Source organism: Symphalangus syndactylus, chromosome 22 (assembly GCF_028878055.3).
Source record: "Symphalangus syndactylus isolate Jambi chromosome 22, NHGRI_mSymSyn1-v2.1_pri, whole genome shotgun sequence".
NCBI classification, from domain to species: Eukaryota; Metazoa; Chordata; class Mammalia; order Primates; family Hylobatidae; genus Symphalangus; species Symphalangus syndactylus.
The window spans coordinates 36,796,479-36,868,567 of NC_072444.2; the positions used below are offsets into that span (position 1 = coordinate 36,796,479).

At 43.9% G+C, this 72,089-nt stretch overlaps 1 protein-coding gene across 1 annotated transcript; it reads right to left on the reverse strand.

Moving 5' to 3' along the window:
* Positions 1-27,651: 27,651 nt before the first annotated feature.
* Positions 27,652-29,011, reverse strand: LOC129472137 (histone H1.4-like). The gene is made up of 4 exons (XM_055261560.1): positions 28,923-29,011; positions 28,322-28,769; positions 28,082-28,180; positions 27,652-28,038 (listed from the first exon to the last, which is right to left on the reverse strand). Exons 1-4 carry the CDS (start codon positions 29,009-29,011, stop codon positions 27,652-27,654), a joined length of 1,023 nt encoding a protein of 340 aa, XP_055117535.1.
* Positions 29,012-72,089: the final 43,078 nt, after the last annotated feature.

Here is a 72,089-nt window from a genome sequence, read left to right on the forward strand (position 1 = left end):
GCTCATGCCTGTAATCCCAACACTTTGGGAGGCCAAGGCAGGAGGATTGCTTGAGGCCAGGAGTTCAAGACCAGACTGGGCAACATAGTGAGACTTCTTCTCTACAAAAAATTTAAAACTTAGCCAGGCATGGTGGCACATGCCTGTAGTCCCAGTTACTTGGGAGGCTGAGGTGGGAGGATCACTTGAGCTCAAGAGTTCAAGGCTGCAGTGCACCGAAGTCATGCCACTGCACTCCAGGTTGTGGGAAAGTGAGACCCTGTCTTAAAACAAAACGGAAAATAGCCAGCCCAGATCTCCCTGGGGCAGGGGTCCGGATGTTTGCCTTGTTGCTGGATGCCCACACCCAGGAGGCACTCCAGAAATGCTTGGGGGATGCAAGGGTTTCACTGGGTCCCTCTGGGGTGCATAGCCTGAGGGATGCTTGCCCGCTTTCCCGTCACCAGGAGGACTACAACCACATCCATGGGGGCAAGTGGACAGTGAGCAACCTGCGGCTCTACCTGGAGAGCACCCGTGGCAAGGAGGGGACCAGCAAGCTGTTCAGCGAGATCCACTGGATCATTTTGCAGTCCCTGAAGGCTGTGGCAGTGAGTTTGGTGTGGGCGGGGGAGCCGGCTCTAGGGCACGTTTGAGAGGAGGGGCTTGCTGTCCTTCTGTTAAAAATACCTGTTTTCAGCCATGCACGGTGGCTCATGCCTGTAATCCTAGCACTTTGGGAGGCTGAGGTGGGCAGATCACCTGAGGTCAGAAGTTTGAGACTAGCCTGGCGCACATACATGATGAAACCCTGTCATTACTAAAAATATAAAAATTTAGCCGGGCATGGTGGCATGCATGTGTAATCCCAGCTAGTTGGGAGGCTGAGGCAGGAGAATTGCCTGTACCCAGGAGGCAGAGGTTGCAGTGAGCGGAGATCACACCACTGCACCCCAGCCTGGGTGACAGAGTGAGATTCTTTCTCAAAAAACAAAAAACAGGCTGGGTGCGTTGGCTCACGCCTGTAATCCCAGCACTCTGGGAGGCTGAAGTGGGCGGATCACCTGAGGTCAGAAGTTCAAGACCAGCCTGGATATGATGAAACCCCGTCTCTACTAAAAATACAAAAAATTATTCGGGAGTGATGGTATGCGCCTGTAATCCCAGCTACTTGGGAGGCTGAGGCAGGAGAATTGCTTGAACCCAGGAGGCGGAGGTTGCAGTGAGCCGAGATGGCGCCATTGTGCTCCAGCCTGGGCAACAGGAGCGCAACTCCGTCTCAAAAAAAAAAAAAAAAAAGCCTGTTTTCGTGTTCTTGCCGCCTGCACATCTGCCTGAGGCTGCAGTCTTTTCAGAAAGGGAAAGGGTCTAGCTTCCACCCCAGTGCTGTCCTGGGGTGAGTCGGGCTAGCCTCTCAGGTGTAGCCACAGGCCCTGGCCCCTACACTCCTCTTATACACACTAAGTCAATAATAACTATTTTGGCATAAACTGATATATTGGAGATGTACTTCCAGCAGCCTCTTGTCTGTAGATGTCCTGACTTTAGTATTTCATAGATATTTCAGGCTGGAAATAGCATGCCTCTTCTTGTTTTATCTTCACATTTTATGTTTGTTTCCTGGTTTTCAGTTGGCATTCGTGTTTTGTTTTACAGTGTTAAAGCAGGTGCACATCTGTTTTTAAGGGAAAGGAGAGAAATGAACATTTGAGCACCAGCAAGCTGGCTACTATTAATATTTCCGGGGCCGGGCGCTGTGGCTCATGCCTGTAATCCTAGCACTTTGGGAGGCTGAGGTGGGTAGATCACGATGTCAGGAGACCGAGACCGTCCTGGCTAACACGGTGAAACCCCGTCTCTATTAAAACTACAAAAAAATTAGCCGGGCGTGGTGGTGGGTGCGTGTGGTCCCAGGTACTCGGGAGGCTGAGGCAGGAGAATGGTGTGAACCTGGGAGGCGGAGCTTGCAGTGAGCTGAGATTGCGCCACTGCACTCAAGCCTGGTGACAGAGCGAGACTCCGTCTCAAAAAAAAAAAAAAAACGAAAAATTTCCCGTTCTCCCCAGTGGGTGTCTTGGGGGTGTTTCGTTACTCGCATATGATTCCTGGGAAAATGGAGGCCCAGGCCCCAGAGCTGTGAAGTAGAACAGGTTTCTGGCCCAAAGCCCATGAAGTCTTCCCATCTCACCTATGAGGGAGGGGCAGGAAAGCAACTCGCCCACCCTCCCCAGGCCACTGCAGGAGCCCAGTCTCTCCTGTCAGTTTCGTGGTCTTTTGTTTTTTCTCTGAGGGCAAGTATGGTCTGTCCTTCTACCTTTTGAGGTGGCCCCTGAGAGACCCACCCACTCAGATGTGGGCCCAGAGAGTGGGTGCCACATCACCGTGGAGTGTGTGTGTGGTGGGATACTTCCCATTCTTTTAACAAAGGTGCTTTACAAAACTGCCAAAGCTCAAAGAATCACCACCACGGCAAAGAGCAAAAGTAACCATGGCCAGACTGTGGTATGTGTCCCCCACATTGGCGTCAAGGGGCTGTGAAAAAGAACTTTGCTCCAGTCAGAAATGTTTGAAATTGGCCGGGCACAGTGGCTCACGTGTGTAATCCTAGCACTTTGAGAGGCCGAGGTGGAGGATCACTGAAGCCCAAAAGTTTGGGACTTGAGGGTAACAAAGCATAACAAAGCAATACCCTGCTTTTTTTTTGAGATGGAGTCTCCTTCTGTCACCCAGGCTGGAGTGCAGTGGCACAATATCAGCCCACTGCAGCCTCCGATTCCCTGGTTCAAATGAGATTCTCCTGCCTCAGCCTCCTGAGTAGCTGGGATTACAGGCTTGCGCCACAACGCCCAACGAATTTTTGTATTTTTGGTACAGGCAGAGTTTCACCATGTTGGCCAGGCTGGTCTGGATCTCTTGACCTCGTGATCCACCCATCTCGGCCTCCCAAGGTGCTGGGATTACAGATGTGAGCCACCACGCCTGGCCAAGACCCTCCTTCTAAAAATAAAAAATAAATTAGCCGGGCGTGGTGGCGCATACTTGTGGTCCCAGCTACTCAGGAAGGTGAGGTGGGAGGATCGCTTGAGTCCAGGAGTTTGAGGGTACAGTGAGCCGTGATCGTGCCAATGCACTCCAGTCTGGGTGACAACGAGGGCCTGTCTCTTTAATGTTTTTGTTTTTGTTTTGTTTTTTGAGATGGAGTCTTGCTCTGTCACCCAGGCTGGAGTGCAGTGGTGCAATCTTGGCTCCCAGCAACCTCCACTTCCCAGGTTCAAGAGATTCTCTTGCTTCAGCCTCCAAAGTAGCTGGGACTACAGGCGCGTGTCACCATGCCTGGCTAATTTTTGTATTTTTAAGTAGAGACGGGGTTTCAACATGTTGCCCAGGCTAGTCTCAAACTCCTGACCTGTGGTGATCCACCCACCTTGACCTCCCAAAGTGCTGGGATTACAGGCGTGAGTTACTACACCAGGCCAGCCTTGTCTGTTTAAAAAAAGCAAAAGATGAAGAAGAAAGAAAGAAATGTGTGAAACTGCTGTTCTGGAGAAAGTGTGATGGCATCAAGGTTGTTGTGTGAACATACATTTTTTTTTATTTAAAAAATAATTTTGAGATGGAATCTCACTGTGTCACCAGGCTGGAGTGCAGCGACATGATCTTGGCTCACTGCAACCTCCGCCTCCCTGGTTCAAGCAATTCTCCTGCCTCAGCCTCCTGAGTAGCTGGGACTACAAGTGCACGCCACCACGCCCAGCTAATTTTTGTATTTTTAGTAGAGACAGGGTTTCACCATGTTGGCCAGGATGGTCTCGATCTCTTGACCTTGTGATCTGCCTGCCTTGGACTCCCAAAGTGTTGGGATTACAGGCAGGAGCCACTGTGCCCAGCTGTATGAACATATTTCTATAAAACATTCCCTGTGGAGGCTGGGCGTGGTGGCTCTCGCCTGTAATCCCAGCTCTTAGGGAGGCAGAGGCAGGAGGATATCTTGAGCCCAGGAGTTCGAGACCTGCCTGGGCAATATAGCGAGACCTCCTTCTCCACACACAAAAAAAAAAGACAAAAAAAGAAACATTTTCTGTGAAAATTAAGGCCTTGTCTTCTACTTTTAACCTTTAAACATATCCACTTATATTGAGCCTCTTTGAAGTGAAAGGCTTCAGTGAAACAACCACGAAAATTAAGAGGCTGGGCATGGTGGCTCATGCTTGTAATCTCAGCACTTTGGGAGACTGAGATAGGAGGATTGCTTGAGGCGAGGGGTTCAAGACCAGTCTGGACCACATAACAAGATGATGTCTCTACAAAAAAAATTTTTTTTAATTAGCCAAATGTGTTGGTGCACACGTGTTGTCCCAGTCCTTTGGGAGGTCGAGGTGGGCAGATTGCTGGAGCCCAGGAATTTGAGACAGGAATTTAAGCATAGTAGTATTTAACATGAGAATTTAAGTTAGACACATTTGAAAATTATAACGGAGTCTGTTGGCTGAGCTTTAAAAAAAATAGTGTTTATGCTAAAAAGGGAACTGCTACCTCTCCTAAAATCAGAAAGATGTTACGGTAATTCTCCATTCTCTAGAATTATCAGGAAGCACCTTTGTGATGATTTAATTTTGCTCTTGGGAGTGTGAGCCTGTGTAGTCGTGGAACCATCAATTAGAATGATGGCTTTCTGATCCCAAAGTCATTCGTTCTGAAAACAATATTTTTCATAAATTTGAAAGTGAGAAGTTTTGATCTTGCCATTCCCAAGTAACTCTCTTAATAAGAGGCATCAGCATGCTTCAGTGACATCTGTCACCTTCTAGTGCTGAGAGTCATCTTTGAGTTCTCCATTTCACTCCCTACACTCCAATTTAGCTGCAGTTCTCTTGGCCAGTCCTATGAAATACATCCATGGCCTAACGACTTCTCACCACTAATACCACTCATACTAACAGCATTCTTACCTAAGTCACTACCTTCTTTCTCTGGATTACAATAGCCTCCCAATTTATTTGCTCACATAACCTATTTATTCTACACAGTGCACCAGATACACCCCTTTGAAATGCAAACACAATCATGTTATTCTCTTGTGAAATTATCTCATATATTCCTATCGCATTTAAAATTAATTCAAAATAATTCCATGATTATCAAAAGCCTACAAGCTCTTCCACAACATGGTTTAGTTCCAAGATATCTTTTCAACATTTTTTTCACTGTACTGAAATGGTGACTATGAGTCATATATTTGTTTTTGCTCAAAAAGTCTTGACTTGTAAATTTTCCAGTTTCTCCTTTATCCACAGGTAACTCTTTCTTCATAAGGCTAATTGCTTGCTTCCTTGAGCAAGCAATCTGCTCAAAGATACCCTTCATTTTCTACGTGATATTAATAATCTTAATCATTCTTGATTCCATTACTATGCTCTATAGTGTATACAATTTCTGTTCTTTGTCATGTTATTAACTAAATTATTTATTTGTTTCAGGAATGTATTCTATAAATATTGTACACATAAAAATTATGTTATTTTTGTTGTATGCTCAGCTGCCCAATAACAGTTTGAGGATTAACATATTTGTTAAATGGACAAATACATTCTTTCACAAATATTAGTTTAATTCTTTTATATTAAACTCCCTATATACTTACAATATGAATTAGAAAATTCAGAATCAACATTCCATTGGAAAAAACTAAACAATTTGTTATAAAACATCCTTAAAAGCATCAGAAAGTTAATACAGCAATTAAGAATTACGGGACCAAATTAAGAATGGTAGAGAGCTGAGTTCTCTGCACAGACTTCGGAGGTACAGCGAAGGCAGAGCAGTGTTCTGCTCAGCACAGACCCGGGAGGGCCAGCGGCACCGCGAGGGCGGAGCTGCATTCTGCTCAGCACAGACCCGGGAGACACCGCGAAGGCAGAGCAGCGTTCCTCAGCCCAGACCTTGTGGACACTGCCTCGCTTTGGGACAACTCGGGGCTGCATCGACGGTGAGTAAAATCCTTCCTGTTTGCAGCCTTGGATAATCAGGGTCAGAGACCAGTTAGAAGGGTTCAGTGTGGAAAACGGGAAACCAAAAGCCCCTCTGAATCCTGCCCACCGAGGTTCTCCCCAGCCATTGTGAGGCGGCCGCAATGCGATATCCACACCACAGCCTCGGAAGACAAATGCAGCATTCGTAATGCAGACGTGACACCCAAAATATGACACCCCCATTGCTCATGTAACAAGCACCTGTAATGCTAATGCACTGCCTCGATACAAAAATATTAAGATTCGCAATCCCCTTGCTGCCGTGCAGTCCTAAGACCGCGATCATAATAATCAATGTCGACATAGTCAATACAAACGTAGTAGCGAGTCTAGGGTTAAGGTTGTCGTTAGGGTTAGGGGTTAAGTTTAGTGTTTGGGGTTGGAGATAGGGGTTGGGGTCAGAGTTAGGGGTTAGGAGTCAACGTTTAGAGTTAGGGGTTAAGAGAGGTTAGGGGTCAGGGATTAGAGGTTAGGGTTGCGTGAGGGTGAGGGTTGGGGTTAGGGTGTCAGGAGTCAGGGGTCAGAGTCAGGGTCAGCGGTCCCACTCTGTGAGTTGTCTATTTACTCTGCTGACTCTTCCCTTTGCCGTTGTCTATTTACCCCTCACATCTTCCTGTAGGCTTTTCTGGCTTTGCCCGCCCAGCTGCTCCTTGCCAGGAGGAGGAGGAGACACCTAGAGCCAATGAAATGAAATTGAGATGAGATGAAATGAGATAAAATGAGATGAAATGATGAAATGAAATGATGAAATGATGAGATGATGAGATGAAAAATGAGATGAAAAATGATGAGATGAAATGAAATGAAATAATGAAATGAGATGAAATGAAAAGAAATGATGTAATGATATTGAAATGAAATTGAAAGATGAGATGAGATGAAATGATATGAAATGATGAAATGATGAAATGAAATGATGAAATGAAGAGATGTGGTGAGATGAAATGATGAGATGAAATGAAATGGGATTAAATGAGATGAAATGAGATGAGATGAAGTGAGATTAGATGAGATGAAATAATGAAATTAGGTGAAATATGAGATGAAACGAAATAATGAAATGAGATGAGATGAAACGATGAGATGAAATGAAAGGATGAAATGAGATGAAATGATGAGATGATATGAAAAATGATATGAAAAGTGAGATGAAAAATATGAGATGAAATGAGATATGAAATGACACAATGAAATAATGAAGTTAGATGAGATGAAATAGTGAAATGAGATGAAATGAAATAGTGAAATGAAATGAAATAATGAAATGGAAATGAGATGAGATTTGATGAAATGAGATGATGAGATGATGAAATGATGAGATGGGATGAGATGAAATGAGATAAAATGATAAGATGAAATGATGAAATGAGATGAAACGATGAGGTGAAGTGATGCACTGTCACGTGTGTGTGTATTCATTTTCCCAACAAAAAATTGTAATTAATTTTAATTTTATTTAAGAATATTCTTAAGAGTTGAAGGAAAAATATCTGTACATTATGGGTTACAATCTAAGTATAAATAACACATATATTAAAACTTACACAGAATATATTTTGGAATCGAATATACCATGCTTCTGTGATGACAGTTATTTCATGCTGGTTGTCACAATTTTACATGAAAAACTAATGAAAAAATGTTTTTAACTGTTTCTAAAAATAACAGTTTCCAAAACAGTTTTACTTCCGAAATATGACAAGGATGACTTTGTGTTCCTTAATCGGATGAGATTTTCACACTCTGCACATGATAATTGTTAGCTTTTTATTGTGTTGATAAATTGTATATCAAATAAAAAATGTTATTACCTCTTAAATTAGGATTTTTAGGTGATATAGGCAGAATGGAAGGCAAGTTTTTATAACTTTGTCTAAATGAACTTTCTAAATACCTGAGTATTAAAAGATAGCTTGTCTATAAATCGCAATGTATATATTACCGTATGACCTAGGACCAATCAAAACTGTTATCTCTGATAACATTATATTGTGCCCAATATAAAATAGATAAAATAACACCTCAAACTTAAATCCAGGCATTGTCATTGAGTATCTTAAGAATATGCAGCAAAGGTGATTTTAAAAATACAAGCTAGTGATTGTACTAAATTTGTAAATCACATAGGATAGTGGGTCATTTTAAGAATATTATTTCAATCTATAAACGTGGATGTCTTTCCTTTTTTGTGTTTTCTTTATTTTCTTTCATTAATATTTGTCATTTTTGTTGTAGAAATCTTTTACTTCCTTGGTTAAATTTATTTCCAAGTACATATTTGTAACTATTGTAAAAGGAATTGCTTTCTTTTTTTTTTTTTTCATTTGGAAAAATAAAACTTTATTAAATCAAAAAAAAAAAAAGATGTGGGCAACTATTACCACAGCCAATTTTGGAACATTTTCATTACCTCAGACACACACACACACACCCAACCCATACCCTTTAGCTATCACTCTCTTCCCTCCCACATCACATCCCCACAGTCCTAAGCAATCACTAATCTACTTTCTGTCGCTAAAGGTTTCCCTATTCTGGACTGGAATCATATAATATGTGGTCTTGTGTGTCTTGCTTTTTTCACTTGGCAGAATGTTTTCCAAGTTCATCCATGTGGTAGCATGTGTCAGTATTTCATTCCTTTGTATGGCTGAACGATATTCCACTGTGAATTTAGCACATTTTGTTCATCTGTTTGTCAGTCGATGGACACTGGGTTGTTTCTACTTTTTGGCCATTATGAACAGTGTTGCTATAAACATTTGTGCACAAGGTTTTGCGTGGACATATGTTCTGCTTTAGAAGTTTACAGTTTAATTAGGACCCACTCCTAAAACTGGAAGCAGGCTACCCCCACTGAGTTTTACAATATCTTCTTCATAAGACAGGCCATCAGACAGGTGTCTGACTTACTACAACAGGAGTCCTTTCTTCTTCTCATTCTGCTACTAAGCCTATCCCAAAGCCAAATTGATCAAATGCTGACCCCCCTCGCCAGCACATTCTTTATCCTGATCTCTCATTCTCTTCTTCCAGTCAACCCAGATTCTTGCTACCTGACTTTAAACTATACTACAAGGCTACAGTAACCAAAACAGCATGGTACTGGTACCACAACAGAGACATAGATCAATGGAACAGAACAGAGCCCTCAGAAATGATGCCGCATAGCTACAACTATCTGATCTTTGACAAACCTGACAAAAACAAGAAATGGGGAAAGGATTCCCTATTTAATAAATGGTGCTGGGAAAACTGGCTAGCCATATGTAGAAAGCTGCAACTGGATCCCTTCCTTACACCTTATACAAAAATTAATTCAAGATGGATTAAAGACTTATATGTTAGACCTAAAACCATTAAAATCCTATAAGAAAACCTAGGCAATACCATTCAGGACATAGGCGTGGGCAAGGACTTCATGTCTAAAACACCAAAAGCAATGGCAACAAAAGCCAAAATCGACAAATGGGATCTCATTAAACTAAAGAGCTTCTGCACAGCAAAAGAAACTATCATCAGAGTGAACAGGCAACCTACACAATGGGAGAAAATTTTTGCAACCTACTCATCTGACAAAGGGCTAATATCCAGAATCTACAATGAACTCAAACAAATTTACAAGAAAAAAACAACCCCATCAAAAAGTGGGCAGAGGACATGAACAGACACTTCTCAAAAGAAGACATTTATGCAGCCAAAAAACACATGAAATGCTCTTCATCACTGGCCATCAGAGAAATGCAAATCAAAACCACAATGAGATACCATCTCACACCAGTTAGAATGGCCATCATTAAAAAATCAGGAAACAACAGGTGCTGGAGAGGATGTGGAGAAATAGGAACACTTTTACACTGTTGGTGGGACTGTAAACTAGTTCAACCATTGTGGAAGTCAGTGTGGCGATTCCTCAGGGATCTCGAACTAGAAATACCATTTGACCCAGCCATCCCATTATTGGGTATATACCCAAAGGACTATAAATCATGCTGCTATAAAGACACATGCACACGTATGTTTATTGCGGCACTATTCACAATAGCAAAGAGTTGGAACCAACCCAAATGTCCAACAACGATAGACTGGATTAAGAAAATGTGGCACATATACACCATGGAATACTATGCAGCCATAAAAAATGATGAGTTCGTGTCCTTTGTAGGGACATGGATGAAACTGGAAAACATCATTCTCAGTAAACTATCGCAAGGACAAAAAACCAAACACCGCATGTTCTCACTCATAGGTGGGAATTGAACAATGAGAACTCATGGACACAGGAAGGGGAACATCACGCTCCGGGGACTGTTGTGGGGTGGGGGGAGGGGGGAGGGACAGCATTAGGAGATACACCTAATGCTAAATGACGAGTTAATAGGTGCAGGAAATCAACATGGCACATGGATACATATGTAACAAACCTGCACATTGTGCACATGTACCCTAAAACCCTAAAGTATAAAAAAAAAAAAAAATTAGCTAGTATGGTGTCATGAACCTGCAGTCCCTGCCACTCAGGAGGCTGAGGTGGGAGAATCGCTTGAGCACAGTATGTGAAGGCTTCAGTGAGCTCTGACCACGTGACTGCACTCCATCTTGGCAGACAAAGTCAGACCCTTTCTCAAAAAAAAAAAATACAAATAAAAAGGCTACCACCATACTCACAGATAAGTGTGTCAGGTATATTTGCAGCTATCTTTCCTATATTCTATTTAGTAAAAAAAACAATTGCAAAGAACTCTCCTCATTCTAGATTTTTGCATTAATTAGACATTTGAAGTTTAGAGCAGAAGAGCTATAATGTTTGGTATGTGTACTCTATAGACCACATAGTGCAAACAGATATCAATGCTTTTTAAAACTGTATAAAGTTATTGGAAATATTTTAAACTACCTATAGGTATATATGTATGTAATTGAACTATCAAATGCAAGTAAGATTATTTCCTTAGCCCGTGAAATCCACTCAATTTATTAAAATATTTTCTAATATCTGTTACAATAATATTTCTTAATTAGCTAACAGAGGAGTTTTAAGACATTTATTTATATGTAGTTACTAGATTCAAACTCGATTCCACCATTTTCAAAATCATACTCTAAGACAAGTCCTTTTTTGATCTAACTATGTTTCTACCTGTATTAAAAGACAGATATGTCAATTTTTGTAATCATGCTGTTCCAAACCTCTACATCCTGATTATTTTTCTGTTTGTTCTACCAGTCATTCAGAGACTTACTTATATTCAAATTTCTCTCTAGGTTTAACATTTGTGTATGTCTTCTTGTGGTTTTGTCTATCTTTGCTGTATGTAATTTAAGACATTTTATTGACATATCATACATGCAGAAAAATACAATGATTAAATATGGACAACTTGATTAATGAAACACAATTATCTGCTTATGCCCATGTGTGAAAATAGAACATTACTAAAAGTAGTGATACTTCTCCTGCCCTTTTCCAAACACTAACCCCCATCCTCAATAGTAACAGATTTTTTTATCATAGAGTAATTTGGTCTATTTTCAAATTTTTATTAAATGAATCAGAGTATATACTCTAAGTCTATGTTTACTTCATTGTTGTTATTTTGCTTATAGTATTTATCTGCTAATGGACATGGTAGATTAAAGATGGCTACATACACATTTTTTAATTAATAGATTTTTTCAGCACTTTGTGGCTCATGCCTCTAATCCCACCACTTTGGGAGGCTGAGGTGCGTGGATCATGAGGTCAGGAGATCGAGACCATCCTGGCCAATGTGGTAAAACCCCTTCTCTACTAAATTACAAAAAATTAGCTGGTCATGACTGCATGCTCCTGTAATCCCAGCTACTCGGGATTACACTGAGGCAGGGGAATTGCTTGAACCCGGGAGGCAGAGGTTGCCGTGAGCCGATATCTCACCACTGCGCTCCAGCCTGGCGACGGAGCAAGACTTCGTACCAAAAAAGAAAAACAAACAAACGAAAAAGAAAAAAAAGAAAAACATTTTAGATTTAAAGGAAAATTTACCGGAAAGAAATAAAAATTTCCATATACTCCCACATGGCTTCCTGTTTCTGCTAATACTAACATCTCTCACTAGTATAGAGCATTTATTACAATAGATGACTCACTGAATTATAATTAATTAAAGCCCATAATCTACATTAGAGTCCATTCTTGGTGTTGTACACTCTACAGATTTTGACAAAGGCATATAAAACATGATGTGTCCATCATTACAGTATCCTACAGAAATTTTACTGCCCTAAAAATCTCCCATATTCTAGCTACTCACCCACCCTCCCCCTTAACCTTAACCTTATACTGTCTCCAGAGCTTTACTTCCTCAAGAATGTCATATAGTTGAAATCATACAGTGTTCTTTTGGTTTGATAAATCATCTTCTTTTTTTTTTTTGACAATCTTGCTCTGTCACCCTGGCTGCCATGCAGTGGCAAGATATCCACTCACTGCAACCACCACCTTCCAGGTTCAAGAAATTCTCCTGCCTCAGCCTCCCAAGTAGCTGGCGTTACAAGCGCCCACCATTACACTCAGTTAATTTTTGTATTTTTAGTAGAGACAGGGTTTCGCCATGTTGGCCAGGCTGGTCTCAAACTCCTGACCTCAGGTGATCTGCCCACCTCAGCCTCCCAGAGTGCTGGAATTACAGGCACGAGCCACTGTGCCGGCCTGACCGTTCATTTTTATTGCTAAATAATACTTTATTGTATGGATGCACAAGGGTGTGTATACTCACTTATTTGGTTATTTTCAAATTTTGTATTATGAAGAAAGATGCTGTAAATATTCATGTACAGGTTGTTTTGTGGACATGTCTTTAAGTCATTTTAGCAAATGCCTTGGAGCATGACTGCAGGATAGTATGGTGAGAAGAGTATGTTTATTTTTATAAGAAACTACCACATTGTCCTCCAATCTGGCTGTACCATTTTGCATTCCCACCAGCAATGAATGAGTGTTCCTGTTATTCTACATCCTCACCAGTCATTTTAATAAAAGTGTGGTGGTAACTTATTGCTGCTGTAATTTGCAATTTCCTAATGACATAGGCTGTTGAATATTTTTATATGCATATTTTCCCCTGTATATCTTATTTGGTGAGGTGTCTGATCAGATGCTTTTGCTAATTTTTCAAATGAGTGGTTTTCCTGACACTGAATTTTAAATATTCTGTGTGTATTTTGGATACCAATCCTCTACCAGATATGTGTTTTGTAAATATTTTATTTCAGTCTGTGGCTCGTCCTTTTATTTTCTTAACAGTGTCTGTTGAAGAGAAGAAAGTGCATACACTTTGACACTCCTTGGATGGAAAGATAATCAGTTTCCTTTCCCTGTGAATTTGCATGGGCTCTGTGGCTTTTTTGGTCAATAGAATACAGGAAAGTGAAGCTGGGCTTTTTCACAAAAAGCTTTTCGTCCAAAACATTGAGACAGGCAGCATTCACTTCCAGTCCCTTAAGACATTCTATCTGAGGGTCTTGAATTGTCATATAAGACCTCTGATGATGCTATGATGTGACCACCGTGCTATAGAGGTCATGTGTAGGTATGCGGGTCAACAGTGCCAGCTGATTCAGCCTTCCAGTCATCCCTACGAATGTAACATGGGAATGAAGCCATGTTAACTTTCCCAGAATGGCCCTTCTTCCTCCCAGCTGGATGTTTCATAGTGACCTCAGCTGGCAGTGCATGCCTAGAGCAGAATAATTGCCCAGCTGGTCCCATACTAAATTCCTGACCCACAAAATCTTGAGATAAAGTGGTTGTTGCTTTAGCAAGCTTGTCCAACCCACCTTGTTTTGTTGTTATTTTGTTTTGTTTTAGGCTTCTAGCAGCCTGAAGCCATGGTTTTTAGCTTCTGTCTCTAGCGATAAGCGGAAAAGAGGCATGAGGAAGGGGCTTTATTGGCCCAACCAGAAACACAAACTGAGAGCCCAGGACAGTATTCTTTCCCATGAAAACCCTTGCAAGGTAGTCAGTTTTGTACTGGTTACTTATGCAGTGATGGATAACCAGAGAAATTGATATTGGAGCCATTTCCAGTTAGAGGGGAGCTTGTATACAGTGTGTGTGTGTGTGTGTGTGTGTGTGTGTAGATCACACAGTCGTTTAGTTTGGGTATATTATGCCAAATATTTGTCCCAAGTGGTATTGAGGTATAAGGTAGGACTGGACTCGAGAGGTGGGGCTCAAACACTGGACCAGATGGAGGACTAGCTAAAACAGCGTAAGGATAGGAGCAGCTTTCCATCAGACACACCCACAAGTCTGCCATGTCAATTTACTGTTGCCATGGCAACTTCCATGAGTTATTGACCCTCTGCATGGCAATGACCCAATGACCCAAAAGTTACTGCCCCATCCCTAGAAATTTCTGCATAAACTGTCCCTTAGTCTGCATGCAATTGAAAGTGGGTATAAATAACAGCAAAACTGCCCTAAACTGCTACTCTCAGCCTACAGGGTAGCCCTGCTCTGCAGGAGGAGTCACAGTGCTGTAACACTGCCTCTTCAGTAAAACTGTTTACTTCTACCTCTGGCTGGCTCTTGAATTCTTACCTGGGCAAAGCCAAGAACCATTACAGGCTAAGCTCCATTTGGGGGCTCACCTGCCCAGCATCAGTTTTTAACATTTTCCTTGCTACCAGTAATATACTTAATATGAAAGATCTAGTTGATTTACATCCTTGTCAAGAGTTACTATATATATATATATATATATGTACACACACACACACTATATATATATACATACTTACAGCATGGTGGTCACATTATAGCATCATAAGAGGTCATATATATACATATAAAATATACATATATACTTTTTAAATATTAGCCATCATGTAGTGAATGAGTAGCGATTTCATTTCATGGTGATTTTCTTTTTCATTTCCTTATTTCTGACTGGGTGGAACACTTTCTGTGGGGAATTTGGATATGTTTCTTATGAAGTACATGTGAACGTCTATTTATTTTTGATATGAAGTCTTTTGCCTGAAATGACACACTAGACAATTTGGAAAAATATCAGAGATATGGATCTTTTAAAAATATATATCTGAAGACATAATGCTGACATGGCAGTGAAGAATTACAAACCCAGGCCACAAGGAAAAGAATCACAAAGAGAAGGGGTCAGAATTGAGGACAAATGTTTCCTGGGGTCATTTTCACATGTTTGCTTTGAGATGGCAGACACCCTGAGAAGAGCTTTAAACAAAAGTATAAATAGGGAGAGGGATGGGCAGGGGAGGACAGGATTAAAAGCCCTGCCAAAGAGAAGGAAGCATTGGTAATTACCCCAAGCCTTACATTGTTCTAATTAGCTAGTCTGTTATGAGGGTAAGCAGCAAATAGCCCACCTTTTGTAGGGGCTAAAAAATTCGCTTTGAATAATCTCAATCCATGATTCATCGGAGACGAACAATGAATCGAAGCTTTGTGTCTGGTAAAAAGCAAACGGGGGAAATCACATCAATCTAAGCCTCAAATTACACCTGAAACTATTCCTAATAAATAGATGGCATACCACTGGAAAATATCCAGGCAAAAGAAGAGATAACACAATATGACTAAAAATGAAGAAAAGGGATAAACATTAGTTATAAATGCACATAACGTTGCATGAATAGCAAATTTGTTAAAACTGACTTTAATAACTCTTATTACAGTCAAATAAAGAAAAAGATTGAGAACTTCAGCAAATACATTTTAAGTATTACATGTGAAAAAGGAAAAGAATTCAATTTTTAGAACTGAAAAATACAATAGTGAAAATTTAGATAGTATTTGATCTACTTTGAAGGCATACTAGAAAATGAAATGTGAAATATAACAGGTCAAAATAAAGCATTCCGTTTGGTGCACGAAGGACAGAAGAAATGAAAATTTAGAAATATTACAGTAGAGAGATAAAAAGTAGAGAAAATAGGATCAAATTCACACATAACAATATTAATTTTAAATGTAAATCGGCTAAATGCTCCAATTAAATGACACAGACCGGCAAATTGGATAAGGAGTCAAGACCCATCAGAGTGCTGTGTTCAGGAAACCCATCTCACGTGCAGAGACACACATAGACTCAAAATAAAGGGATGGAGGAAGATCTACCAAGCAAATGGAAAATAAAAAAAGGCTGGCGGATCACGAGGTCAGGAGATCGAGACCACGGTGAAACCCCGTCTCTACTAAAAATACAAAAAATTAGCCGGGCGTGGTGGCGGGCGCCTGTAGTCCCAGCTACTCGGAGAGGCTGAGGCAGGAGAATGGTGTGAACCCGGGAGGAGGAGGTTGCAGTGAGCCGAGATTGCGCCACTGCACTCCAGCCTGGGAGACAGAGCGAGACTCCGTCTCAAAAAAAAAAAAAAAAAAAAGGCTGGGGTTGCAATTCTGGTCTCTGATAAAATAGACTTTAAACCAACGAAGATCAAAAGAGACAAAGAAGGCCATTACATAATGGTAAAGGGATCAATTCAACAAGAAGAGCTAACTATCCTAAATATATATGCACCCAATACAGGAGCACCCACATTCATAAAGCAAGTCCTGAGTGACCTACAAAGAGACTTAGACTCCCACACAATAATAATGGGAGATTCAAACACCCCACTGTCAACATTAGACACATCGAGGAGACAGAAAGTTAACAAGGACACCCAGGAATTGAACTCAGCTCTGCACCAAGCGGACCTAATAGACATCTACAGAACTCTCCACAACAAATCAACAGAATGTACATTTTATTCAGCACCACACCACACCCATTCCAAAACTGATCACATAGTTGGAAGGTCTCCTCAGCAAATGTAAAAGAACAGAAATTATAACAAACTGTCTCTCAGACCACAGTGCAAACAAACTAGAACTCAAGATTAAGAAACTCACTCAAAACCACTCAACTACATGACAAATGAACAACCTGCTCCAGAATGACTACTGGGTACATAACGAAATGAAGGCAGAAATAAAGATGTTCTTTGAAACCAACGAGAACAAAGACACAACATACCAGAATCTCTGGGACACATTCAAAGCAGTGTGTAGAAGGAAATTTATAGCACTAAATGCCCACAAGAGAAAGCAGGAAAGTTCCAAAATTGACACCCTAACGTCACAATTAAAAGAACTAGAGAAGCAAGAGAAAACACATTCAAAAGCTAGCAGAGGCAAGAAATAACTAAAATAGAGCAGAACTGAAGGAAATAGAGATACAAAAAAAAAAAACCTTTAAAAAATTAATGAATCCAGGAGCCGGTTTTTTGAAAAGATCAACAAAATTGATAGACTGCTAGCAAGACTCATAAAGAAGAAAAGAGAGAAGAATCAAATAGATGCAATAAAAAATGATAAAGGGGATATCACCACCAATCCCACAGAAATACAATCTACCATCAGATAATACTACAAACACCTCTTCGCAAATAAACTAGAAAATCTAGAAGAAACGGATAAATTCCTCAACACATACACTCTCCCAAGTCTAAACCAGGAAGAAGTTGAATCTCTGAATAGACCGATAACAGGCTCTGAAATTGTGGCAATAATCAATAGCTTACCAACCAAAAAGAGTCCAGGACCAGATGGATTCAAAGCCGAATTCTACCAGAGGTACGAGGAGGAACTGGTACCATTCCTTCTGAAACTATTCCAATCAATAGAAAAAGAGGGAATCCTCCCTAACTCATTTTATGAGGCCAGCATCATCCTGATAACAAAGCCTGGCAGAGGAACAACCAAAAAAGAGAATTTTAGACCAATGTGCTTGATATCCATTGATGCAAAAATCCTCAATAAAATACTGGCAAACCGAATCCAGCAGCACATCAAAAAGCTTATCCACCATGATCAAGTGGGCTTCATCCCTGGGATGCAAGGCTGGTTCAACATAGGCAAATCAATAAATGTAATCCAGCATATAAACAGAACCAAACACCAAAACCTCATGATTATCTCAATAGAGGCAGAAAAGGCCTTTGACAAAATTCAACAACCCTTCATGCTAAAAACTCTCAACAAATTAGGTATTTATGGGAGGTATCTCAGATTCATAAGAGCTATCTATGACAAGCCCACAGCCATTATCATACTGAATGGGCAAAAACTGGAAGCATTCCCTTTGAAAACTGGCACAAGACAGGGATGCCCCCTCTCACCACTCCTATTCAACATAGTGCTGGAAGTTCTGGCCAGGGCAACCAGGCAGGAGAAGGAAACAAAGGGTATTCAATTAGGAAAAGAGGAAGTCAAATTGTCCCTGTTTGCAGGTGACATGATTGTATATCTAGAAAACCCCATTGTCTCAGCCCAAAGTCTCCTTAAACTGATAAGCAACTTCAGCAAAGTCACAGGATACAAAATCAATGTACAAAAATCACAAGCATTCTTGTTCACCAATAACAAACAAACAGAGAGCCAAATCATGAGTGAATTCCCATTCACAATTGCTTCAAAGAGAATAAAATACCTAGGAATCCAACTTACAAGGGATGTGAAGGACCTCTTCAAGGAGAACTGCAAACCACTTCTCAATGAAATAAAAAAGGATACAAACAAATGGAAAAACATTCCATGCTCATGGGTTGGAAGAATCAGTATCGTGAAAATGGCCACACTGCCCAAGGTAATTTATAGATTCAATGCCATCCCCATCAAGTTACCAATGACTTTCTTCACAAAATTGGAAAAAACTACTTTAAAGTTCCATATGAATATGGAACCAAAAAAGAACCCACATCACCAAGTCAATCCTAAGCCAAAAGAACAAAGCCGATGGCATCACGCTACCTGACTTCAATCTATAATACAAGGCTACAGTAGCCAAAACAGCATAGTACTCGTACCACAACAGAGACACAGATCAATGGAACAGAACAGAGCCCTCAGAAATAATGCCACATAACAACTATCTGATCTTTGACAAACCTGACAAAAACAAGCAATGGGGAATGGATTCTCTATTTAATAAATGGTGCTGGGAAAACGGGCTAGCCATATGTAGAAAGCTGAAACTGGATCCATTCCTTACACCTTATACAAAAATTAATTCAAGATGGATGAAAGACTTACATGTTAGAGCTAAAACCATAAAAACCCTAGAAGAAAACCTAGGCAATCCCATTCAGGACATAGGCATGGGCAAGAACTTCATGTCTAAAACACTGAAAGCAATGGCAACAAAAGCCAAAATTGACAAATGGGATCTAATTAAACTAAAGAGCTTCTGCACAGCAAAAGAAACTACCATCAGAGTGAACAGGCAACCTACAAAATGAGAGAAAATTTTCGCAACTTAATCATCTGACAAAGGGCTAATATCCAGAATCTACAATGAACTCAAACAAATTTACAAGAAAAAAACAAACAACCCCATCAAAAAGTGGGTGAAGTACATGAACAGACACTTCTCAAAAGAAAACATTTATGCAGCCAAAAAAACACATGAAAAAATGCTCATCATCACTGGCCATCAGAGAATGCAAATCAAAACCACAATGACATACCGTCTCACACCAGTTAGAATGGCGATCATTAAAAAGTCAGGAAACAACAGGTGCTGGAGAGGATGTGGAGAAATAGGAACACTTTTACACAGTTGGTGGGACTGTAAACTAGTTAAACCACTGTGGATGTCAGTGTGGCGATTCCTCAGGGATCTAGAACTAGAAATACCATTTGACCCAGATATCCCATTACTGGGTATCTACCCAAAGGACTATTAATCATGCTGCTGTAAAGACACATGCACATGTATGTTTAATGTGGCACTATTCACAATAGCAGAGACTTGGAACCAACCCAAGTGTCCAACAACGATAGACTGGATTAAGAAAATGTGGCACATATAGGCCATGGAATACTATGCAGCCATAAAAAATGATGAGTTCATGTCCTTTGTAGGGACATGGATGAAACTGGAAACCATAGTTCTCAGTAAACTATGGCAAGGATAAAAAACCAAACACCGCATGTTCTCACTCATAGGTGGGAATTGAACAATGAGAACTCATGGACACAGGAAGGGGAACATCACACTCCAGGGACTGTTATGGGGTGTGGGGAGGGGGGAGGGACAGCATTAGGAGATATTCCTAATGCTAAATGATGAGTTAATATGGGCAGCACAACAACATGACATATGGATACATATGTAACAAACCTGCACATTGTACACATGTACCCTAAAATTTAAAGTATAATAATAAAAAAATAATAAAAAAGAAATCCTGTATTTCACAGGGCAGCCTTTCACAACACAGATATATGAGGACATAGAGGTCCTTCTGTTTTTAATTTGCTAGTGTTTATAGGGCTAAAAATGTCTTCTACCCTTGTCTTTTGTCTGATGGTGCAAAAAATTTTCATAAGCATGTAATTCTGAATGCCTGATGGACTGACATATATAATAAACTGAAAGTATTAAAATATGTGACAGAAAATGCATCCAACCTTCTCACCGTTTACATAAATTCTAGGTTTCTCCTATTTACCTCAAGCACGTATGGAGCGAATTCTTACATTTTAATTTTGCCATGGCATTCATATTGAACGTAAGTTGAACTCTCTCATATGGTAGCTGGGTTCAGAGTCCCTTGACAATTTCCAGTTTTAGCCCTCACAGTTCCTCAGTGTGGCTGGTCTAGATATTGACCCTACACAGTTGCCTCCCCCTGGTGACTACCCGCTACGGAACCGTTGGATACAACCTACATGACTCACCCCACAGACCTCACAGCCCACATGGACAGCCCCCACATGCCAGAGTGACCTGCTAAGTTGCAGCGGGAGCCAAGAAATGTGCCTGCTGGCACTCACCCCACTGGCTAGAGCCCTGTGGAAAACTTATTTGGGTAATGTTCTGGGCCCAATAAAGGCTGGAGTCCCACAGACCCCTTTTCTCTCTCTTGCTCCCCACTCATCTTCCCCATTTTGTTCAACCCTATGAGGTGTGCTACTGTATGAGTTCACTTTCACACGCTGGTAAAGACATGCCTGAGACTGGGTAATTTCCAGAAGAAAGAGGTTTAATAGATGCACAGTTCCACGTGGCTGGGTAGGCCTCACAATCATAGCAGAAAGTGAAAGTCATGTCTCACATGGCAGCAGACAAGAGAGATTGTGCAGGGAAACTCCACTTCATAAAACCATCAGATCTTGTGAGACTTATTCACTATCAGAAGAACAGCATGGGAAAGACCTGCCCCCATGATTCAATTACCTCCCACCTGTTCCCTCCCACAACATGCGGGAATTCAAGATGAAATTTGGCTGGGGACACAGCTAAACCCTCTTCTCAGCTACCCTCTTCTCTCTGGATCTGTGAGTAATAAAACTACTTCTCTGATTTCCCGTGTTTGGTCCTGTGGCCTCCATGTGCCTGATCTGACCTACACTGGAACCTAACTCTCCTCCTGGCCAGGGTCTCTGAGAGTGTCTCTTGTCAGAAATACGCAGCACATAGGTCAGACAACAGCCACCAGGCATCTCCTAGTCTCAGCAGTTGTTCTGTGAGAGGGAGGCCTGGTCGTGGGATGCACACCTGGCCACTGCTGGGGTAAGGAAGTCTCCTGTGAAAGGCACATGTTAAGCATCCACAACCCCCTGCCCAGAACCCCAGAAAGGCAAGGCTCCAATTGACAGCCACTCTCCAGAGACAAACCTCAAGCCCTAACTGGAGGAAAATAAAACAATGTAAAAATTTGAATTTATCTTACTATTTCAATGATCCAGTAAAGACATTCTAGGCCTGTACACCACATATTTTCTTCGATTGTTGATATATTTTAGATAGAATTTTATGTCTGGCTTTCACTTTAACCTGGTCCCTACCTCAAGAATAAGGTAAAGATTTTCCATGGGTTCTTTTCTGGTACTACTACCTGCCAGTGTGGGGTCATGTCCTAGTCTATCTTGAGGGAACCCCTCTATTCATTATTGTCAGAGTGAGACTGTGAAGTCTTGATTTCCCTGGACAACTTCATTGCATGACTTTTATTATGATTTTTAAATATACCCTTTACTGGACAATACATTATATAGTTATCTGAGTAAGAGATATAGTCAGGAAGAGGCATTGCCTCATTCAGCTTTTCTGTTTGGTGAACTCGCATATGTTCTCCTCACCCACCAGTCACCTCTAAACCGCATTGCTCCAAGACAACAAACAGAACTCGAGTGTGTATCTTTCACCACTGGATTTGCCTTTGCTCCGTAAAGCTTCATGCTTAATAGGGATTCTGTTAGCATTTTCTCTATTTATTTTTCCCATAAAATATCACAGGCCTTCTTAATATGGAATTATGGGTGATTTCCTTCAATCTGCATCATATCAAGTTGAGGTTCATGTTTATGGAAAGTAAAACGTACGTTTAAAATATCAGTAATGATGTTTTCCCCTCCCTTTTAGCACATGTGCTTGTGAGAGTCATTGTAATACAATTCTAGTGTCATGCTTTAATCATTCCTAAGATGAAAATAATATTTTTAGATATAATATCTGAGTTTTATGAGGTCTTTAGTGTATGATGTCATAGAATATCAGAAGACCATACTTTTTTCTAGTTTTCCATGCAATTCTATCATTATTTCGTCTTTACTCGTACCAGAGTAATTTTCCAAAATAGATATCTTGCCATTCTTCCTGTTGTTATCAGTAAATAAGTGAAATGAAAAGCTGGATTATATAATTTATCTAGAACAAGAAAGTAGAATTGAATCTATATTCATTAATGAGACTAACCAGTCAATTACACAATTAGGCATTTTACATTTTGAAGATCTTATGGACCCATTGTCAGATATATTATTTATGTCTATATGAACATCCCCTGTGCATATTTATGTAGAAATCAATGAGAGCTGATTTTTATTTTCATTATATATATATTTTTGAGATAGGGTCTGGCTTTGTTGCCCAGGCTGGAGTGCAGTGGTGTGATCACTGTTCACTGTAGCCTCAACATCCCAAGCTTAAGCAATCCTTCCACCTTGGCCTCCCAACTAGCTAGGACAACAGGTGCACATCACCATGCCCACCTTTTTTTTCTTAACATTTGATAGAGACTGGGTCTTTCTATGTCGCCTAGGTGGCTCTTGAACTCCTGGGCTCAAGAATCCTCTCATTTCAGCCTCTTAAACTGCTCTTATTACAAGCATGAGCCACCATATGGGATGGAAGCTGATTTTTAAAATACTGAGATCATACAGATGACAGCACCTGAAAAATAGACAACACCAAGCTTTATGTTCAAAGGTGTGAGGGTATCAATATTGCTTTGGCTATTGGGGAGGAAAAAAATGAGTAAAACCAGTGAGTTAAAGCTGTTGCTTTAAACTTTGGCTTTAATTTAACAAATGTTCTCTGGGGCGACAGTATATATGTAACCATGCTGTGCCCATTCACAGATGCCGTAGAGGGAAGAATTTCTCAAAGACAACTGTTCTAAGATTGAAATTAAACCGTAGTGGGTTTGAAAAGAGAAAGTCCAGGAATTACCAAATATTTTAGATATCAGATGAAAGAGAATGCCAGGTATGCGATGATAACCAGCAATGGTTCTTAACACAATACATCAAATCAGTATTTGAATTAGCTTTTGAATTACAAGGACAAATCGATCAAGTCTTGACTCTTTAGTAGATTAATCTTATTATGGTGAGATGTCTTTTCCCCTGTTTTTCCACAAGGAGATTACAAATTTGCAAACCTCAGCTGCTGTCATTTTATGCTCTCACCAAGCCAAAAGCTGAAGTTCATCAATCAATGTGTCTAAGTGTTCACTAGTTATATACCATTTTGTAGTTTAAGCTAACTTTCCAACTTCCTAAATCATCACCTTCATTTGTTCTTGTTTTTTTCCACTATCACTTCTTTATTGACCATATAAAGAATATAAGTAAGTGCTTATTTTGTTATTGTTCATTTTAGTCTAATTTCATCAAAATATGATAATCCTTTAATTTCATTTTAATTTCAAAGGTCAAATTAAACCTACATACAAATGAGTGTAAGATTTGCATTTGCATTATTTTGGCTTCAATTTGCTATCCTCCCTCATACACATAGAGATCATTTCCATGTACGTGATTTCAAACATCCAAGTGCAGTATTAAAAGCAGTTGTAAATTATGGTTCTCATTTTCATGATACAATTACAATACAAACTTCCTCTTGCTGCTGTAACCAATTACCACAAACTTCATATCTTACAGTAAAATGACTGTTAATCCTACTGTTCTGGAGTTCAGAAGATTTAAATGAGACTCACAGGGCTAACATCAAGTTTTGGGCAGGGCTGCAGTCTTTCTGAGGGCTATGTGGCAGAATCTATGCACTTGATTTTTTTGAGCATCCAGAGGCCACCTTTATTCCTTGGAACATGACCTCATTCTTATATCTTCTTTTTTGTTGTTGTTGAGATGGAGTCTCCTTCTGTCACGCAGGCTGGAGTGCAGTGGCACGATCTCAGCTCACTGCAACCTCTGCCTCTCGGGTTCAAGTGATTCTCCTGCCTCAGCTTCCTGAGTAGCTTGGACTACAGGCACGTGCCACCATGCCCAGCTAATTTTTTGTATTTTTAGTAGGGATGGGGTTTCACCATATTAGCCAGGATGGTCTCGATCTCTTGACCTCGTGATCCACCCACCCCGGCCTCCCAAAGTGCTGGGATTAGGCGTGAGCCACCGCGCTGGGTCCTCATTCTTGTATCTTAAAAGTCAGTGATGTTGAGTAATTTCTCATGCCAATACCTCCATGGTTGTCTTTCTTCTGCCTTCTTCTTTCACTTATAAGGAAGCTCGTGATTTCATTGAACCCACCCGTTTAAGATAATGTCTCCATCATTTTATTGCAACCTTAATTTCACTTGAAATCTGATTTCCCACTGCCATGCAACCTAAGATATTTGTATGTTAGACTCTGGTAATTAGGACATGAACATTTCTGGGAGGCCATTATTTTGTCTACAGCGGACATAATCTATTTACCTGCAGATTAAAGTGTTCTTTATTTTTCTGCCTCCCTCTCTTAATTTTTTTAAAAATAATATGAATTTTAATAAAGAGAAAGACAGAAAAGAAAGGAAAGAAAGAAGAAGGAAGGAAGGAAGGAAAAGAAGGAAAGAAAGTAGAAAGAAAAGAAGGAGGAAATGAGAGAAGGAAGGAAGGGAGGGAGGGAGGAAGGGAGAAAAGCAGGAAGGGAGAAAAAAGAAAGCAAGAACACAAGAAAGAAAGAAAGAGAGAGAGAAAGAAAGAAAGAGAAAGAAAATGAAAAAGAAAGAAAGAAAGAAAAAGAAGGAAAGGAAGGAGGAAGGGAGGAAGGAAAGGAGGAAGAGAGAATGGTAAAAGGGAGGAAGGCAAAGAAACAAAGAAAATAAAGAGGAGAAGGAAGGAAGGAAGGAAAAAGGAGGAAAGGAAGGGAGGGAGGAAGGAAGAAAAGAAGGGAGGGAGAAAGGGAGAAAAAAGGAAAGAAAGCAAGAAAGTGAGAAAGAAAGAAAGAAAGAAAGAATAAGAGAAAAGAAGGAAGAAAAGAAGGGAGGGAGAAAGGAAGGGAGGGAGGAGGGAAGGAAGAATAAAAGGAAAGAAAGAAGGAAGGAAAGAAGGAAGGAGAAAAAAGAAAGAAAAGCAAAGAAAGAGGAAAAGAAGAAAGGAAGGAAGAAGGCAAGGGAAGGGAAGAGAAGCGAAAGGAAGATGGAACGAAGGAAGGAAGACCGCAAATATTAGAAATTCTGGGTTTGTTAGAGAATATGCCATACTGGTTTTTTTTCACTTGAAAGGAAAGTGTATCTGCCATTGAAGATTGGATGTCTTGTTGTTGATATTGTTTTTCTTATCTTCCATATGATTACTGAGTTTGTGCCTAGTCTGTCCATTACTAAGACAAAAGTGTTGAAGTCTGCAAATATAATTTTGGATTTTTCTAGTTCACCTTTGATTTCTTTCATGTTTTACTTCATGTATTTGGAGGTTCTGTCGTTAGCTGCATACCCTAATTCGTAGGATGTTTACATCTTCTTGAGAATTGATTATTATATTATATATTCTCATCTCTGATACTTCTTCTTGTTCTGAACTCTGTTGCGTCTAGTATCAATGTAGTCCTTCCACAGCTTTATTTTAGTGTTTCCATGATATGGCTTTCTCCATATCTTGATTATAACCTGTTTATATCTCTACATATTTGGATCAATCTATAAAATTTAGAGTTAATTTTTTAAAGATTTTTTGAAGATGTAATTCGTATTTATTTTTGTTCTATTTGACATTCTCTGAATTTTCTATATCTGAAGTTTGATTTTCTGTCACTTCTTTTAGAATATTTTTGGCAGTTATTTTGAAAAATATTTCTTTTGCTCCATTATTTTTCCCTCTTTTTTTTTTGGGATTTCAATTATAACTAGCGTGGGTAATTTCATCTCAGTCTTATGCAGGTGCTTTTTCTCAGGGTCTCAGGAATGTAGCCTTCTCACACTTCTGTTCTGTTCCTGGCTGTGTTGCTGAGCTCAGTGATATTCCTCCTTCACCTTCAAGAGCAGTTTTGTTTTGTTTTTCCTGTTTTCATACTCCCAGCATCAGGAGTATTCTAACTGTGGCAGTTTTTGTTGCCTTCCCCTACATATTAAGTGGAATATCTTGGTCTATTTGGACTTTTATAACAAAATAACATCAACTGGGTGACTAAAAAACAACAGATTTTTTTTTTCACAATTCTTGAGGCTGTAAGATCTCCAGTCAAGATGCTCACAAATTCAGTGTTGATGAGAGCCCATTTCATGGTTCATAGATGGTGCCTTCTTTCTATGTCCTCACATAGTGGAAGGCACACAAGAACTCCACTGAGCTTCTTTTATAAAGGCACTAATCCCATTCGTAAGGGCTCGGCCCCCAAGACCTGGTCACCTCCCAAGTGTTCTGCTCTCCCTGATCTGTATCATATACAGACTATCTTGGATTCCTTACCAATTGCTTGAGAGATCACAGTGGGTTTGTGGGCAAAAAGTTTTCAAGGTGATGGATCTTTCACAACTTCTGCAGCTGTCAGCGGTCTCCCAATCTGACCAGCCCCACTTTGTATTTAGGAATTTATTGATTATCCCAGCTTTACTTGTCAGAGTGGTGTCTATTTGCATCTGTCCTACGTAAGTGCATCTGTCCTCTTTCTCCTTGCAGGTGCTTGTTTTCCCTCACATTTTGACTCAGTTCTTGGCAACCTGGTTGCTATAAAAATAAAGTCAAGACTTTGAACTTAGTTTGGTTCTTTCATTGTTGTAAGGTTAGGAGCCCTATTCCATCCCAGCTCTCCAAAACCCAGAATTTTTTGGGGGTTGAAATTTTAGGCTTTCTCTTTGAATTGTTGTTTTATCTTATTTCAGTTACAATTTGCATTTTCATAATGATTAATGAGACTAAGTTTTTTTTGTGTAGTTGACTGTACCTTTGGATTTTTTTCCCAAATCCCTTTTCATTTCTTATTTTCTTTGTGGTTTTAGAAAATGTAGCTTACATATTGTAGCTTGATGTTTTTACTCAGTTAATGGCATGCTTAATGGAGAGAAAAAATATTAACTATAGTTCCCTTTTTAATTACTGTGCTTTTTTCTTTTTTAAGGAAATATTTCATTATGTGCCGCAGCGTTTTAACCGCGCCGCCGCGGCTTTTTGCGGTTTTTTACCCCCGCCGCCGCTGCGGCTTTTTGTGGCTTTTTGCCCCCGCCTCCGCGGCTTTTTGCCCCCATCGTTGTGACTTTTTCCCCCGCCGCCGCGGCTTTTTGCGGTTTTTACCCCCGCCGCCAAGGCATTTTGCCCCGTCGTCGCGGCTTTTTCCCCCGCCCCCACGGCTTTTTGCGGCTTTTTACCCCCGCACCCGAGGCTTTTTGCCCCCATCGTCGTGGCTTTTTGCGGCTTTTTGCTCTCCGCCGCCGCGGCTTTTGCTGCTGCGGCTTTTTGTCCCAGCACCCGGGGCTTTGTGCTCCCCGCCGCCACGGCTTTCTGTCCCCGTCGCCGCGGCTTTTGCCGCCACAGCATTTTGCCCCTCCCCGCCGCAGCTTACTTTTAGTGGCTTTTTGCCCCCGCCACCGCGGCTTTTTGCCCCCGCCGCCGTATCTTTTTGCGGCTTTTTCCCCCCGTTGCCGCGGCTTTTTGCCCAGGCCTGTACGACTTTTTGCCCCCGTCCCCGTGGCTTTTGCTGCTGCGGCTTTGTGCCCCCGCTGTGGTGGCTTTTTGCCCCCGCCGCTGCGGCTTCGCCCCCCCACCGCCGCGGCTTTTGCCGCCGCGGCTTTTTGTCCCCCACCGTTGCAGCTTTTTGCAGTCGTGGCTTATTGTTCCCGCCACCGCGTCTCTGAGGGCTGGAGCAGCAGACTGGGCTGCCAGCTCTACCGGCGTCCTGGCTGGAGCAGCGGCGAGGGGCCCTCCTGGTCCATCTCTTCCGTCTCGGGGGTTCCTGGCTTAAGCGCCCGCGCCCCGGGCTCCCTGCCTCGGCCACCGCAGTGTGCATAGAGCAGCGCTGTGCGCCGCCGCGATGGGAGAGAAGGAGGGCGGTGGCGGGGGTGATGAGGAGGCCGTGGAGTGAGGCGCGGGGGCCGCGGCCAGCCGGGCGCTGCAGCAGTGCCGGCAGCTCCAGAAGCTCATCGGCATCTCCATCAGCAGCCTGCTGGGGCTGCACACCAAGTGCGCTGTGTCCAAGGACCTCACCCAGCAGGAGATATGGACAGTGGTGGTAAGAGGGTCGGGGACCCGGGCTGGACTCGAGGAGCGGCCCGGACACCTTTCTCCTGGCCCCAGTTCACTCCTGGCCGAGTTTCATCCTTGAGCCCTAGTCGCCCCCTTGGAGGCTTCCCCTCGCTCCTGCACTCGCTGATGAGGCAGCCAGAGGACCCGGGACCAGCCCTCACCTTGGGCAGGATTTGTGGGGCGGGTGCGTGGTGGGAACTTGCATGGAGGCTCCAGGGGCCCGTGGGTGGGGTGGGCTGCATGTGGACATCCCCTTACCCCCCAAATTCCAATCTGGTCCAGCCCTCTCTTATCATGGGTGAGGAAACCGAAGGCCTCAGGGAGAACTGACTTGCCAGGAACCCCTGTTAAGGATAATTAACAAAGAGTGGTTATTAAAGGAGCACTGAACTGGGAGTCAGACCTGGAGGCCCACACCCTTGGTTAAGACATTATACCACCTTGAGTCTGGCCTGTTGACTGAGGGCGAGCCACTCCATCCTCGTCTGATTGTAGGGTCTTGACCTCAAGGGGCTTCCTGCAGGAAGAAGCAAATGGGTTTCCTTTCCTAGCTCTGTCCAGTACCTTAGGGACCCTGAGAACTGGAGAGATTCTTGGAGAGCCATCTAGTGTATGTCATGGGTGGGACTTTCTTGAAGGTCAGTCTGCCCAGTGTGCTGGCTCAGCCCTAATGAACTGTCTTGAATCTTTGGAGTTGTTTGTGTACTTTTAAGGGCTTTTCATCCTTGCACCAAAAGATCCCCTGGAAATGAGGTGGGAGAACATTAACTTTTTTGGGGCCTTGTGTTTTTCTTAAAAGTTCATGCACATGGCCAGGTGTGGTGGCTCACACCTGTTATCCTGTCCTGGATCCCTTGAGTCAAGGAGTTTGAGACCAACCTGGATAATATAGTGAGACCCCGTCTCTACAAAAAATAAAATATTAACCAGGGGTGGTTGTGCGCATCTGTAGTCCCAGCTACTGCTGTGGCTGAGGCGGGAGGAGCACTTGAGCCTGCACTGAGCTGTGATGTCACCAGTGTACTCCAGCCTGGGCCACAGAGCAAGACCTTGACTCAAAAGAAAAACCAACAAGAAAAATTCTTGAAGATTTTGCATTCTGTCCCACTGTCCATTGGTTTTCATGTCAAGATAATGTCAGAAATTCTTTACGATTGCTTCCAGAAGGAGTAGCCTTTTGATCTAGTGTGCAGGTGTCCAGTCTTTTGGCTTCTCAGGGCCACATTGGAAAATGAATGCTCCTGGACCACACATAAAATCCACTAATGCTAACGATAGCTGATGAAAAGATTTGTGCATAATTTTCATGATACCCACCACCACAGATAGGTGGAAAAGTCCTTGTAGTCAAAGGGTTAGACAAGGCTGATCTAGTGTCTTGTCGTCCATTTTGGCTTTCTCCCTGATTCCAGAATGCAGATAGAGATGTAGAGAGGTGCTCTCAGGACAGCTGTTGAGATAAAAAAATCGTTGTCATTTATTCCCAAGCACAGTTGTTTGTCATTTGCATTGAAAAAGTCTCCATTCAAACAGCTGTCTCATATAAAATCTATTTATATAAGTCTGTATTTTTCTGTTGTCTTGGCCTTTGTGGGCAGTAGTGTGTTTTAACCAAGCAAACTGTCCTTCCAAATAATGAAGCCAAAGTCAGCCTACCTGCTTGCCATTTTTCTTCCCCTTCCATTTTTCTAACCTCAGGATAATTGTAAGAATGAATTAAGATTTGTGTTTAAGGCCGGGCACAGTGTCTCAGGCCTGTAATCTCAGCATGTTGGGAGGCGGAGACGGATGTATGGCTTGAGCTCAGGAGTTCAAGACCAGCCTGGGCAACATACTGAGACTCCGTCTTGTATAATTAAAATTTAAAAAAAGAAGAGAAAAAGACCTGTGTTTAAAATTTAAAAAAGGCGGGGAAGTGTGATGCAAAATGTGGACTATGCCAGCTATGACTGGGAAAAATAATTTTTCATACTGCATTATCTGCAGATTTGTATTAGCAGTATACTGGTCATAAGCGTTTTGCTTTCCTCAAATATGAGGTAAGCTACTTTAAAGTGTGGTGGGTCTTTGTTCCACGTGGCTCCTGGAGGTGTTGAGTCCCAATTTAGCCAATTAATTTGGATTTAGTTTTGATATGGATAAGGGAGACCAGCTTCATTCATGGTGCACACACTGTTTTGCCAATAAGGAAAAAAAAAGCAACCTGAATGTTCCTACTCATTAGATGTTATCTGGAGAGCTCCTACCCCACCCCCACCAAGGCCCGGGCCCTTAAAAAGACTCAACGCAGCCTTTCTGTATCTCATACTGTATTCTGCAAGATGCTCTTGTGAAAGAAAGTTGTGCTGCATCAGCAATCTCCCTCCTGAAGATCCCTGCGGATGAGGATTTGTGTTTTAAAGGTTCTGAGAAGTCCTGCAACAACATTTCTCAAACTTATTTGTCCAGGGGATCTTTTCTTCCACTGAACATAATTGGAGAGACAGGGCCTTAAGCCTTGAGCAGAGAAAGAGACAAGAAACTGTTGGCTCACTTACAACCAAGTGTTGTGTTTATGTTTTAAGTTTTTATGAAATTGAGGTGCTGTTTGAGGTTCTAAGTCAAACTGGGTGGTTGAAGAGAGGCTGGTGTCCCTGTAGACTTAGCCAGCCATGAGAGGTTGCCTTTTGTTGAAGGAGGTGTTTTACAAAGGGAAATAGGTTGTCTCCTGGACATCACATTAGCACTTAAATACATGTACCACTGAAATGAAGTGAAATGATGAAATGAAATTAAATGATGAACTGATGAAAAGAAATGATGAAATGATGAAGAAATGAAATGATGAAATGATGAAATGAAGTAATAAAATGATGAGATGAAATGAAATGGTGAAATGATGAAATGAAATGATGAAATGAAGTGATGAGATGACGTGAAATGGTGAAATGATGAAATGAAATGAGGAAATGAAATGAAATGATGAAGTGAAATGATGAAATGAAATGGAACGAATGACGAGATGAAAAGATGAAATGAAATGATGAGTTGAAATGAAATCATGAGATGAAATGAAATCATGAGATGAAATGATGAGATGAAGTGAAATGATGAAATGAAATAATGAAATGAAATGATGAAATGGAATGATGAAATGAAATGGTGAAATGAAATGAGGAAATGAAATGAAATGAAATGAAATGCAGTGAAATAATGAAATGAAATGAAATGATGAAATGAAGACATGATATGAAATGATAGAATGAAATGATGAAATGAAATGAAATGAAATATTGAAATGAAATTAAATGATGAATTGATGACATGAAATGATGAAATGAAATGAATGACAAGATGAAAGATGAAATGAATTGATGAGATGAAATGATGAGATGAAATGAAATCATGAAATGAAATGATGAAATGATGAGATGAAGTGAAATGATGAAATGATATGATGAGATGAAATGATGAAACGAAATAATGAAATGAAAGGATGAGATGATGAGACGAAATGATGAAATGAAATGAAATGATGAAATGGTGAAATGAAATGAGGAAATGAAGTGATGAAATGAAATGATGTGAAATGATGAAATGAAAAGATGAAATGAAGAAATAATATGAAATGATGAAATGATGAAATGAAATGATGAGTTTAAATGAAATGATGACATGAAGTGAAATGATGAGATGAAATGATGAAATGATGAGATGAAGTGAAATGATGAAATGATATAATGAAAGGATGAAATGATGAGATGAAAAGATGAAATGATGAAATGAAAGGATGAAATGAAATGATGAAATGATGAAATGAGGAAATGAAATGTAATGATGAAATGAAATGATGAAGTGAAATGATGAAGTGAAATGAAAAGTTGAAATGATGAAATTAAATGATGACATGAAATGATGAAATGAAGTGAAATGATGAAATAAATGAAATAATGAATTGATGAAATGAAATGATGAAATGAAATGTGATGAAAAGATGAAATGAAATGAAATGATAAAATGAAATGACGAGATGAAAAGATGAAATGAAATGATGAAATGAAATGATGAGATGAAATGCAATCATGAGATGAAATGATGAAATAATGAGATGAAGTGAAATGATGAAATGAAATGTTTAGATGAATTCATGAAATGAAATGATGAAATGAAAGGATGAAATGAAATGAAATGATGAAATGAAATGATGAGATGAAATGATGAGATGAAATGATGAAATGAAATGATGAGATGAAATGATGAAATGAAATGATGAGATGAAATGATGAAATGAAATGAAATGATGAAATAGATGAACCAAAAATACTTATTCATTTTTTTTCTTGGCATCCTTCTAAGAGTATTTTAGTGTGGTTAATTTCTAAAAATAAATGGCTATTCAATGGCTATACAGTTGGCCTTTGCACCACAGGGGTTTGAACTGTGCAGATCCACTTAGCAAAACCAACAATTCTACATCCTTCTCCACACCCTGCCCATGAAAAGGATGAGGATGAAGACCTGTTTGATCATCTACTTCCATTTAATAACTAGTAAACATATTTTCCTTAGGATTTTCTTTTTCTTTTCTCTGGCATGTTTGTTAAGAATACAGTATATAAGACATATAACATTAAATATGTGTTAATTGACTGCTTGTGTTATTTGTAAGGCTTATAGTAGGCTATTAGTAGTTAAGTTTTGGGAGAGTCAAAGTTATAGTGGATTTTCTACTGTGCAGGTGGGCCAGCACCCCAACCTCCATGTTGCTTAAGGGTCAACTGTACATGTTATTTCCTTTCCTGTAAGAGAAAAATGATGAGAAGGTCTTTTCTCCAATAAGTGTATTCAAAATGTAGCAGACTAGAAATGGGTTGGCGCCACCATTTTGCGTCTCACTTTGAAAACTTCTGATTAAAAACTGTACTAAATCCTACCTTACTTTTCCAAACTTAGAAAAAAATATTACAAAGAAAAGGGGTGAAACAATGCTAGTTTCCACTGAAATTTGAAATTATCTTTTAAAAATATATTTTTACTTTAATTACTTCCAAAATAGAGATCAGTTGCATACAAATGGCAGGTCACCCTAATCCACCCTATGACTGCACTTAGATTCATGAGGAATTGTGCCATTTAGAAAGGGTAGAGAAGAGGAATAGAGTGCTCTGCATCTTGAAATAGAAACATGCACATAGCCACATGCTTTGATTCTGTTGTCACTGTGTACTTACTGCTAGGAAGAGGGCATGTTTGTGTATTTTTCTGCGAATTAATATCCAAGTTGTTAATGATTTAGGCTTTCAGAACCATATAAAGATTTTTTTCTGGCCAGGCGCGGTGGCTCACGCTTGTAATCCCCGCACTTTGGGAGCCCGAGGCAGGCGGATCACGAGGTCAGGAGATCGAGACCACGGTGAAACCCCGTCTCTACTAAAAATACAAAAAAAAAAATTAACCGGGCGTGGTGGCTGGCGCCTGTAGTCCCAGCTACTCGGAGAGGCTGAGGCAGGAGAATGGCATGAACCCGGGAGGCGGAGCTTGCAGTGAGCCGAGATTGCACCACTGCACTCCTGCCTGGGCGACAGAGCAAGACCCCGTCTCAAAAAAAAAAAAAAGACTTTTTTCCTTTCAGATATAAACTATCTTGAATTGTTCTTCTGATCATGTGAGGGATAAATTTCCCTAAACATTCTTCAGACCAAAATATTATGTCCATATAAATGCCAGTAGCAAGAGTAGAATCAATCACAACTGCCTTTGTAATGACTTAAAGCTTGTGTGCCTATAAGTAATTGGCATTTTATATAATCAAGAATCTTTTGACTCTATTTGAAACATGGCTCACATATATTAATTTTATATGCAAATATATATAATATCATTGCATATGAAACTAAATTTTGGACTTTAGAACAGCTTCTTAGAATCTTGACTTAAATATCTACAGTAATATTTGACTTAAAAAATTTAGCACACTGTCACTATGATGAAAAAAATTACTATAAAATTATTTAAAAATTGTTTTCCACCCTAACATTTAAAATATTCTCACATTGGTGGTTAAAACCTATTGTGATTGTTCTTAGAATTTAGATAAAAAATGTTCCAGAAAGTTTGAAGAGAAGCACTTTAATCAATTTTTAGTTGTTCAAGGCATGAAAAAATGTCATTTCATTGACATTTTTAAAACTATTCCGATTCCCTCTTTGAATTCAAGTATTTCAAAGATATCTTATTTTAAAATACCAAAATAGGAATAGAATATTAAGGGCTGGTTATGAGTAATATGATACACTTTTATGAGAGGGTGAGATTACAATAACAAGACCTCCTCTCATAGAATAGCCAGCAAGTCTCCACTAAATAAGAGTGCCTTGATTTTATAGACGTGTAATCATGGATATTGAGTTAATCTGAACCATTTGTAGACACAGGAGTTTATTAAAGAATTATATAATATCTTTCAAGTATTTAGAATAGTGTTGAAATTAAGCCTGCATCCCCAGGATTTTCAGAGGTGCTGATGCCTAATAAACTCAACCCCTTACATGCCAAAATTGGCTTAAAGCCCACCCATTACCCAAGCTACACTTTAAGCATCAAGATTCAGAAATGTAATTTTAAATATGCAAGAGTTTGAGGAATTCACTACTCACACTTTGTTGAACAGTCTATCCAAGTGCATCAAGAAAATGTGACTAAAGAAATTTTGACCAAAGGATTGATAGTAACATTGAATACATTTAATAGTAGATCTAAGATTAAAAGGTGAGAGTGAGGGTGAGAAGAGTGTATGAATGTTTCGTGTTCTGACAAAGAGAATGTAGCACCCATGTGGTACCTGCTTGGCTGCATCGCCAGTGCCCACTGTAGACTATTTTATCCAGGTGTTTAGGTTTTGTTTTGCTTTGTTTTTTTCTTTTCAGCAGAGTTAGTCCAAGACCAATAACTCCATAACTGGTAGAATTGGGAGACTTCAATAGTGCTTAACATTTTGTACATACCTTTATAAAAGTTTTCTTTTTCTATTTTTCTGGAGAGATTCTTTCCAATATACCCCATCATGGTTGAACTCAAAGTCATTGCTTATTTAAAATCTACAACTGCTGACGTTTTGTTTCCTTCGCATTCCAGGTAACTGGTTTTTTTGTGCATTTTCTGTATTTTTCTCCATCAGTCTACCTAGATATTTGTTAGATTTAATATTTTAATATTTTTCTGAAAAAGTGAGCTTTTGCATTTTTACATACATACTCAGCTGTTTTAATTCTGCTTATTTCCTCCTTTTCTTTTTGAGATGGAGTCTTGCTCTGTCACCCAAGCTGGAGTGCAGTAACGTGATCTCTACTGATTGCAACCTCCACCCCCAAGTTCAAGCAATTCTCCCACCTCAGCGTCCCGAGTAGCTGGGATTACAGGTGCACGCCTCCATGCCAGGCTAATTTTTGTATATTTAGTAGAGAGTGGGTTTCACCATGTTGGACCAGGCTGGTCTCGAACTCCTGACCTCAGGTGATCCACCTGCCTATTCCTCCCAAAGTGCTGGGATTTAATGGAATGAAATGGCATGGAATGGAATGGAATGGAATGGAGTCTATTGAAATGGATGGCAGTGGAGTGGAGTGGATTGGTGTGGAATGGATTGGAATGCAATGGAATGAGATGGAAAGGAGAGGAGTGTAGTGGAGTTTAGTGGAATATAGTGGAATGGAATGGGATGGATTGGAATGGAGTGGAGTGTAATGGAGAGGAGTCGAATGGAGTGTAGTGGAGAGGGGTGGAGTGGAATGGAGTGGAATGGATTGGAGGGGAGTGCAATGGAATGGAATATAATGGAATGGAGGGGAAGGGAATGGTGAAATGAAACGTTAGCTGAGATTGTGCCAATGCACTCCAGCCTGTGTGGGAGTGAGACATCCTGCAGATAGAATGGAATGGAATACAAAGGAGAGGAATGGAATGGATGGGAGTGGAATGTTGTCAATGGAGTGGAGAGGAATGGGAAGGAATGGAATGGAATGGATAGAAGTGGAATGGAGTGGATTGGAGTGGAATGTGGTGGAATGGAATGGGATGGTATGGGGTGGAGTGGAGTGGAGTGGTGTGGTAGGGAGTGGAGTGTAATGGAGTGGAGTGGTGTGGTAGGGAGTGGAGTGTAATGTAGTGGAGTGGAATGGAGTGGAGTAGAGTGGAATGGAGTGCAATGGAACAGAATGGAATGGAATGGAATGGAAAGAATTGGTGAAATGAAATATTAGCTGAGATTCTGCCAATGCACTCCAGCCTGTGTGGGAGAGGGAGATCCTGTCGATAGAAAGGAGTGGAATGGAATGGAGAGGAATGGAATGGAATGGAGTGGAGTGGAGTGGTGTGGAATGGATTGGAGTGGAGTGGGGTGCACTGCAGTGGAGTGGAGTGTAATGGAGTGGAAAGGAATGTAAAGTAATGGAATGGAATGGAATCTATAGGAGTGGAGTGGAGTGGAATGGAGTGGAATGAAAAGGGATTTAATGGAATGGAGAGGAGTAGAGTGGAGTGGAGTAGTTCATAGTGCAGTGGAGTTGAATGGAGTGGAGTGGAATGGCGTGGAGTGGAGTTGAGTGGAATGGAGTGGAATGTAATGGGATTTAATGGAATGGAGTGGAGTGGATTAGAGTGGATTGTTGTGGAGTGCAGTGGAGTGGAATGGAGTGGAGTGGAATGGAGAGGAGTGGAATGAGAGGAGTGGAGAGGAGTGGAATGGAGTGGAATGGAATGGAACGGAGTGGAATCGAAGGATATGGAATGGAACAGTGATATGAAATGTGAGCTGAGATTGTTTCACTACACTCCAGCTTGGGAGACAAAGTGAGATGCTGTCGCAAAAAAGTAATGGAATGAAATGGCTTGGAATGGAATAGAATGGAATGGAATGGAGTCTATTGGAGTGGATGGCAGTGGAGTGGAGTGGATTGTTGTGGAATGGATTGGAATGAAATGGGATGGAATGGAATGGATTGGAGTGGAGATTAGTGGAATGTAGTGGAATGGAATGGGGTGGATTGGAATGGAGTGGAGTGTAATGGAGCGGAGTAGAGTGAAGTGGAGTGGAATGGAGTGCAATGGAATGGAGTGGAGTGGAGTGCAGGGAAGTGGAGAGGAGTGGAATGGAGTGGAATGGAATGGAATGAAGTGGAGTGGAGTGGACTAGAGTGCAGTGAAGTGGCATGGAATGGAAAGGAATGGAATGCAGTGGTGAAATGAAATGTTACCAGAGATTCTTCCACTGCTCTCCAGCCTGGATGACAGATTGAGATCCTGTTGAAAGAAAGGTATGGAATGATTTGGAATATAGTGGAGTGGAGTGGAGTGGATTGGATTGGAGTGGAATGGACTGGCATTGAATGGAATGGAATGGAGTGGATTGGGGTGGAGAGTAGTGGAGAGGAGTAGAGTGGATTGGCATGTAATGGAGTGGAATGGAATGGTATGGAATGGAGTGGAGTGGAGTGGAGTGCAGTGGAGTGGAGTGGAATGGAATGGGATGCAATGGAATGGAATGGAGTGGAGAGGAGTGGAGTGGAGTGGATTGGAGTGGAATGGAATGGAATAGAGTGCAGTGGAGTGGAGTGGAATGTAATGGAATGGAGTGGAATGGAATGGAATCATATGGAATGGATTGGAATGGTGAAATTAAATGTTAGCTGAGATTGTGTCACTGCATTCCAGGCTGGGTGACAGAGTGAGATCCTGTTGAAGAAAGGAATGGAATGGAATGGAGTGGAATGGAATGGAATGGGATGGAGTGGAATGGAAAGGAATGGAATGGAATGGCACGGAATGGTATGGAGTGGAATGGAGTGGAGTGGAGTGGAGGGGCGTGGATTGGAGTTCAATGGAGTGGAATGTAATTGAAGGTATGGAGTGTAGTGGAGTGGAATGGAGCCGAGTGTAATGGAGTGGAGTGGAATGGAATGCAGTGGCGTGGAGTGGAATGGAACGAAATTTAATGAAATGGAATGGAATAGAATGGAATGGTGAAATGAAATGTGAGCAGAGATTGTCCCAGGGCACTCCAGGCTGTGTGACAGTGTGAGAACCTGTCAAAAGAAATGAATGGAATGGACTTCAGTGGAATGGAATGGAATGGGATGGAATGGAATGCAGTGGAGTGGAGTGGACTGCAGTGGATTGGAGTGGATTGCAATGGAATGGAATGGGATGGGATGGAATGGAATAGAGTGGTGAACAGTGGAGTGGAGTGGAGTGGAAAGGTGTAGAGTGGAGTGGATTGTAGTTGTGCGGAGTCGAGTGGAGTGGAATTTAAAGTAATGGAATGAAATGAAATGGAATGGAATGGAGTGGAGTGCAGTGGAGTGGATTGGGGTGGAGTGGAGTGGAGTGGAATGGAGTGGAATTGAATAGGATGGAATTGAATGGAGTGGAGTGGAGTCTACTGGAGTGAAATGGAATGGAGCGGAGTAGAATGGAGTGGAATGGACTGGATGCAGTGTGGAAGAATGGAGTAGAATTGAATGGAATGGAATGGAGTGGAGTGGAGAGGATTCGAGTGGAGTGGTGTGGAATGGAGTGGATTGGAATGGAGAGGTGTGGAGTTGAGTGGAGTGCAATGGAGTGCAGTGGTGTGGAGTGGAATGGACTGGAATGGAATGGAGTGGAGTGGAGTGGAATGGAGTGGAATGGAACAGAGTGGAGTGTAGTGGAGTGAAGTGGAGTGGAGTGGAATGGAGTAGGGTGGAGTAGAGTGTGGTGGAGTGCAGTGCAGAAGAATGGAGAGAAGTGTAATGGAGTGCATGGTAGTGGAATGCAGTGGAGTGGAGTGGATTGGAGTGCAGTGGGGTTGAATGGAATGGGATGGAATGGAATAGATTGGAGTGGAGTGGCATGGATTGGAGTGGCATGGAATGGAGTGTAATGGAGTGGATTGGAGTGGAGTGGAGTGGAATGGAATATACTGGAATGGAATGGAAATTGAATGGAATGGAGGGGTGTGGAGTGGAGTGGAGTGGAAGGAAGTGGAGTCTAGTGAAGTAGAGTTGCTTGGAGTGGAGTGGAGTGGAGTTGAATGGAATGGAACAGTATGGAATGGAATGGAGTGGAGTGGAGTGGAGGGGAGTGGACTCAAGTGGAGTGGAATAGAATGGAGTGTAATGGAATAGCATGGAATAGAATGGAGTTGAGTGGAGTGGAGTGGAGTGGAGTGGAGTTGAGTGGAGTGGAATGGAGCGGAGTGGAATGGAGTGGAGTGGAGTGGAGTGGAGTACAAGTGTGGTGGAATGGAATGGAATTAAATGCCATGGAGTGGAATGGAGTGTAGTGGAGTGGACTGGAATGGATGGTAATGGAATAGGATGGAATGCAATGGAATGGAGTGGTGTGGTGTGGAATGGAGGGGAATGGATTGGAAGGGAATGGAATGGAGTAGTTTGGAATGGAGTGGATAGGAGTGGAGTGGACTGGAGTGGAATGGAGTGCAATGGAATGGAATGGAATGGAATGGAATGGAATGGAGTGGAGTGGATAGGAGTGGAGTGGAGTAAAGAGGAATAGAGTGGAGTGGAGTGGAATGGAGTGGAATGGAGTGGAGTGGAATGGAGTTGACTGGAATGGAGTGGAGTGGAATGGAGTGGAGTGGAATGGAGTTGACTGGAATGGAGTGGAGTGGACTGGACTGGAGTTGAATGGATTGGAATGGTATGGAATGGAATGGTGAAATGAAATGTGAGCTGAGATTGTGCCACTGCACTGCAGCCTGAGGGACAGAGTGAGATGTTCTTGAAAGAAATGAAAAGAATGGAATGGGGTGGAATGGAATGGAAGGAATAGAGTGGAGTGGAGTGGAGAGGAGAGGAGTGGAGTGGAGTGGAGAGGAGTGGAGTAGAGTGGAGAGGAGTGGAGTGGAGTTGTGTGGACTGGAATAGATTCAAATGGAATGGGATGGAATGGAATAGAGTGGTGTGAATTGGAGTGGAGTGGAATGGAGTGGAGTAAAAAGGAGTTGAGTGAAGAAGAGTTACGTGGAGTTGAGTGGAGTGGAGTGGAATGGAATGGAATGTGATGGAATGGAATTAAGTGGAGTGGAGAGGAGTGGACTGCAATGTAATAGAGTGGAACAGAATTGGATGGAGTGAAATGGAGTGGAAGGGAGTGGAGTGCATTGAAGTGGAGCTGAATGGAGCAGAGTGGAATGGAGTGGAGTGGAGTGGAGTGGAATTTTATGTAATGGAATGGAATGGGAAGGAATGGAATGGAGTGGAGCAGAGTGAAGTGGAGTGGAATGGAGTGCAATGGAATGGACTAGAGTGGAGTGCAGGGGAGTGGAGAGGAGTGGGATGGAGTGGAATGGAATGGAATGAAGTGGAGTGGAGTGGACTGGAGTGCAGTGAAGTGGCATGGAATGGAATGGAATGCAATGCACTGGAATGTGGCAATGAAATGTAAGTGGAGATACTTCCACTGCTCTCCAGCCTGGGTGACAGACTGAGATCCTGTTGAAAGAAAGGTATGGAATGAAGTGGAGTGTAGTGGAGTGCAGTGGAGTGGAGTGGATTGGATTGGAGTGGAATGGAATGGGATCGAATGGAACAGAAAGGAGTGGAGTGGAGTGGAGTGTAGAGTTGTGGAGAGGAGTGGAGTGCAGTGGCATGGAATGGAGTGGAATGCAATAGTATGGAATGGAGTGGAGTGGAGTGGAGTGCAGTGGAGTGGAGTGGAATGGAATGGAATGCAATGGAATGGAATGGAGTGGAGAGGAGTGGAGTGGAGTGGATTGGAGTAGAGTGGATTGGAGTGGAAAGGAATGGAATGGAATAGAGTGGAGTGGAGTGGAATGGAATGGAATGGAGTGGAATGGAATGGAATCATATGGAAAGGATTCGAATGGTGAAATTAAACGTTAGCTGAGATTGTGTCACTGTATTGCAGCCTTGGGGACAGAGTGAGATCCTGTTGAAGAAAGGAATGGAACGGAATGGAGTGGAATGGAATGGGATGGCATGGAATGGAATGGAGTGGAATGGAGTGGATTGGAGTGGAGTGGAACAGAGTGGATTGGAGTGCAATGGAGTGGAATGTAATGGAAGGTGTGGAGTGGAGCAGAGTGGATTGGAGTGCAATGGAGTGGAATGTAATGGAAGGTATGGAGTGCTGTGGAGTGGAATGGAGAGGAGTGTAATGGAGTGGGGTGCAAAGGAGTGCAGTGGTGTGGAGTGGAATGGAATGGAATTTAATGGAATGGAATGAAATGCAATGGTGAAATGAAATGTGAGCAGAGATTGTCTCACTGCACTCCAGGTTGTGTGACAGTGTGAGATTGTGTTGAAAGAAATGAATGGATTGGACTGGAGTGGAATGGAATGGAATGGAATGGGATGGAATGGAATGCAGTGGAGTGGAGTGCACTGGAGTGGAGTGGAGTGGATTTCAATGGAATGGAATGGGATGGAATGGAATAGAGTGGTGAGGAGTGGAGTGGATTGTAGTGGAATAGTGTAGAGTGGAGTGGATTGTAGTTGTGTGGAGTGGAGTGGAGTGGAATTAAAAGTAAAGGAGTGGAATGAAATGGAATGGAATGGAGTGGAGTGGAGTGGATTGGGGTGACATGGAGTGGAGTGGAATGGAGTGGAATTGAATGGGATGGAATTGAATGGAATGGAGTGGAGTGAATCTACTGGAGTGGAGTGGAATGGAGTGGAGAAGAATGGAGTGGAATGGACTGGATGCATTGTGGAGGAATGGAGTAGAATGGAATGGAATGGAGTGTAGTGGAGAGGATTCGAGTGGAGTGGCGTGGAATGGAGTGGAGTGGAATGGAGAGGTGTGGAGTGGAGTGGAGTGGAATGGAACGCAGTGGCGTGGAGTGGAGTGTAATGGAATTTAATGGAATGGAATGGAATGAAATGCAATGGTGAAATGAAATGTGAACAGAGATTGTTCCTCTGCACTACAGGCTGTGTGACAGTTTGAGATCCTGTCGAAAGGAATGAATGGAATGGACTGGAGTGGAATGGAATGGAATGGGATGGAATGGAATGCAGTGGAGTGGAGTGGAGTGGAGTGGAGTGCAGTGAAGTGGATTTGAGTGGAATGCAGTGGAATGGAATGGGATGGAATCGAATAGAGTGGTGAGGAGTGGAGGGGGTGTAGTGGAAAGGTGTAGAGTGGAGTGGACTGTAGTTGCGTGGAGTGGAGTGGAGTGGAATGAAATTTAACGGAATGGAATGAAATGGAATGGAATGGAGTGCAGTGGAGTGGAATGGATTGGGATGGAGTGGAGTGGAGTGGAATAGAGTGTAATGGAATAGGATGGAATTGAATGTAGTGGAATGGATGGAGTCTCCTGGAGTGGGGTGGAATGGAGCGGAGTAGAATGGAGTGGAATGGACTGAATGCAGTGTGAAGGAATGGAGGAGAATGGAATGGAATGGAATGGAATGAAATGGGAGTGGATTGGAGTGGACTGGAGTGCAGTGGAGGGGCATGGAATGGAATGGAATGGGAAGGAATGGAATGGAACGGAGTGGAGTGGAGTGGACTGAAGTGCAGTGGAGTGACTTGGAATGGAATCAATGGAATGGAATGTTGCAGTGAAATGTGAGCAGAGATTCTTCCACTGCTCTCCAGCCTGGGTGACAGACTGAGATCCTATTGAAAGAAAGGTATGGAATGAAGTGGAGTGTAGTGGAGTGCAGTGGAGTGGAGTGGAGTGGACTGGATGGGAGTGGAATGGAATGGGATCAAATGGAATGGAATGGAGTGGAGTGGAGTGGAGAGTAGTGGAGAGGAATGGAGTGGAGTGGCTTGGAATGGAGTGGAGTGGAGAGTAGTGGAGTGGGGTGGAGTGTAGTGGCATGGAATGGAGTGGAATGGAATGGTATGGAATGGAGTGGAGTGGACTGGAGTACAGTGGAGTGGATTGGAAGGGAATGGCATGCAATGGAATGGAATGGAGTGGAGAAGAGTGGAGTGGAGTGGAGTGGAATGGAGTGTAATGGAGTGGAATGGAATGGAATAGAATAGAGTGCAGTGGAGTGGAGTGGAGTGGAAAGGAATGGAATCGTATGGAATGGATTGGAATGGTGAAATTAAATGTTAGCTGAGATTGTGTCACTGCATTCCAGCCTGGGTGACAGAGTGAGATCCTGTTGAGGAAAGGAATGGAATGGAATGGAGTGAAATGGAATGGAATGGAGTGGAATGGATTAGAGTGAAGTGGAGCGGAGTGGATTGGAGTGCAGTGGAGTGAAATGTAATGGAAAGTATGGAGTGCTGTGGAGTGGAATGGAGTGGAGAGTAATAGAGTGGAGTGGAATGGACAGGAGTGGTGTGGAGTGGAGTACAGTGGACTGCAGCGGAGTGGAGTGGAGTGGATTGCAATGGAATGGAATGGGATGGAATGGAATAGAGTGGTGAGGAGTGGAGTGCAAAGGTGTAGAGTGGAGTGGACTCCAGTTGCGTGGAGTGGAGTGGATTGGAATGAAAAGTAATGGAATGCAATGAAATGGAATGGAATGGAGTGAAGTGGAGTGGGGTGGATTGGGATGGAGTGGAGTGGAGTGAAATAGAGTGTAACTGAATAGGATGGAATTGAATGTATTGGAGTGTAGTGGAGTCTCCTGGAGTGGAGTGGAATGTAGCGGAGTTGAATGGAGTGGAATGGACTGAACGCAGTGTGGAGGAATGAAGTAGTATTGAATGGAATGGAATGGAATGAAATTAAATGGAGTGGATTGGAGGGGACTGGAGTGCAGTGGAGTTGCATGGAATGGAATGGGATGGAATGGAATGGAATGGGATGGAATGGAATGGAATGTAGTGGAGTGGAGTGCACTGGAGTGCAGTGGAGTGGCATGGAATGGAATGGAATTGAATGGAATGGAATGCACTGGAATGTTGCAATGAAATGTGAGCAGAGATACTTCCACTGCTCACCAGCCTGGGTGACAGACTGAGATCATGTTGAAAGAAATGTGTGGAATGAAGTGGAGTGTAGTGGAGTGCAGTGGAATGGAGTGGAGTGGATTGGATTAGAGTGGAATGGAGTGGAATGGAATGGGATCGAATGGAATGGGATGGAGTTGAGTGGAGAGCAGTGGAGAGGAGTGGAGTGGCATGGAATGGAGTGGAATGCAATGGTATGGAAAGGAGTGGAGTGGAGTGGAGTGCAGTGGAGTGGAGTGGAATGGAATGGGATGCAATGGAATGGAATGGAGTGGAGAGGAGTGGAATTGAGCGGAGTGGAGTGGAGCGGATTGGAGTGGAGTGGTTTGGAGTGGAATGGAATGGAATGGAATAGAGTGCATTGGAGTGGAGTGGAGTAGAATGGAATGCAATGGGGTGGAACAGAATGGAATCACATGGAACAGATTGGAATGGTGAAATTAAAAGTTAGATGAGATTGTGTCACTGCATTGCTGCCTTGGTGACAGAGTGAGATCCTGTTGAAGAAAGGAAGGGAATGGAATGTAGTGGAATGGAATGGAGTGGCATGGCATGGAATGGAGTGGAATGGAGTGGAGTGGAGTGGAGCGGAGTGGATTGGATTGCAATTGAGTGGAATGTAATGGAAGGTATGGAGTGCAGTGGAGTGGAATGGAGTGGAGTGTAATGGAGTGGAGTCGAATGGAGTGATGTGGTGTGGAGTGGAATGGAATGGAACGGAATGAAATGCAATGGTGAAATGAAATGTGAGCAGAGATTGTCCCACTGCACTCCAGGCTGTGTGACAGTGTGAGATCCTGTCGAAAGAAAGGGACGGAATGGACTGGAGTGGAATGGAATACAATGGGATGGAATGGAATGCAGTGGAGTGGAGTGCATTGGAGTGGAGTGGATTGCAATGGAATGGAATGGGATGGAATGGAATAGAGTGGTGAGGAGTGGACTGGAGTGTAGTGGAATAGGGTAGAGTGGAGTGGATGGTAGTTGCATAGAGTGGAGTGGAGTGGAATGAAATATAACGTAATAGAATGAAATGGAATGGAGCGGAGTGGAGTGGAGTGGAGTGGATTGGGGTGGAGTGGAGTCGAATGGAGTGGAATTGAACTGGATGGAATTGAATGGAGTGGAGTGGAGTGGAGTCTACTGGAGTGGAGTGGAATGGAGCAGAGTAGAATGGAGTGGAATGGACTGGCTGCAGTGTGGAGGAATGGAGTAGAATGGAATGGAATGGAATTGAATGGAGTGGAGTGAAGACGATTCGAGTGGAGTGACGTGGAATGGAGAGGTGTGGAGTGGAGTGGAATGGAGAGGTGTGGAGTGGACTGGAGTGGAATGGAGTTCAGTGTTGTGGAGTAGAGTGGAACGGAATTTAATGGAATGGAATGGATTGAAATGCAATGGTGAAATGAAATGTGAACAGAGATTGTTCCACTGCACTCCAGGTTGTGTGACAGTGTGAGATCCTGTCGAAAGAAATGAATGGAATGGACTGGAGTGGAATGGAATGGAATGGGATGGAATGGAATGCAGTGGAGTGGAGTGGAGTGCAGTGGAATGGAGTGGATTGCAGTGGAATGGAATGGGATGGAATGGAATAGAGTGGTGAGGAGTGGAGCAGAATGTAGTGGAAAGGTGTAGAGTGGAGTGGACTGTAGTTGCATGGAGTGGATTGGAGTGGAGTGGAATGAAAAGTAACGGAACGGAATGAAATGGAATGTAATGGAGTGCAGTGGAGAGGAGTGGATTGGGATGGAGTGGAGTGGAGTGGAATAGAGTGTAATGGAATAGGATGGAATTGAATATAGTGGAGTGGATGGAGTCTCCTGGAGTGGAGTGGATGGAGTCTCCTGGAGTGGAGTGGAATGGAGTGGAGTAGAATGGAGTGGAATGGACTTAATGCAGTGTGAAGGAATGGAGTAGAATGGAATGGAATGGGATGAAATGGAGTGCAGTGGAGTGGACTGGAGTGCAGTGGAGTGGCATGTAATGGAATGGGATGGAATGGAATGGGATGGAATGGGATGGAATGGAATGGGATGGAATGGAATGGAATGGAGTGGAGTGGACTGGAGTGCAGTGGAGTGGCATGGAATGGAATGGAGTGGAGTGGCATGGAATGGAATGGAATGGAATGGAATGTTGCAATGCAAATGTGTGCGGAGATTCTTCCACTGCTCCCCAGCCTGGGTGACAGACTGAGATCCTGTTGAAGGAAAGGTATGGAATGAAGTGGAGTGTAGTGGAGTGCAGTGGAGTGGAGTGGATTGGATTGGAGTGGAATGGAGTGAAATGGAATGGAATCAATTGGAATGGAACGGAATGGAGTGGAGTAGAGAGTAGTGGAGTGGAGTGGCACAGAATGGAGTGGAATGGCATGGTATGCAATGGAGTGGAGTGGAGTGCAGTGGAGTGGAGTGGAATGGAATGGGATGCAATGGAATGGAATGGAGTGGAGAGGAGTGGAGTAGAGGGGATTGGAGTGGAGTGGAATGGAGTGGAATGGAATGGAATGGAATAGAGTGCAGTGGAGTGGAGTGGACTGGAGTGGAAAGGAATGGAATCACATGGAATGGATTGGAATGGTGAAATTAAATGTTAGCTGAGATTGTGTCACTGCATTCCAGCCTGGGTGACAGAGTGAGCTCCTGTTGAAAAAGGAATGGAATGCTATGGAAGGGAATGGAATGGCATGACATGGCATGGAATGGAATGGCATGGCATGGCATGGAATGGAATGGAATGGTATGGCATGGCATGGAATGGAATGGAACGGCATGGCATGGCATGGAGTGGAATGGAGTGTAGTGAAGTGGAGTGGAGTGGATTGGATTCCAATGGAGTGGAATGTAATGGAAGGTATGGAGTGCAGTGGAGTGGAATGGAGTGGAGTGTAATGGAGTGTAGTCGAATGGAGTGCCGTGGCTTGGAATGGAATGGAATGGAATGGAATGAAATGCAATGGTGAAATGAAATGTGAGCAGATTGTCCCACTGCACTCCAGGCTGTGTGACATTGTGAGATCCTGTTGAAAGAAATGAATGGAATGGACTGGAGTGGAATGGAGTGCAATGGGATGGAATGGAACGCAGTGGAGTGGAGTGGAGTGCATTGGAGTGGAGTGGAGTGGATTGCAATGGAATGGAATGGGATGGAATGGAATAGAGTGGTGAGGAGTGGACTGGAGTGTAGTGGAAAAGGGTAGAGTGGAGTGGATGGTAGTTGCATGGAGTGGAGTGGAGTGGAATGAAATGTAACGTAATGGAATGAAATTGAATGGAGTGGAGTGGAGTGGAGTGGATTGGGGTGGAGTAGAGTGGAGTCGAATGGAGTGGAATTGAATTGGATGGAATTGAATGGAGTGGAGTGGAGTCTACTGGAGTGGAGTGGAATGGAGTGGAGTAGAATGGAGTGGAATGGACTGGCTGCAGTGTGGAGGAATGGAGTAGAATGGAATGGAATGGAATTGAACGGAGTGGAGTGAAGAGGATTCGAGTAGAGTGATGTGGAATGGAGAGGTGTGGAGTGGAGTGGAATGGAGAGGTGTGGAGTGGACTGCAGTGGAATGGAGTGCAGTGTTGTGGAGTTGAGTGGAATGCAATTTAATGGAATGGAATGGATTGAAATGCAATGGTGAAATGAAATGTGAACAGAGATTGTTCCACTGCACTCCAGGCTGTGTGACAGTGTGAGATCCTGTTGAAAGAAATGAATGGAATGGACTGGAGTGGAATGGAATGGAATGGGATGGAATGGAATGCAGTGGAGTGGAGTGCAGTGGAGGGGAGTGGAGTGGATTGCAGTGGAATTGAATGGGATGGAATGGAACAGAGTGGTGAGTAGTGAAGTGGAGTGTAGTGGAAAGGTGTAGAGTGGAGTGGACTGTAGTTGCATGAAGTGGATTGGAGTGTAGTGGAATGAAAAGTAATGGAATGGAATGAAATGGAATGTAATGGAGTGCAGTGGAGTGGAGTGGATTGGGATGGAGTGGAGTGGAGTGGAATAGAGTGTAACAGAATAGGATGGAATTGAATGTAGTGGAGTGGATGGAGTCTCCTGGAGTGGAGTGGAATGGACTTAATGCAGTGTGAAGGAATGGAGTAGAATGGAATGGAATGGAATGGGGTGAAATAGAGTGGATTGGAGTGGACTGGAGTGCAGTGGAGTGGCTTGTAATGGAATGGAATGGGATGGAATGGAATGGAATGGAGTGGAGTGGACTGGAGTGCAGTGGAGTGGCTTGTAATGGAATGGAATGGAGTGGAGTGGAGTGGACTGGAGTGCAGTGGAGTGGCATGGAATGGAATGGAGTGGAGTGGCATGGAATGGAATGGAATGGAATGTTGCAATGCAATGTGTGCGGAGATTCTTCCACTGCTCCCCAGCCTGGGTGACAGACTGAGATCCTGTTGAAGGAAAGGTATGGAATGAAGTGGAGTGTAGTGGAGTGCAGTGGAATGGAGTGGAGTGGATTGGATTGAAGTGGAATGGAGTGGAATGGAATGGGATCAATTGGAATGGAACGGAATGGAGTGGAGTGGAGAGTAGTGGAGTGGAGAGTAGTGGAGTGGAGTGGCGTGGAATGGAGTGGAATGGAATGGTATGCAATGGAGCGGAGTGGAGTGGAGTGGAATGGAATGGGATGCAATGGAATGGAATAGAGTGGAGTGGAGTGGAATGGAATGGGATGCAATGGAATGGAATAGAGTGGAGAGGAGTGGAGTAGAGCGCATTGGAGTGGAGTAGAATGGAGTGGAATGGAATGGAATGGAATGGAATGGAATGGAATGGAATGGAATGGAATAGAGTGCAGTGGAGTGGAAAGGAATGGAATCATATGGAATGGATTGGAATGGTGAAATTAAATGTTAGCTGAGATTGTGTCACTGCATTCCAGCCTGGGTGGCAGAATGAGATCCTGTTGAAAAAAGGAATGGAATGGAGTGGAGTGGAATGGAATGGATTGGAATGGAATGGAATGGAATGGAGTGGAATGGAATGGAATGGCATGGAATGGAATGGAGTGGAATGGAGTGGAGTGAAGTGGAGCAGAGTGGATTGGAGTGCAGTGGAGTGGAATGTAATGGAAGGTATGGAGTGCTTTGGAGTGGAATGGAGTGGAGTGGAATGGAGTGGAATGGACTTAATGCAGTGTGAAGGAATGGAGTAGAATTGAATGGAATGGAATGAAATGAAGTGGATTGGAGTGGACTGGAGTGCAGTGGAGTGGCATGTAATGGCATGGGATGGAATGGAATAGAATGGTATGGAATGGAATGGAATGGAGTGGAGTGGAGTGGACTGGAGTGCAGTGGAGTGGCATGGAATGGAATGGAATGGAATGTTGCAATGAAATATGTACAGAGATTCTTCCACTGCTCCCCAGCCTGGGTGACAGACTGAGATCCTGTTGAAAGAAAGGTATGGAATGAAGTGGAGTGTAGTGGAGTGCAGTGGAGTGGAATGGAGTGGAATGGAATGGGATCAATTGGAATGGAACGGAATGGAGTGGAATGGAGAGTAGTGGAGTGGAGTGGCGTGGAATGGAGTGGAATGGAATGGGATGCAATGGAATGGAATGGAGTGGAGAGTAGTGGGGTGGAGCGGATTGGAGTGGAGTGGAATGGAGTGGAATGGAATGGAATAGAGTGCAGTGTGAGGGAGCGGAGTGGAGTGGAAAGGAATGGAATCATATGGAATTGATTGGAATGGTGAAATTAAATGTTAGCTGAGATTGTGTCACTGCATTCCACCCTGGGTGAAAGAGTGAGATCCTGTTGAAAAATGTAATGGAATGGAGTGGAATGGAATGGATTGGAATGGAATGGCATGGAAAGGAATGGAGTGGAGTGAAGTGGAGTGGAGTGGATTGGAGTGCAGTGGAGTGGAATGTAATGGAAGGTATGGAGTGCTGTGGAGTGGAATGGAGCGGAGTGGAATGGATGGAGTGGAATGGACTGGAGTGGCATGGAGTGGAATGGAATGGAATTAAATGGAATGGAATAGAATGAAGTGCAATGGTGAAATGAAGTGTGAGCAGAGATTATGCCACTGCACTCCAGGCTGTGTGACAGAGTGAGATATTGTTGAAAGAAATGAATGGAATGGACTGCAGTGGAATGGAATGGAATGGGATGGAATGGAATGCAGTGGAGTGGAGTGGAGTGCAGTGGAGTGGAATGTAGTGGTTTCCAATGGAATAGAATGTGATGGAATGGAACAGAGTAGTGAGGAGTGGAGTAGAGTGGAGTGGAAAGGTGTAGAGTGGAGTGGATTGTAGTTGCATGAAGTGGAGGGTAGTGGAATGAAAAGTAACAGAACGGAATGAAATGGAATGGAATGGAGTGGAGTGGAGTGGATTGGGGTGGAGCGAAGTGGAGTGGAATGGAGTGGAATTGAATAGGATGGAAATGAATGGAGTGGAGTGGAGTCTACTGGAGTGGCGTGGAATGGAGCAGAGTAGAATGGAGTGGAATGGACTGGATGCAGTGTGGAGGAATGGAGTGGAATTGAATGTAATGGAATGGGATGGAGTGGAGTGGAGAGGATTCGAGTGGAGTGGCATAAAATGAAGTGGAGTGGCATGATGAACTGTGGAGTGGAGTGGATTGGAACGTAGTGCAGTGGCGTGGAGTGGAGTGGAATGGAATTTAATGGAATTGGAAAGGAATGAAATGCCATGGTGAAATGAAATGTGAGCAGAGATTGTTCCACTGCACTTCGGGCTGTGTGACAGTGTGAGACCCTCTCGAAAGAAATGAACGGAATGGACTGGAGTGGAATGGAATGGAAGGGAATGGAATGGAATGGAATTGGATGGAATGCAATGCAGTGGAGTGGAGTGCAGTGCAGTGGAGTGGAGTGGATTGCAGTGGAATGGAATGGGATGGAATGGAATACAGTGGTGAGGAGTGGAGCGGAATGTAGTGGAAAGGTGTAGAGTGGAGTGGACTGTAGTTGTATGGAGTGGAGTGGAGTGTAGTGGAATGAAAAGTAACGGAACGGAATGAAATGGAATGGAATGGAGTGCAGTGGAGTGGAGTGGATTGGGATGGAGTGGAGTGGAGTAGAATAGAGTGTAACTGAATAGGATGGAATTGAATGTAGTGGAGTGGATGGAGTCTCCTGGAGTTGAGTGGAATGGAGAGAAGTGGAATGGAGAGAAGTAGAATGGAGTGGAATGGACTGAATGCAGTGTGAAGGAATGGAGTAGAATGGAATGGAATGGAATGGAATTGAGTGGATTGGAGTGGACTGGAGTGAATTGGAGTGGCATGGAATGGAATGGGATGGAATGGGATGGAATGGAATGGAGTACAGTGGAGTGGACTGGAGTGCAGTGGAGTGGCATGTAATGTAATGTAATGTAATGTAATGTAATGTTGAAATGAAATGTGAGCGGAGATTCTTCCACTGCTCTACAGTCTGGGTGACAGACTGAGATTCTGTTGAAAGAAAGGTGTAGAATGAAGTAGAGTGGATTGGAGTGGAGTGGATTGGATTGGAGTGGAAAGGAGTGGAATGGAATGGGATCAAATGGAATGGAGTGGAGTGGAGTGGAGTGGAGAGGAGTGGAGTAGCTTGGAATGGAGTGGAATGCAATGGTATGGAATGGAGTGGATTGGAGTGTAGTGCAGTGGAGTGGAAAGGAATGGGATGCAATGGAATGGAATGGAATGGAGAGGAGTGGAGTGGAGCATAGTGGAGTGGAGTGGAATGGAGTGGAATGGAATGGAATGGAATAGAGTGCAGTGGAGTGGAGTGGAAAGGAATGGAATCATATGGAATGGATTGGAATCATGAAATTAAATGTTAGCTGAGATTGTGTCAGTGAATTCCTGCCTGGGTGACAGAGTGAGATCCTGTTGAAGAAAGGAATGGAATGGAATGGAGTGGAATGGAATGGAATGGCATGGAATGGAATGGAGTGGCATGGAATGGAATGGGATGGCATGGAATGGAATGGAGTGGAGTGAAGTGGAGCAGAGTGGATTGGAATGCAGTGGAGTGGAATGTAATGGAAGGTATGGAGTGTAATGGAGTGGAGTGGAATGGACTGGAGTGGCGTGGAGTGGAATGGAATGGAATTTAATGGAATGGAATGGAATGAAATGCAATGGGGAAGTGAAATGTGAGCTGCGATTGTGCCACTGCACTCCAGGCTGTGTGACACAGTGAGATACTGGTGAAAGAAATGAATGGAATGGACTGGAGTGGAATGGAAGGGAATGGGATGGAATGGAATGCAGTGGAGTGGAGTGGAGTGCAGTGGAGTGGAGTGGAGTGGTTTGCAATGGAATGGAATGGGATGGAATGGAACAGAGTAGTGATGAGTGTAGTGTAGTGGAAAGGTGTAGAATGGAGTGTATTGCAGTTGCCTGGAGTGGAGTGGAGTGGAATGAAAAGTAACAGAATGGAATGAAATGGAATGGAGAGGAGTGGAGTGGATTGCGGTGGAGTGGAGTGGAGTGGAATGGAGTGGAATTGAATAGGATGGAATTGAATGGAGTGGAGTGGAGTCTCCTGGAGTTTAGTGGAATTGAGCGGAGTAGAATGAAGTGGAATGGACTGGATGCAGTGTGGAGGAATGGAGTGGAATTGAATGTGATGGAATGGAATGGAGTGGAGTGGAGAGGATTCGAGTGGAGTGGCGTGGAATGGAGAGGTGTGGAGTGGAGTGGAGTGGAATGGAGTGCAGTGGCATGGAGTGGAGTGGAATGGAATTTAATGGAATGGAATGCAATGAAATGCCATGGTGAAATGAAATGAGAGCAGAGATTGTTCCACTGCACTCCGGGCTGTGTGACAGTGTGAGATCCTGTAGAAAGAAATGAATGGAATGGACTGGAGTGGAATGGAATGGAATGGAATGGTATGGGATGGAAAGCAATGCAGTGGAGTGGAGTGGAGTGCAGTGGAGTGGAGTGGATTTGATTGCAGTGGAATGCAATGGGATGGAATGGAACAGAGTGGTGAGGAGTGGGGCGGAGTGTAGTGGAAGGGTGTAGAGTGGAGTGGATTGTAGTTGCGTGGAGTGGAGTGGAGTGGAATGAAAAGTAATGGAATGGAATTAAATGGAATGGAATGGAGTGCAGTGGAGTGGAGTGGATTGGGATGGAGTGGAGTGGAGTGGAAAAGAGTGTAACTGAATAGGATGGAATTGAATGTAATGGAGTGAATGGAGTCTCCTGGAGTTGAGTGGAATGGAGAGAAGTAGAATGGAGTGGAATGGACTGAATGCAGTGTGAAGGAATGGAGTAGAATTGAATGGAATGGAAAGGAATGGAATGGAATTTAATGGAGTGGATTGGAGTGGACGGGAGTGCATTGTAGTGGCATGGAATGGAATGGGATGGAATAGAATGGAATGGCATGGAATGGAATGGAGTGCAACGGAGTGGACTGGAGTGCAGTGGAGTGGCATGGAATGGAATGGAATGTTACAATGAAATGTGAGTGGAGATTATTCCACTGCTCTCCAGCCTGGGTGACAGACTGAGATCCTGTTGAAAGAAAGGTGTGGAATGAAGTGGATTGGAGTGGAGTGCAGTGGAGTGGAGTGGACTGGATTGGAGTGCAATGGAGTGGAATGGAATGGGATCAAATGGAATGGAATGGAGTGGAGTGGAGTGGAGAGTAGTGGAGAGGAGTGGAGTGGAGTGGAATGGAATGGTATGGAATGGAGTGGTGTGGAGTGGAGTGCAGTGGAGTGGAGTGGAATGGAATGGGATGCAATGGAATGGAATGGAGTGGAGAGGAGTGGAGTGGAGCTTAGTGGAGTGGAGTGGAATGGAGTGGAATGGAATGGAATGGAATAGAGTGCAGTGGAGTGGAGTGGAGTGGAAAGGAATGGAATCGTATGGAATGGATTGGAATGGTGAAATTAAATGTTAGCTGAGATTGTGTCACTGCATTCCAGCCTGGGTTACAGAGTGAGATCCTGTTGAAGGAAGGAATGGAATGGAATGGAAAGGCATGGAATGGAATGGAGTGGAATGGAGTGTAGTGAAGTGGAGCGGAGTGGATTGGAGTGTAGTGGAGTGGAATGTAATGGAAGGTATGGAGTGCTTTGGAGTGGAATAGAGTGGAGTGTAATGGAGTGGAGTGGAATGGACTGGAGTGGCGTGGAGTGGAATGGAATGGAATTTAATAGAATGGAATGGAATGAAATGCAATGGTAAAATGAAATGTGAGCAGAGATTGTGCCACTGCACTCCAGGCTGTGTGACAGAGTGAGATATTGTCAATAGAAATTAATGGAATGAGCCCAGGAGTTCAAGACTAGCTTTGGCAACATAGGGAGATCCCATCTCTACAAAGTATATTTTAAATTAGCCAGGCGTGGTGATACACACCTGTGGTCCCAGCTACTCAGAAAATTGAGGTGAGAGGATCACTTGAGCCCGGAAGGTCAAGGATGCAGTGAGCTGTGATTGCACCACTGCACTCCAGCTTGGGTAACAGAGGGAGACCCCCATCTCAAAAAGAAAAACAATTAATTGCAATTTCAGTTACAAACTAGTTGAAATGAAATAAGTGAGAGAAAAAAAAAACTATACTAATATTATCGACAATAAATATTCTTGATAAAATATTATAAAAACTGAAGTTTCTAAACTAACGTTTGCATTTATTTATTATTTGTAGTTAGAGGAGCCAAGAGAAATCTTAACCAATTTGCATAGGAATATGCAAACTAAAAGAACCTGCTTATTGGGAGGCCGAGGGGGATGGATCACAAGGTCAGGAGTTCAAGACCAGCCTGGCCAACATGGTGAAACCTTGTCTCTACTAAAAATACAAAAATTAGCTGGGTGTGGTGGCGCATGTCTGTAATTCCAGCTACTCAGGAGGCTGAGGCAGGAGAATCGCTTGAACCCAGGAGGCAGAGGTTGCAGTGAGCCGAGATCACGCCACTGCACTCCAGCCTGGGCAACAAAGCAAGACTCAGTCTCTAAATAAATAAATTAATTAACCTGCTTAACAACTATTAGAAAAACTCTCTAACTGCTCTTTTGTCCTCAGGTTGAAAATCCTTTGACTTGGCAACCCAATCACAAGTGATGGCAACCCAATCACAAAATTGACTGGAGAAATGTTGCCTTCTTTCAATTAAAAAATTTACCTTTGAAAAAAAAAAAAGAAATTAATGGAATGGACTGGAGTGGAATGGAATGGAATGAGAAGGAATGGAATGAAGTGGAGTGGACTGCAGTGGAGTGGAGTGGAATGGAGTGGATAGCAGTGGAATGGAATGGGATGCAATGGAATAGAGTGGTGGTGAGTGGAGTGGAGTGTAATGGAAAGGTGTAGAGTGGAGTGGATTATAGTTGCGTGGAGTGGAGTGGAGTGCAGTGGAATGAAAAGTAACGGAATGGAATGAAATGGAATGGAATCGAATGGAGTGGAGTGGATTGGGGTGGAGTGGAGTGGAGTGGAATGGAGTGTAATGGAATAGGATGGAATTGTACCGAGTGGAGTGGAGTCTCCTGGAGTGGAGTGGAATGGGGCGGATTAGAATGAAGTAGAGTCGACTGAATGCAGTGTGTAGCAATAGTGTAGAATTGAATGGAATGGAAAGAAAGGAATGGAATGGTTTGGAGTGGAATGGAGTTTAGTAGAGTGTATTGGAGTGGAGTGGATAGGAGTGGAGTCGACTGGAGTGGAGTGGATTGTAGTGGAATGGAATGGGATGGAATGGAATGGAGTAGAGTGGAGTGGAAAGGAGTGGAGTAGAGTAGAGTGGAGGGCAATGGAGTGGAATGGAATGGGATTGAATGGAATGGAATGGAACAGAATGGAGTCGAGTGGAGTGAAGTGCAGTCGGATTTAGTGGAATGGAAGGGAGTGGAGGGGAGTGGAGTGGAATGGAGGGGAGTGGAGTGGAGTGAAATAAAGTGGAATGGAATGGATTGGAGTGGAATGGAATGGAGTGGAATGGAATGGAATGGAATGGAGTGGAGTGGAGTGGAGTGGAGTGGAATGGAATGGAATGGGATGGAATGGAATGGAATTGAATGTAATAGAATGGAACGGTGAAATGAATTGTGAGCTGAGATTGTTCCACTACACTCCAGCCTGGGTGACAGAGCAAGATCCTGTTGAAAAAAAATAATGGAATTAAATGTCACGGAAAGAAATGGAATGGAATGGAGTCTATTGGAATCGACGACAGTGGAGTGGAGTGGATTGGTGTGGAATGGATTGGAATGGAATGGGATGGAAGGGAAAAGAGTGGAGTGCAGTGGAGTTTAGTGGAATGTAGTGGAATGGAATTGGATGGATTGGAATGGACTGGAGTGGAGTGTAATGGAGTGGAGTCGAATGGAGTGGAGGGGAGTGGGGTGGAGTGGAATGGAGTAGATTCGAATGGAGTGGAGGGGAGTGGGGTGGAGTGGAATGGAGAGGAATGGATTGGAGTGGAGTGCAATGGAATGGAATGGAATGGAAGGGAAGGGAACGGTGAAATGACATTTTGGCTGAGATTGTGCCAATGCACTCCACCCTGTGTGGGAGAAGGAGATGCTGTCAATAGAAAGGAATGAAATGGAATGGAGAGGAATGGAATGGACTGGAGTGGAGTGTTGTCAATGGAATGGAGAGGAATGGGAAGGAATGGAATGGAATTGATTTTAGTGGTATGGAGTGGATTGGAGTGGAATGGGGTGGAATGGAATGGGACGGTATGGAATGGAGTGGAGTGGAATGGAGTGGTGTGGTGTGGAGTGGAACAGAGTGGAGTGGAATGGAGTGGAGTGGAATGGAGTGCAATGGAACGGAATGGAATGGAATGGAAAGGTGAAATGAAATGTTAGCTGAGATTGTGCCAATGCACTCCAGCCTGTGTGGGAGAGGGAGATCCTGTCGATAGAAAGGAATGGAATGGAATGGAGAGGAATGGAATGGAATGGAGTGGAGTGTAGTGGTGTGCATTGCAGTTGAGTGGAATGTAATGGAGTGGAAAGGAATGTAATAGAATGGAATGGAATGTATAGGTGTGGAGCGGAGTGGAGTGGAATGGAGTGGAATGGAATGAGATTTAATGGAATGGAGTGGAGTGGATTGGAGTGGAGTGGTGTGGAGAGCAGTGGAGTTGAATGGAGTTGAGGGGAATGGAGTGGAGTGGAATGGATTGGAGTGGAGTGGAGTGGAATGGATTGGAAAGGAGTGGAATGGAAGGGAATGGAACAGTGACATGAAATGTGAGCTGAGATTGTTCCAATACACTCCAGCCTGGGTGACACAGTGAGATCCTGTCACAAAAAAGTAATGGAATGAAATGGCTTGGAATTGAATGGAAAGGAATGGAGTCTATTGGAATGGACAGCAGTGGAGTGGAGTGGATTTGGGTGGAATGGACTGGAATGGAATGGGATGGAATGGAATGTAGTGGAGGGGAGTGGAGTTTAGTGGAATGTTGTGGAATGGAATGGGATGAATTGGAATTGAGTGGAGTGGAGTGTAATGGAAAGGAGTGGAATGGAGTGGAGTGGAGTGGAATGGAGTGGAGTGGAGTGGAGTGCAATGGAATGGAATGGTGAAATGAAATGTGAGCTGAGATTGTGCCACTGTCCTCCAGCCTGGGTGACAGAGTGAGATCCTAGAGAAAGAAAGAATGGAATGGAGTGGAATGGAGTGGAATGGAATGGAATGGAGTGGAGTGGAGAGGAGTGGAGTATTGTCAATGGAGTGGAGTCAAATGGAAGGAATGGAATGGAGTGGAGTGGAGAGGAGTGGAGTATTGTCAATGGAGTGGAGTCAAATGGAAGGACTGGAATGGAATGGAGTGGAGTGGAGTGGATTGGAGTGGAATGAAATGGAAGTAATGGAATGGGATGCTATGGAACGGAGTGGAGTGGAATGGATTGTTATGGTGTGCAGTGGAGTGGAATGGAGTGGAGGGGATAGGAGTCGAATGGAATGGAATGGAATGGTGAAGTGAAATGTGAGCTGAGATTGTGCCACTGCACTCCAGGCTGTGTGACAGAGTGAGAACATTTTGAAAGAAAGGAATGGAATGGTTTGGAATGGACTGGAGTTTAGTAAAGTGTAGTGGAGTGGAGTGGATAGGAGTGGAATGGAGTGGAATGGAAAGGGATGGAATGGAATGGAGTAGAGTGGAGTGGAAAGGAGCGGAGTAGAGTCGAGTGGAGAGCAATAGACTGGAATGGAATGGAGTGGAATGGAATGGAGTGGAGTGGAGTGAAAAACAGTCGAATTTAGTGGAATGGAAAGGAGTGAAGTGGAATGGAGGGGAGTGGAGTGGAGTGAAATAAAGTGGACGGGAATGGAGTAGAGTGGAATGGAATGGAATGTAGTTGAGTGGAGTGGAGTGGAGTAGGCTGGAGTGGAGTGGAATAGAGTGTAGAGGAATGTAGTATAATGGAATGGTTTGGAATGGGATTGAATGCAGTCGAGTGGAGTGGAGTGGAATGGAGTCGAATGGAATGGGATGGAATGGAATGGATTGGAATGGAGTGGTATGGATTGGAGAGGAGTGGAATGGAGTGGAATGGAATGGAGTGGAGTGGAGTGGAATGGATTGGAAAGAAATGGAAATGGAATGGAATAGAATGGAATGGAGTGGAGTGGCGTGGATTGGGGTCGATTGGAGTGGAATGGAGAGTAATGGAATGGGATGGAATGGAATGGAGTGTTGAGGAGTGGAATGGAGTGGAGTGGAAAGGAGGGGAGTGGAGTGGAGTTGCGTGGAGTTGCGTGGAGTGGAATGGAATGGAAGATAATGGAAAGGAATGGAATGGAATGGAGTAAAGTGGAGTGGAGTGGAGTGGAGTAGAATGGAGTGTGATGGAATAGGATGGAATTGAATGGATTTGAGTGGAGTGTAGTGGAGTGGAATGGAGCAGAGTGGAATGGAGTGGAGTTCAGTGTGGTGGAAAGGAGCAGAGTGGAATGTAGTGGAATGGAATGGAATGGAGTGGAGTGGAGTGGAAAGGAGTGGAGTGGATTGGAGTGGAGAGGAATGGATTAGAATGGAATGGAGTGCTGTGGAGTGGAGTGGAGTTGAGTGGAATAGAGTGGAGAGGAGTGAAGTGGATTGGATTGTAGTGGAGTGGAGTGGATTGGAATGAGGCGTAATAGATTGGAATGGAATGAAACGGAGTGGAGTGGAATGGAACGGAGTTGAGTGGAATGGAGTGGAGTTTCCTGGAATGGAGTAGAGTTGAATGCAGTGGTTTCGAGTTAAGTGGAGTGGAGTGGAATGGAGTGGAGTGTTGTGGAGTTGAGTGGAGTGGAGAGGAGTGGACAGGAGTGGAGTGAAACGGAATGGGATGGAATGGAATGGAGTGGAGTTTAGTGGAATGGAATGGACTTGAATTTAGCTGTGTGGAGTGTAGTGGAATGGAGTGGAGTTGCCTGGAATGGAAGGGAATGGAATCAAATGGAAAGGTGAAATGAAATGTGAGCTGAGATTGTGTGATTAAACTGCAGCCTGGGTGACAGAGTGAGATCCTGTCGAAAGAAAGGAACGGAATGGAATGGAGTGGAGTGGAGAGGAGGAGAGTGTAGTGTTGTCTAGTGTAGTGGAGTGGAGTGCAGTGAAGTGAAATGGAGTGTAAAGGAATGGAATGGAATGGAATAAAGTGGAGTGGAGTGGAATGGAAGGGACTGGAGAGGAATGTAGTGGAAATGAATTGGTTGGAATGGGATTGAGTGGACTGCAGTGGAGTGGAGTGTAAGAGAATGGAAAGGAATGGAGTGAAATGAAATGGGATGGAATGGAATGGATTGCGGTGTAGCGGAGTGGAGAGGAGTGGACTGGAGTGGAATAGAGTGGGGTGGAGTGGAGTGGAATGGAGTGGAGTGGTATGGGATGGAACGGAAGGAAATGGAGTGGAGTGGAGAGGAGTGGAGTGGAATGGAATGGAGTGGAATGGAATGGAGTGGAATGGAGTGGAGTCGAATGTAGTGGAGTTGAGTGGCATGGAGTGGAATGGAATGCATTAGATTGGAATGGAATGGAATGGAATTGTGAAATGAAATGTGAGCTGACATTGTGCCACTCCCCTCCAGCCAGGGTGACAGAGTGAGATCCTGTCAAAAAGATATTAAAGTAAATGACTGGAGTGGAATGGAATGGAATGCAGTGGAGTGGAGTTTAGTGAAGTGGCATGGAGTGGAGTGGAGTGGAGTGGAATGGTGTGGAATGGAATGGGACCGAATTTAATGGAATGTAGTGCAGTGGAGTGCAGTGGAGTGGATTGGGGTGGAATGGAATGGGATGGAATGGAATGGAGTGGTGTGCAATGGAGTGAAGTGTACGTGAATGGAATGGAACGAGTGGAGTGGAGTTGGGTGGAGTGTAGTGGAGTGGAGTGGAATGGAATGGAGTGGAGTGGACTGGAATGGAGTGTAATGGAGTAGGATGGAGTGGAATGGACTGGAGTGGAGTGGATTGGAATGGAATGGAGGGGAATGGAATGGAGTGGATTGGAGTGGAGTGGAAAGGAGTGGAGTGGAAAGGAGTTGAGTGGAATGGAATGCTGTAGAGTGGAGAGGAGTGGAGTGGATCAGAGTGGAGTAGAGTGGAGGGGAGTGGAATGGAGTGCAATGGATTGAAATGGAATGCAATGGAGTGGAGTGGACAAGAGTGGAGTGAAATGGAGTGGAGTGGAATAGGGTGGAGTCTAGAGGAGTGGAGTGGAGCAGAATGGAGTGGAGTGGAATGGATAGGAGTGGAGTGGAGTGGAATGGAGTGGAGTGGAATGGGGTGCAATGGAATGCATTGGAACAGAATAGGGAAGAATGGAATGCAGTGGAGTGAAGTGCAGTAGAATGGAGTTGAATGGAATGGAATGGTGAAAAGAAATGTGAGCTGAGATAATGCCACTGCACTCCAGACTGGGTGACAGTGGGAGATCCTGTTGAAAGAAATAATTGGAATGGACTGTAGTGGAGTGGAGAGTAGTCAAGTGGAGTGGAGTGGATTGGAGTAGAGGGGACTAGATTAGAATGGAGTGGAGTGGAATGGAGTGGAATGGAATGGGATGGAATGGAATGGAGTGGAGTGGAGTGGAATTGGGTGGAATGGAGTGGGATGGAATGGAATGGAGTGGAGTAGAGTGGAGAGGAGTGGAGTAGAGTGGAGTGGAGTGGAATTTAGTGGAATGGAAAGAAATGGAATGGAGTGGAATGGAATGGAGTGGAGTGGAGTGAAGTGCAGTCTAATGGAGTGGAATGGAATGGTGTGGACTGGAGTGTTGGGGACTGGAGCGGAGTGGAGTGGAGTAGGGTGGAGTGGACTGGAATGGAGAGAAGAGAAATAGAGTAGAATGGAATGGGATGTAATGGAGTGGAGTGGAGGGGAGTGGGGTGGAGTAGGGTGGAATGGAGTGGATTGGAGTTGATTGGAGTTCAGTGGAGTGCAGTGGAATGGAATAGAATGCAAAGGGATGGAATGTAATGGAATGGTGAAGGGAAATGGGAGCTCCAATTGTGCAACTGCCCTCCAACCTGGGTGACAGAGAGATCCTGTTGAAGGAAAGGAATGAAATGGAATGGAATGGAGTGGAGTGTAGAGGAGTGGAGTGTAGAGGAGTGGAGTTTTGTCAATGGAGTGGAGTCAAATGGGAAGGAATGGAATGGAATGGACTGGAGTGGAGTGCAGTGGATTGGAGTGGAATGAAACAGAAGTAATGGAATGGAATGGAACTGAATGGAATTGAATGGAAGGGGAAGTTGAAATTAATTGTGAGCTAAGTTTGTGCCACTGCACTCCAGCTTGGGTGAGAGAGTAAGATACTGTCGAAAGAAAGGAATGGAAGAGAATGGAGTGGAATAGAATGAATGGAATGGAAGGGAGTTGAGGAGAGTGGAGTGGAGTGGAGAGTGGAGTGGAGTGGAGAGTGGAGTGAATTGGAATGGAATGGAGTGGGATGGAATATGACGGAATGGAATGCAGTCGAGTGGAGTGGAGTGAAGTGGAGAGGATTGGAATGGAATGAGATTTAATGGAGCGGGGTGGAGTTTAGGGGAGTGGACTGAAATGGAATAGAATGGAATGTAGGGGAGTGGAGTGTAGTAGAGTGGAATTGAGTGGAATGGGATGGGATGGAGTGGAGTGGATTGGAGTGGAATGGAGTGAAGTGGATTGGAGTGGAATGCAGTGGAATGGAATAGGATGGAACGGAATGGACTGGAATGGAATGGAGTGGAGTGAAGTGCAGTCGAATGGAGTGCAATGTAACTGAGTGGAGTGGAATGGATGGGAGTGGAGTGGGGTGGAGAGGAGTTGAGTGATATGAAGTGGAATGGAATGGAGTGGAGAGGAGTGGAGTGGAGTGGAATAGAATGGAATGGAGTGGAGAGAAGTGGAGTGGAGTAAGGTGGAGTTGAGTGTAATGGAGTGTAGAGGAATGGGATGCAATGGGAATGAGTGGAGTCGAGTAGAGTGGAGTGGAATGGAGTCGAATGGAATGATATGGATTGGAATGGATTGGAGTGGAGTGGTATGCATTGGAGTTGAGTGGAATGGAGTGGAATTGAATGGATTGGAGTGGAGTGTAGTGGAGTGGAATTGACTGGAATGAAATGGAAATGGAATGGAATGGAGTGGAGTGGAGTGGAGTGGTGTTGGGTCGAGTGCAGTGGAATGGAGGGGAAAGGAAAGTGATGGAATGGAATCGACTGGTTGGAGTGGAGTGTAGTGGAAAGGAGTGGAGTGTGGTGGGGTGGAATGGAACAGAATGGAATGGAATGGAATGGAATAGAGTGGAGTTGAATGGAGTGTAATGGAATAGGATGTAAATGAAGGGAGTTGAGTGGAGAGGAGTGTAATGTAGTGGCGTGGAATGGAGTGGAGTGGAATGGAGTGGAGTGGAGAGGAGTGGAGTGGATTGGAGTAGAGAGGAAGGGATTGGAGTGGAATGGAGTGGTATGGACTGGAGTGGAGTGGAGTGGAATTGATTGTAATGTAATGGAATGGAATGGAACAGATTGGAGTGGAGTGGAATGGACTGGGGTTGAATGGAGTGGAGTGGAATGGAGTGGGGAGTAGAGAAGTGGAATGGAGTGGAGTGGAATGCAGTGGAGTGGCCTGGAATGGAGTGGAGTGGAATGGAGTGGTGTGAAGTGACGTAGAGTGGAGTGGGATGGAGTGGAGTGGAGTACAGTGGAATGGAGTGGAATGGAATGGAGTTGAGTGGAGTGCAATGGAGTGGAGTCGAGTGGAGTGGAGTGCAGTGGAGTTGAATGGAATGCACTGGATTGTAACGCAATGGAATTTAATGGAAAGGAATTGTGAAATGAAATGTGAGTTGAGATTCTGCCACAGCACTACAGCCTGGGTGAGAGAGTTTGATCCTGTCGAAAGAAAGGCATGGAATGGAATGGAGTGGAGTGGAGTGTAATGGAGGGGAATGTAGTGGAATGGAATGGGATGGAATGGAACACAGTTTAGTGGAGTGGAGAGGAGTGGAGAGGAGTGGAGAGGAGTGGAATGGAATGGGATGGAATGGAATGGAGTGGAATGAAGTGGAGTGGAGTGTTGTGGAATGGAATGGAGCAGAGTTCAATGGAGTGGGCTGGAGTGGAGTGGAGGGTGGTGGAATGGAGTAGAATGTAATGTCATGGAATGGAGTGGAGTAGAGAACAGTGAAGTGGAATGGAAGGGTGTGGAGTGGAATGGAGTGACGTGGGGTGGAGTGGAGTGGAGTGGAATGGAGTAGAATGTAATGTCATGGAATGGAGTGGAGTGGAGAACAGTGGAGTGGAGTGGAAGGATGTGGAGTGGAATGGAGTGACGTGGGGTGGAGTGGAGTGGAGTGGAATGGATTGGAGTGGAGTGGAGTGGACTGGAGTCACGTGGCATGGAATGGAGTGTAATGGAATGGAGTGGAATGGAGTGGAGTGGTGTGGAATGGAGTGGAGAGGAATGGAGTGGAGAGGAATGGAGTGGAGTGGAATGGAGTGGAGTGGAGTGGACTGGAATGGAATATAGAGGAATGTAGTGGAGTGGAGTGGAGATGAGTGGAGTGCAGTGGAATGGAATGGAATGGTGAAATGAATGTAAAGGAATGGAGGGGAATTTAATGGAATGGAATACAGTGAAGTGGAGTGGAATGGATTGGAATGGAAAGGGATGGAATGTCATGGAGTGGAGTGGAGATGAGTGGAGTGAAGTGGTGTGGAATGGAGTGGAATGGAATGGAATGGAATGAAATGGAGTTGGTTGGAGTGGATTGGATTGGAGTGTACTGGAATGGAGTAGAATGGAATTGGATTCAATGGAATGGAGTAGAATGGAATTGGATTCAATGGAATGGAGTGAAGTGAACTGGAGGGGAGTGGAATGGAGTGGAATGGAATGAAATGCAATGGTATGGTGTGGAGTGGAGTGCAGTGGAGTGCCGTGGAATGGAATATAATGGAATGGAATGGTGAAATGAAATGTGTCTTGACATTTTGCCACTGCAATCCTACCTGGGTGACAGAGTGAGATCCTTTCGAATGAAAGGAATGGAATGGAATGCAATGGAGAGGAATGCATTGGAATGGAATGGAGAGGAGTGGGGTGGAATGGAGTGGAATGGAAGGGAATGGGATGTCGTGGAAAGAAAAGGATGGGAGGGGAGTGGGGTGGAGTGGAGTGTAATGGAATCGAATGGAAAGGAATGAAATTGAGTGGAGTGGAGTGGAGTGCAGTGGAATGGAATGGAATGGAATCGTATGGAAAGGAATGGAATGGTGAAATGAAATGCGAGCTGAGATTGTGCCAATGCACTACAGTCTGGGTGACAGAGTGAGATCCTAAGGGAAGAAAGGAATGGAGCGGAATGGAATGGAATGGTATGGGATGGAATGGAGGGGAGTGGAATGGAGTGAATTGGAGTGGAATGCAGTGGAGTTGAATGGAGTGGAATGGAAAGGGGTTGAGTGGAGTGCAGTGGAAAGGATAGGAATGGAATGGAAATGTAATGGTATGGAATGGAGTGGAGTGGAATGGAGAGGAATGGAAAGGGATAGATTGGAACCGAGAGTAATGGAATGGAGTAGAATGGAATGGAATGGAATGGAGTGGAGTAGAGTGGAGTGGAGTGGAGGGTAATGGAGTGGGGTGAAGTGGAGGGTAGTGGGTTGGTATGGAGTGGAAGAGAATGGGATGGAATGGAGTGCAGTGGAGAGGAGTGTAGTGGAGTTTAATAGAGTGCAGTGGAATGGAGTTGTGTGGGGTGGAGTGGAGTGGAATGGAGAAGAATGGAGTGAAGTGGAGTGGAGTTGAGTGGATTGGAGTGGACTGGAGTGGAACAGATTGGAATGGAAGGGAATGGAGTGGAGTGGAATGGAGTGGAATGCAATGGAGTGGAGTGGAATGGAATGGGAAGAAATACAATGGAGTGGAGTTGAGTGGAATGGAGTGGACTGGAATGGAGTGGAGTGGAGTGGACTTGAATGGAATGAAATGGTAAAATGAAATGTATCATGCAGCCTGGGTGACAGAGTGAGATCCTGTTCAAAAAAGGAAAGGAATGGAATGGAATGGAATGGAGTGGAATGGAATGGAATGGAGTGGAATGGAGTGGAATGGAATGGAATGGAGTGGAATGGAATGGAATGGAGTGGAATGGAATGGAATGGAGTGGAATGGAATGGAATAGAATGGAATGGGATGGAATGGATTGGATTGGAGTGGAGTGGACTGGAATGGAGCAGAGTGGAGTGGATTGCAATGGAATGGACTGGAATGGAATGGAAAGGAGTGCAGTGGATTGGAGTGGAGTGGAAAGGAGTGTAGTGGAGTGGCTTGGAGTAGGGTGGAATGGAATTTAATGGAATGGAATAGAATGGCGAAATGAAATGTGAGCTCAGATTTTGCCACTGCACTCCAGCCTGAATGACAGAGTAAGCTCCTGTTGAATGGAATGGAATGGAGTGCAATGGAATGGAATGGAATGGAATGCCTTGGAATGAAGTGGAGTGGAGTGGAGTGCTGTGGATTGGACTGGAGTGGAATGGAGTAGAATGGAATGGGAAGGAATGAAATGTAGTGGAGTGGAGTGGAGACGAGTGGAATGGAGTGGAATGGAGGAGAAAGGAAAGGGATGTAATGGGGTGGAGTGGAGTTGAGTGGAGTGGACTGGAATGGATTGTAATGGAATGGGATGGAATGGCATGGAGTGAAGTGGAGTGGAGTGGAATGGAGGGGAATGGAATGGAAGGGAATGGACTGGAAGGGTTGGAGTGGACTGGAGAGGAGAAGAGTGGAATGTAGTAGACTGGAATGGAAAGGAGTGGAGAGGAATGGAATGGTGAGGAGAGGAGTGGAATGTAGTGGAGTCGACTGGAGTGGAATTGAGTGTAGTGGAATGGAGTGGAATGGACTGGAGTGGCCTGGAGTGGAGTGGAATGGAATGGAGTGGAAAGGATTGGAATGGAATGGAGTCAAGTGGAGGGCAGTAGAGTGTAGTGTAGTGGAGTGGAGTGCAGTGGAGTGGAGTGGAATGGAGTGTAATGGAATGGAATGGAAAGGAAAGTAATAGAGGTGACTGTAGTGGACTGGAGTGGAGTTGAGTGGAGTGGAAACGAATGGGATGGAATGTGATTGATTTGACTTGAGTGGAGAGGAGTGGAATGGAATGGAATGGAGTGGAGTGGAATAGAGCGGAAGGGAATGGGATGGAATAGGGTGGAGTGGAGTGGAGAAGAGTGGATTGGAGTGCGATGGAGCAGAGTGGGATGGAGTGGAGTGCAGTGTGGTGGAATGAGTGGAATGGAATGGGATGGACTGGTATGGAATGGAGTGGAGTGAAATGGAATGGAATGGAGTGGAGTGTAATGGAGTGAAGTGGAATTGAGTAGAGTGGAGTGGAATGGAGTGACGTGGAAAGCAATGGAATTTAATGGAATGGTGAAATGAAATGGGAGCTGAGATTGTACCAGTGCACTCCAGCTAGCAAGACAGAGTGAGATCCTGTTGAAAGAAAAGAATGGAATGGAATGGATTGGAATGGAATGAAAGGTAATGGAATGGAGTGGAGGGGAGTGCAGTGGAGTGAAATGGAATGGAGAGGAATTGAGTGGAGTGGATTCGAATGGAGTGGAGTGGAGTGGAGTGGAGTAGAGTGGAATGTAGTGGGGTGGAATGGATTGGAGTGGAGTGGAGTAGAATAAAATAGTGTGGAGTAGAATGGAACAGACTGGAATGTAGTGGAGTGGAGTGGAGTGGAGTGGAGTGGAGACGAGTTGAATCAAATGGAATGGATTGTAATTGAATTGAATGGAATGGAATGGAATTCAAATGGTGAAATGAAATGTGACCTGAGAGTGTGCCACTGCAAACCAGCCTGGGTGATAGAGTGAGATCCTGTCGAAATATAGGTAAGTTACGTAGTGGAATGGAGTGGATTGGAGTGGAATGGCATGGAGTGGAGTGGAATGGAGTAGAATGGAATGGGATGGAATGGAACGGACTTTAGTATAGTGGAGAGGAGTGGAGTGGAGTTGAGTGGAATGGAGTGGAATAAAAGGCAAGAGAATGGAACAGAGTGGAGTGGGGTGGGATTGTGTGGAATGTGATGGACTGGAGTGCAAGGGAGTGGAGGGGAGTAGAGTGGAATGGAGTGGAGTGGAGTTCAGTGGAATGTAGTAGAGTGGAGTGGAGTGGATTGTAGTGGAATGGAATGGGAGGGAAAGCAATGCAGTTGTGTGGGGTGGGGTGGATTGGAATGGAGTGGATTGGAAAGGAGGAGAGAGGAGTGGAGTTGTGTGGAAATGAGTCGAGTTGAGTGGAATGTAACGTAAAGGAATGGAGTGGATTGGAATGGAATGGAGTGGAATGGAATAGGATGGAATGGAATGGAGTGGAGTGGAGTGGAGTGGAGTGGAGTGGCGTGGACTGGAGAGGAGTGGAATGGAGAGGAGTGAAATGGAGTGGGGTGGAGTGGAGTGGAGTTTAGTGGAATGGACTGGAATAGAATGGACTGGAATGCAGTGGAGACTAGTGGAGTGGAGTGAAGTGGAATGGAGTGGAGTGGAATGGAGAGGTGTGGGGTGGAGTGGAGGGGAGTGGACTGGGGTGGAGAGGACTGGAGTGGAGTTTCATGGAGTGGAGTGGAGTTGCGTTGATTGCAATGGAGTATAACTGAAGGGGATGGAATGGAACAAAGTGGAGTGGAGGGGAGTGCAGTGGAGTGGAATGGAGTGGAGAGGAATTGAGTGGAGTCATTGAAGTGGAGTGGACTGGAGTAGAGTGGAATGTAGTACAGTGGAATCGATTGGAGTAGAGTGGAGTAGAATAAAATAGAATGGAGTGGAATGGAGTGGAGTGGAATGGAGTGGATTGGAATGGAGTGTAGTGGAGTGTAGTGTAGTATAGTGGAGTAGAGTGTAGTGGACTGGAGTGTAGTGGAGTGGAGTCGAGTTTAATGGAATGGAATGGAATGGATTGTAATTTAATGGAATGGAATGGAATTCAAATGGTGAAATGAAATGTGAGCTGAGAGTGTGCCACTGCAAACCAGCCTGGGTGATAGAGTGAGATTCTGTCGAAATAAAGGAATGGAATGAAATGGAATGGAGTGGACTGAAGTGGAGTGGCATGGAGTGGAGTGGAATGGAGTAGAATGGAATGGGATGGAATGGAACGGACTTGAGTGTAGTGGAGAGGAGTGGAGTGGAGTAGAGTTGAGTGAAATGGAGTGGAATGGAAGGAAAGGGAATGGAACAGAGTGGAGTGGGCTGGGGTTGTGTGGAATGTAATGGACTGGAGTGCAGGGGAGTGGAGTGAGTGGAGTGCAATGGAGTGGAGTGCAGTGCAGTGGAATGGAGTGGAGTGGAGTGGAGTGGAGTGGATTTGAGTGGAATGGAATGGGAGGGAATGCAATGGAGTTGTGTGGGGTGGGGTGGATTGGAATGGAGTGCATTGGAAAGGAGGGGAGTGCAGTGGAGTTGTGTGGAGTGGAGTGCAGTGGAATGTAATGTAATGAATGGAATGGAGTGGAATGGAATATTATGGAATGGAATGGAGTGGAGTGGAGTGGAGAGGAGTTTAATGGAGCGGAGTGGAATGAAGTTGGTTGGAGTGGAGTGGAGTTTAGTGGAATGGACTGGAATAGAATGGAATGGAATGGAGTGGAGAGGAGTGTAATGGAATGGAGTGGAGTGGAATGGAGAGGCGTGGGGTGGAGTCTAGTGGAGTGGACTGGGGTGGAGTGGAGTGGAGTGGAGTGGCATGTATTGCAGTGGAGTGTAACTGAAGGGTATGTAATGGAACAAAGTGGAGTGGAATGGAGTGGAGTGGAATTGAGAGGTGTGGGCTGGAGTGGAGTGGACTTGGGTGGAGGGGAGTGGAGTGGCGTAGAGTGGCATGGATTGCAATGGAGTGTAACTGAAGGGGATGTAATGGAACAAAGTGGAGTGGAGTGAAATGCAGTGGAGTGGAATGGAGTGGAAAGGAATTCAGTGGAGTGGAGTGGAGTAGACTGGAATGGAATGGAATGGAGAGGAATGGAGTGGTGTGGGGTGGAGTGGAGTGGAATGGGGTGGAGTGGAGAGGAGTGGACTGGAGTGGAGTGGAATGGAGTGGATTGGAATGCTAAGGAGTGGAGTGGAGTGGAGTGGATTTGGATAGAATGGAATGAAATGGAATGATATGGTGAAATGAAATGTGAGCTGAGATTGTGCCACTGCACTCCAGCCTGTTTGACAGAGTGAGACCCTGTCGCAAGAAAGGAATGTAATGGAATGGAGTGGAATTGAATGGAATGGAATGCAGTGGAGTGGAGTGGAGTGGCGTAAAGTGGAGTGGATTGGAGCAGAATGTTATGGGATGGAAAGTAATGGAGTAGAGTGGAGTGAGTGGAGTGGAGTGGATTGGGGTGGAATGGAATGGAGTGGAATGGAAAGGGAAGGAATAGAATGTAGTGGAGTGGAATGTACTGGAATGGAGTGGAGTGGAATGGAGTGGTGTGGAGTGGAATGGAGTGGACTGGAGTGGAGTGGAATGGAATGGAATGGAGTGGAGTGGAGTGGAGTGGAATGCAATGGAATGGAGTGGAAGGGAAAGCAATCGTGAAATGAAATGTGAGCTGAGATTGTTTCACTGCACTCTAGCCTTGGTGACAGAGTGAGATCCTCTTGAAAGAACAGAATGGAATGGAATGAATTGGAGTGGAGTGGAGTGGAATTTAGTGCAGCTGAGTGGAGTGGAATGGAATGGATTGAACTGGAATGGAATGGAATGGTGAAATGAAATGTGAGTTGAGATTGTGCCACTGCAGTCCAGTCGGGGTGACAGAGTGAGATTCTGTTTAAAGAAATTAATGGAAAGGACTGGAGTGGAATGGAATGGAATGGAATGGAATGGAATGGAATGGAGTGGAGTAGAGTGAAGTGTAGTGTAGTGTAGAATAGAATGGGTTAGAAAGGAATGGGATGGAATTTAATGGGGCAGAGTGCAGTGGAGTACAGTGGAATGCAATGTAGTGGATTGGAGTGAAATAGAATAGGATGGAACGGAATCTAGTGGTGTGCAGTGGAGTGGAGTGGACTGGAATGGAATGGAGTGGAAAGGAGTGATGTGGAGTGGAGTTGTGTGCAGTAGAGTGGATTGGAATGGAATGGAATGGAATGGAATGTAGTGGAGTGGAGTTTAGTGGAGTGAACTGTTATGGAGTGTAATGGAATAGGATGGAATGGAATGGAGTGGAGTGGAGAGGAATAGAGGGGAATGGAATGGAAGGGAATGGAATGGAGGGGAGTGGATTGCAATGCAGGGGAGTGGAGAGGATTGGAGTGGATTGGAGTGGAATGGAATGGTAGGTAATGGATTGGAGTGCTGTGGAGTGTAGTGGAGTTGAATTAAGTGGAATGGAAAGGAAAGGAGTGGAGTGGAGATGCATGGAGTTGAGTGCAGTGGAGTGGAATGGAATGGAATGGAATATAGTGGATTGGACTGGAATGTAGTGGAATGGAATAGGATGCAATGGAATGGAGTGGAGTGGAGTGCAGTGGACTGGAGTGGATTGGAGTTGAATGGAATGTGAGGGAATGGAATTGAGGGGTGTGTAATGGAGTGGAGTGGAGTGGAATGGAGTGGAATGCAAAGGAGTGGAGTGGAGTTCTACGGAGTGGAGTGGAATGGAGTTGAATGGAATGGAGGGAAGTATAGTGGAGTGGGATGGAATGGAATGGAATGGAATGGAATTGTGAAATGAAATGTGAGCTGAGATTGTGCCACTGCACTCCATCCTGGTTGACAGAGTGAGAACCTGTTGAAAGAAAGGAATGGAATGGAAGGGAGACTCAATGGATTGGAAAGGAATAGAGTGGAGTGGATTGGAGTGGAGTGGAATGGAGTTTAACGGAATGGGAAGGAGTTGAAAGGAATGGAGTGGAGTTGAGTTGAGTGGAGTGAAATTGGAGTTTATCGAAGTGGTATGGATTGGCATGGGATA

Bases quoted from the DNA above. Each gene is read 5' to 3' on its own strand.
- LOC129472137 (XM_055261560.1), bottom strand. From the start codon at position 29,011: ATGTCCACATGCAGCCCACCCCACCCACGGGCCCCTGGAGCCTCCATG. The intron at 28,770-28,922 runs GTGAGGGCTGGT...CCTCGAGTCCAG, and splicing joins CCCCACAAATCCTGCCCAAG to CCCGGGTCCCCGACCCTCTT. The intron at 28,181-28,321 runs GTGGGGGACAAA...AAAGTCGTACAG, and splicing joins GACTGCAAAAAGCTGCAACG to GCCTGGGCAAAAAGCCGCGG.